Source organism: Cetorhinus maximus, unplaced genomic scaffold (genome assembly GCF_964194155.1).
Source record: "Cetorhinus maximus unplaced genomic scaffold, sCetMax3.hap1.1 HAP1_SCAFFOLD_162, whole genome shotgun sequence".
NCBI lineage: Eukaryota > Metazoa > Chordata > Chondrichthyes > Lamniformes > Cetorhinidae > Cetorhinus > Cetorhinus maximus.
The window spans coordinates 260913-333001 of NW_027596150.1; the positions used below are offsets into that span (position 1 = coordinate 260913).

Genomic DNA, 72089 nt, shown 5'->3' on the forward strand with positions numbered 1-72089 from the left:
GTCTAATCATTCAGCCATTGGTTAATGAAGCAAAGCTAACTAAAGTTCCTTTACTCTCAAGATATTTTCCCCATGATGTTTAAGGATGAGTAAAATGCTGAGTTTGGTTCCACCTGTTTATGTTTGGCATGGAGGCCTCTGTTCTGCCATGTTTTGTTAATATGTTTACTGGTGTGACAATTAGTACCATACATTGTTATAAAACATAAACAGAAATACCTGGAAAAACTCAGCAGGTCTGGCAGCATCGGCGGAGAAGAGCACAATTGTCGTTTCGAGTCCTCATGACCCTTCAACAGAACTAAGTAAAAATAGAAAAGGGATGAAATATAAGCTGGTTAAGGGGTGTTCATTTGATGTGAGTCACAACATAATATACATTTTGCTTTTGTCTTAATGGCCTGATATGCTTCACTTGTTTTGTAGGTGCAGGGCATGTCAGTGTCTACTGCTGGATGTGAGTGGCTCTAAACTTTATTGCACAAGCACTGAGTGGACTTTGGTTTCAAATGAAAGGGTCATTTCAGACATCCGGGATGGAGGCGGCAGCCCTGGCATGAGGTGGAAGCAGATCTTTGGCAGCCTAGCTGAAGGTGCATTGAATCAAGGTGTCCCTGCCTCAATAAAGGATCCAGAGATCTGCCTCCAGATCCTCACCATTCTCCCCACTAGGTTTCTCTTCTGACTCACCACTGGATTCATCCTCTGTGGCCTGTGGAGCTGCCTCAAGATCCCCTTCCTTCTTGCTAGAGCCAGATCGTGAAGAGAGCAGCATGTAATCACTATCAGTGACACCCACTCTGGGTGGTATTGTAGAACTCTCCCTGAACGGTCCAGGCATCGGAAGCGCATCTTCAAGAGACCTATCGTTCTCTCTATCACCACCCTTGTGAAGGCATGACTCTTATAATAACCTGCTCTGCCTCTGTTCTTGGGTAGATGAGAGGTGTCAGAAGCAACCTTTTCAAGGGATAGCCTTGTCGCCCAGTAGCCATCCATCCAGTTGAGCTAGAGCAGTGAACAGCCTTGGCACTTGTGAGTGTCTGAGGATATAAGCATAATGGGAGCTGCCTGGGTACCTTGCACAGACTTGCAGAATCTGGGTCTTGTAGTCACAAACTATCTGCACGTTCATGGAGTAAAATCCCTTCCAAAGGCACCCGGCTGACCCGCTGGCACCTTGATAGGTACACGTGTGCAATCGATTGCACTCTGGATGCGGGGGAAGCCCAGTAATCGCTGCAAACCCTCTAGCTCATTCAGCCTCGCTGGCCTCGTCCGTATGGTAAAGAATAAAGGTCAGTACCTGCCTGAACAGAGCTTGATGCAACTGTGGACAGCTGATTGGGAGACTCCACAAAGATCCCCCACTGACCCCTGGAAATAGACGGAGGTATAGAAGTTGAGGGCCGCTGTGACCTTCAGAGCCACTGGCATGGGGTGTCCACCCACACAGCCGGAGCTGAACTCAGGCCCGATCATCTCACAAATGGAGATCACAGTCACCCTGGAGAGGTGAAGCCTCCTTCGGCATTGCACCTTGGACATGTTGAGGTAACTGCATCGCTGCTTGTAAACCCTGGCAACAGGACTGTGACATCTTCTGTGGCCCCTTCCGTCTAGGACTACCCATTGGGCCTGCACCCCTCCTCCCCTGGAAGCTGCATTGGGACACCTGGCCTCCTCTCCCTTCTGCCCCTCTCTTCCTCCTCAGAGGAGGTGCCTCCAGCAGAGAGCACAATCCCCATTACCAGGGTAACAGAAGGCTGTCTGATACCTGGAAGGGTCCACACGGTCTGAGTCCTGCGGGGGTCTTGGAGCAACCAATGAGTCCTGAAATGAAGCCTAGAAATGCTAAGACTGAAGCTCAGAACAGGGATGAAGCTGTCAAGTTCAAATAAGCAACCAGCAGCAAATTATCTCCTAAACTGCTCACTACTCAGAATGGCAATCCTGCTGACCCTTTTTATCCCGCCCTTGGATGAGATTTGATTAAAAGTGGGCTGCCCGTTTTGCCTGTGCGACGAGTATGAAATTATACAGGTAATGTAAAATCGAGTTCAATTAGCTTTTTAATGGCCTTAAGGCATTAATGGCACTTTAGTTGTTGGCAGGCATGGCTCCAACGCCCATGCGCGCCCACTGACCTGAAGATTGCTTATGTGCACGATGACATCAGGACACTCGCCCGACATCATCTAGTGCTATTTCACATTCATTCGGGTCAGGCGTGCGCTCACCAGCGAGACGTAAAATTCTGGCCGTAGCATGTTTCAATGATTCATCTCCATAGTCTCAACAATAAATGTAAGCATGAATTGGCCATTCAACATATCACATACTCCAATGATTGAATTGATTTACCAACATACTCAGTTATATACAATGAGATGAGAGATTTTCTCATCAACTGAAAATATTTCACTTTGTCACATAGTCACTTAAGTATGATGGATGTTTTCTGTCACAAATAGGATGTTGTCAACCATCAGGTGTGGTCTCATTGGACTCATGTTCTTCACCTGATGTGTCGTGTTCTTCATCTATGATGTCAATGTTGGAATCTGATTTGATGGCTATGAATAGTGTTTTCAGTGCTTTGGAGAATGGTGCATTCCATGTGATGATTTGTGAACTGCATTTAGCAGTGATCATTGGTCCTTTTGGGTCAGTCACAACAAATGGTTGGATGTTATCAGGGGTTCTTTGCTTTCCAACATGACCATCATGTTTCTAAAGCACTTTATCTCCTGGATTTAGTGGTTTAGCTCTAAATTTCATGTTTCGATTCAACTGTTCATGATCGCGTTAGCAAAGATGCTGATTATTGGATCCTTGGGATAGCTCAGGAAGATGTATGTGCATAGGATGTGCAAAAGTGAGTGTAGCTGGTAGTTTTCCAACAGTCAAGTGAGGAGTTGCTCTGTAATACAGCTCTTGCTTCCATGACTTGCTCTCAGCTGTAGCTATTGGTATCACTTTTTTCAAATTACACATAAATCTCTTGACTTCTCCATTAGCTCTTGGCCAACAGGTGTGATCTTCCGATGAGTGAAACCTCGATAGTTCACAAATTTACTAATCTAATTGTCGTTGAATGGGGGTACATTGATACTTCTCACCGTTTGAGGAATTCCAAACAATGCGAAGACCTTGTCAAGCTTTGGGATGGCTGCTTTCATTGAGGTAGACACAACTATTTCTACAACTAGGAATCTGCTGTAGTTGTCAGTGACGACAAGTAGGTCTACAGGTCACCAGTCTACAGGTCTACAAAGTCAACACTAACCTCAATCCATGGTCCTGGAGGTAGCGCAGACATCATGAGGGTTTGACATTGTGGTTGCTTGACATGGCAAATGCTGATTGAACACAAAATCAATCATATGGTCTATTCCTAGGCAATACCTTTTCCCTAAGTTGTTTGGTTTTGACAATTCCCTGATGACCTTCATGCGCTAAGTTGACAACACACTCCCTCAATGATTGTGAAATGATAATGCAGTTGTTGCATGACATGAGGTCAGATGCAGTTGCAACAATAAGCTCATTTTGAACAATGTGAAGACTTTGTGAGAGATATCATTTTGTAGACTCTCTTTCGATCACGCCTTCCCAGTTTCCTGATTCCATGGCTATCATACATAGTTGTAATGCCTCATCTTGTTAGTTGCCGCTTTGATGTTGGCTAGTTTTAGTGACTTAAGCACTTCATTTAGGCCTATGCGGCTGAGATGTTGTTTGTTGCTGGTATACGTAGGGATCGCGTGTGTGAAAGCAATCATGTGCAGATACGTTGCTGTGTGAAAACTGATTAGTGTGTCAGATGCTCCAGGGACAATATAAAATACAACCTTCATTTTTACGTCTTTGAATGAGATTACCATTTCAAAAGTCCTGAGAATTTTAGTGCTTCAGTAGTGTTGTAAGGAAAAACGTTCTCATTCCCTGGTTTTCACAGAATGAGGCGATCCTGAAGCGTCTTGGACGTTTGCAGATGTTCCTGTATCTATGAGAGCATCTACATCTGAGTAGCTAGTGGTTACTGTCACATGTGGCTTGTTGTTGCATTTGAAAGAGAGCAGCAAAGTATGTTCAGGGTCATCTGCCTCTAGTTTGGCTGCATTCTCTCACCCTTTTACTGTGGTAAGCATACATGGAACCCTTCTGTTGATAGCTGGCAGTTGAGTCTTCCGATGAATGACAAACATGAGCGAAGCAGTTAAGTTTTCCACAGGTTTTGCACTGCTTACCAGCAGCAGGAACTTTGTTCGGTGTGGGTAAGCACTGCCACAGTGGAAGAATTTTTTGGACACGTCGTGACTCTCTTTGTGTGACTGCTATTGCTTTGGTTTCCTGCATGTGACCTATGAACAACGCTTACAGGCGTTGATCTTGGGATGCAGTTTTTGGCAGCCTAAACGTCAATGGCTCTGGAATCGGATCGCAATAATGACCTTACAAGCTCCAGTAGCTCTGATAGCTTTCTACCTTTCTCCATTACTTTCCTGTGTAGTTGGCTGGAGAGGCACTTTGATGATTTGTGTTTTTATTTCCCTTTCTACCTGTCCAACTTCACCAAAGTTACATTTGCTGTTAGTATCCTCAAGTGTGTGCAGTATTGGTTGATTGTCTCATTGGCTTGTTGTCCTGTGCATCTGAAAATGATTGCCTCATATGTTATATTTTACTTTAGCTTAAAATAAGACATTCAGTGCCTTTGTAGTGACTCATAGTTACTTTGCTCAGATGCATTTCGAAAATATCTTCTAATAAAATATCTTCTCCACACCGTCAGAGTGGAAAAGTAATACCTTTTTCCTTTTGTCCTCTGTAACGACAAAACCTGTAATGGCTCCTTCAAAACGCCTCAGCTACCTTTTCCAGCATGGGAATACAGAGGATGGCTGCAGATGTACTTCAAGGATGGGGTAAATTAGGCATAGAAATGACTGCCATTGTCATCAGCAATTGTGATTAAACTTCTTTGTAAAACTGTCCTGATTGTTAAATCTGAGTAGCTTGCACACCTTTGAATACAGCCTGACTGTGTCTATCTGCAGCTTGCAACTTGAAATATTGTTTGCAACTTAAAATGTTTTTTAACTCTGCAAAGATTAGGCAAAACCCTCCAAAAAGATTCATACCTTCTTATTTTGCTTCATCCATGTGAGGCCCCTGGCCAAGTGTGAGCCTTTTGGGGCTTAGAAACAGTTGGAATTCAACTTCTTTCGAGTACAATCACAGTTCTTGGTTTTCCAGGAGTGGGACATGAACCCACAACCCTCTGATTCAAAGGCGAGGATGCTATGGACTGAGCCACAGCTGACAAAGTGCACAAGCAAACAATACGGATCCTCCAATAAACAATCACTCCAATCACTTTCTCCTGCTTCTACTTAAAGTTCCATCACCTGGTGTTATTCTGCATGACAGCTTTAAGTGAACGCTATGTGCAAATTGCTATTTCAAGATATTACAACACTATAGTTTTCATTCAGTTTAAGAGAATTACTATCGCAACCTTTAATGAATCTCTCTGCCAAATTCCTAAAGCTAACTTTGTTATTCCTGATGAGACCAACAAGTACCGTGTCATCAGCATACCTCAGGTGAAAAAACACAGCCCTGGGAGATCCTGTATTCATTAGCGTTGGTTCTGAGTAAATCCCAGAGACTAACACCCGCTGGGTCCTGTTGTGAAGGAAATCACTGATCCAAGGTAGGAGAGTAGGGTTCACATCAAGGTTTTTCAATTTCTTAATAAGCTTGAATTGTTGCATGAAGTTGCAACTTCAATTAAAGTTGAAGAGAAACCAATAAAGGTGGTGTGAGCATTGATACGAGCACACTGAGTACTCTGCCTTTATTAGAACTGAGTGTAACATGGCTACTTCGAGTCAGTACCTCATAACAGAGGTCATCTGACTACAGCAAGACAGATAGACCTTTAGTACATAATTGCATTTTAACCGAAACAAGCAAAGTGTCTAATCTATCTGTGTGCTGTTAGATCAAATGAACCAAGACCAGAACAGTATCATCCACTGAATTATGAGGTTGATAAGCAAACTGTAACTGATCAATATATGGAACAAGAGGATCTAAAAGACACTTTGACACAATATGCTCGAAACACTTTATAACTACCAACGTAAGAGAATCTGGTCAGCAATCATTCAGCTCAAAAGGCCGTCAGTGACTTCTTAGCAACAGGAACAATAATGGCTGATTTCCAACAACAATGACCAGTAAACGTGTCAAACAATTTCTGAAAGACCAGGGGGAAAGGAACTGCCAGCTGATGAGCACATTCTTCAAGAATATTGCCGCTGATCTGATCTTGGCCACATGCTTTCCGCCGGATTCACTCACTTGAATTGCTGCTCTCCACCCATTTGTTTATAGTAACATGAGATCCTTCTAATTCACAAAGTGAAGCCTGCTGCATAATCACAGGTCCCTCAAATTCATCATTTTCCAAACAGCTAAAAAATCCATTCAGTTTATTCACAACATCATGGGAATAGCCTGCAAACTAAGAGGGGTCATTTCTCTTTCTCGATGTGTAGCCTGTCACTTTATGCGTACGCTTCCATGCATCTCTGAGATTATTTGTCCTAAAACTATTATGTAGATTGTCTCTGGACACATCTTTCACATTCTGAATTTCCTTTCTCACTTTCATTTTTAGTTCATTAAGTTTGTCTTGGTGCCCAATACTAAATGCAATTTGTCTTTCCTTCATTATTACTTTCAAATCCTTTGTAATCCAGGGTTTCTCATTTGGGTCTATCTTAATCGTTTTAGTTTGGACATGAAGCTGTTCACAAACGATAATATAATCATTTCTAATGTCTCTGCTCTTACTTATGTCAACATCGTCCAGAAAAAATATCTCAATTCATGTTATCAAAGCAGTTTGCAGGTCTTGAATGGGCCACATTATTCCAAACTTTCCTGACAGGTTTTTTTCCGTTTTTGTCTATTTTTAGGAAGGGGTTGCACAACATTATGATCTAAATCTCTAATCACTGGTCAACTCAGAGACTTGTAAGAATCAGGAAAGGAGAAGAAACATTGTTTCAGTTTCTTGTCCGTACAAGTTGGTTTGCCAACACACCTGGAGTAGTTACGGAGAACATCCCTCAGAGTCAAGTCACAATGATTAATCTCACCTAAGATAATCTTCAGTGAATCTGGAGAAGCATCCATTTCTTTGACTATTTCATAACTCCTAGTGCCTCCTCCATATTATCATCCAGTGGAAATATGCCAGAATAATTTGTACTTGATTGAATTCAGAGGGCAGATAGAAGAGTCGAAGAGCCACGCACAGTAGTTTAATGTTAACAAGGCAAATATGTTTCTTAACCTGAAAGTTTCAGCAGCAATGTTTATTCACATACATCCCCTCCTCCAGATTGATTTGTAGCAGTAGCAGATCCATCTTGGAGATTAAATAGATCATAGATCAAATCCATCAATGTTAATTGCACTGCCTGGGATGTCCAGATTTCAGTGAAACAGAAAACATTCAACTCCCTGAATTCTGACAAAATTCTTTGGAAGTATTGCTGAAAAAAGAGGCACATTAAAGCTTTTCGTTTTGCACTCATGAGGACACTTTGTAAGAATACCAATATAAGGGGATAACAACAATTTATGCTGTTTGTGAAGAAAGTTCTGATTGGTTGGCAAGTGGGTTTTGATTGGTAGAGGCATTGCCATGGAGAATGCACCAGTGTTGGTGACTGACACTTAACTACCAAGCATTATTTGAAATTTAAACCAGGCAGCTTGATCCTGATTGGTCAAGGCATTATCCTGAGGAATGAGTTAGCGAATAGATGTCACTCATTTTGTTTAGCTGAAACAGGTGCAATGTGTGTACATGTTCTTTCTGCCTGCAAAGAACAGGGCCCTATTAATATATGTAGCTTCCAATACACGCAAATGCACCACACTGCAAGCCCAACTGACAATCTTAAATTGGTTGTCAGCATAATTCTTACACACTGAGGATTATTTAGCAAATGTTGTCCAGTCACGGAATCACATCTAATGTTGGACACTGTTTTGAATTTTACCAGCACAGGCTGATTGGATGCAGTCTGTACCTTGCCCATTACGAACAGCAGCTGGAACATGCTGTTTGATACAATCCGCCACTCTTATGGACGTACAGCTACATACCTAGCATCACACTGGCACTGAAATTCATATACCATATTACTCACTTGTTTTTGGCTTGACAGCAGCATCCTGTTAGTGTGAATATCATTTGTGTTGCTACTGCATAGTAGCAGCCTGAAACAGGAAGCTTCACCTGTTGCTCAAATTTTTCAGACACCTTACCCTTCCAGGGTAAGCGGAGGTAGACTGGGTGCTTTTCAGGGCTGAAAGTGACGGCCTTAGACCTGTTCATGAGTTTGTGTGATATACAGCGTGAAATGATCTGTTCAGGGTAGTGATTATCCTGCAGGATGCCTTTGATGCCCCTATTTCAACATCAAGCTTGCAAGGTGAGCAAATCGCTCAGACCCTATTTACAAGGTTGCCAATAAGTCCAATCAGTAGCGAATGGAACCGTAAGAATCGCAATGCTTATATTGACCAGTGAAAGTAGGCTTGCGGACAATCCCGTAAAATGTGTGACAGTTGGTCACCCTGGCTGTCAGTCAAATTAGCAGACACCCAATTGGGTGCAGGCCTACACAGTAGGCGGAACTGTGTCACAGACATAGTGGGGGCATTATGGATGTAGGGTCTCTAACCCTGGGCATTGTAGGATGGGGGTCACAGACGCCAGGCATTGTGGGTACAGATTCACTGACCCTGGGTATTGTGGGTGCAGGTCACTGTTCTGATATGTTGCATGTAAACGGTCACATATCCTCGGTATTGTAGGTACAGAGTCTCTAACTCTGGGCATTGTGGGTATACCATCACTTATTCTCGTCATTGGGGGTGTAGGATCACTGAGCCTGGGCATTCTGAGTGTAGGGTCACTAATTATGGGCATTGTGGGTGAAGGGTCACTGACCCTGTGCATTGTGGGTACAAGGTCACTAACCCTGGGCAGTGTGGGGGTAGAGTCAGTTATCATGGGCATTGTGGGTGAAGTGTCATGGACTCTGTGCATTGTGGGTGCAAGGTCATGAACCCTTGGCATCGTGGGTGCAGGGTCACTAACCCTGGGCAATGTGGGTGCAGGGTATTGACCCAGGGTATTATAGGTACTGACTCACTGACCCTGGGCATTACGGGTGAAGGGTCACTTGCCCCAGCATTACTGGTATCGACTCACTAACCCTGGGCATTGCGGGTGAAGGGTCACTTACCCCAGCATTACGGGACCAACTCACTGACCTCGGCCATTGCAGGGGAATTGTCACTGACCCGCGGCATTACTGGTACCAACACACTGACCCCGGACACTGCGGGTGAAAGGTCACTAACCCGCAGCATTACGGGTACTGACTCACTGACCCCAGCCATCGCGGCTGAAGAGTCACTGACTCATGGCATTGTGGGTACCAACTCACTGACCCCAGACACTGCGGGTGAAGGTTTACTGACACATGGCATTCTGGGTACAAATCACTGACCCTGGTCATTGTGGGTGAAGGGTCACTTACCCTGGCATTCTGGGTATCGACTCACTGATCCCATCCATTGCGGGTGAAGGGTTGCTGACTCGCAGCATTCTGGGTACCGACTCACCAACCCTGGCCATTGCGGGTGAAGAGTTACTGACTCGCGGCATTCTGGGTACTGACTCACTGACCTCGGCCATTGTGGGGGAAGGCTCACTGACCCTAAGTAGACATCGACTCCTTCAGGATCTCAGGAGTTTCAAATGGAACTGAAGACTATGAATTCGAGTTTTATGGAAGCAGCTGGCCATTTAAGTCATGAGCTGCCCCCGCTGAAGTAGGATTTTTGTAGGCCAAGAGGTAAGTTACCCTTTTGGATCTGTTCCAGGGACACCTTCAGGGGTTGGTCCTTTGGAGGTGGTCAGGTGCCTTTTGGAATTGTTAAAAGTTGCCATAGATGTGTGTAAAAAGTGCATAAACTCATCGTCCGGCTCTTTGGAACTGTCAACAGACCTTTGTTGATCTTGACGATCAACTGTCAATACTGTCAGAAGCACCTATCAAAAGGACCTGTCAAAAGTTACCTGTCAAAGGGGGCTGTCACTCTATCAAGGCATTTAAAAGTCCAGCCCTTTAAATTTTTGGTAAACAATATCTGAAATGTTAAAAACATTGTTTCCTTATGGGTGCAGGGGCATAGGTTGGCATGAAGAGTATATGGGGCCATGGGAGATGGGTACATGGAAATAGGTTGGAATGGAGGGTATGGGGTGGGTGGGGGGGCATGAGTTGGCATGGATCGGGCATGGGGTGTGCGTAGAGGGTGTGTGAGGGGTGAGGGCCGGAGGGATGATTTTTGTTTCATTGTTTTTTCCAAACTTTGACACAGTTCAGGAACAAGAGACAGGGCTTCAGGCCAGCCTGCCTCTCCACCCACTCTGCGGGTGATGGGCCCAAATCCAATTTCAGGAGGTCCCAGAGGGGAAAATGAGAATTTTTGACACAACAATTTGTTATGATGTGGAAAGCACTGCCAAATCCAAGCCACTTGCTCAGCAAAAAAAGTTTTTCCTCACCTTAGATTTCCTCTGCCCTTTCATCATCTCCCTGCATGTTTTTTTCCTTTTCAAGTATTTATCCAATTCTATTCTGAATCTGCTTCTACCACTGTTTCAGGCAATAGATACAGATGCAATAGGATCTTGCAAAAGGGAATTGGATAAATATTTAAAGGAGAAAAAGTCGCTGAATATCAGGGATGGAGCAGGGAATTCAGACTATCTGATTGCTCTTCAAAAGAACCAAAGCATATTCGATGGGCTGAATAGCCTCCTTCTGTGCCATACTTTTCTGTGATTCTATCAGAGTATCATGGGACATGGAGAAAAGGCAGGTAAATGGAGTGAAGATGCAGATCAGCTATGATGTTGTCACTTGGAGCAACAGGCTCAATGGTGGAATGGCCTCCTGTTCCTGTGTCCAATGTTCTGATGTAAGAGCTGTAAGTGAATTGTAGGAAGCTGTGTGATTTCCAATATGTCTCAGTCGAAGGTTAGTGTCTATATGGATGTTCAAATTAGTTGTAACTGTGGAAATAATGAATGTGCAAAAGAAAGGCAGAATATTTGAACTAAAATCTTCATTTAATCTTGCAGTCTGGGTTAAAATTGTTAGTCAGTAATCTAGATCAGGACAATGACAGCCCTAGAAAGATGAAATACCTCAGCAGGATTCCTCCTGTGCTGTGCACTAAGAAGGGTATTAGGAAATGACTGGTTATATTACCCAGTATTTACAGCAGTCATATGACATCGCCTGCCCATTATTTTAACAAAGGTTTTAACTAATTTCAAATAAATGATGATATCTAGGTGACAACATAGAACTATTAATGACCAGATGTCATGTGCTAAATACTCCAGACTTTTCCAAAGAAAGAAACATAGAACTCAGCAGGTCTCTGGGATAGGTGCCATTTAATTAGCTGCTTTGGACACTCACAGCCTGAGAAAAAGCTACAGCCATTTTGCATAGAATCAAAAGAATGAAATCCCATTTCCATTGTGTCATTCACCACCTCAAGATGCCCCAAAATACTTCACAGCCAGGGAAGAACATTCTGAAGTGTGATCACTGTTTTAATGGAAGAAATGCAGCAGCAAACTATTGCACAGCAGGATCCCACAAGCAGCAATGTGATAATGGCCAGGTAAGCTTGTTTTGGTGAAGGCTGAGCAATCAATATTGGCCAGAGAACCAGGAAAAACTTTTCAGCTCTTCATGAAATGGGGGCTTTGGCATCTTTTATGTTCAACTGAGAGGCCAGACTTGTTCAACATGTCATCAGAGAAACGTCTCCTCTTTCAATGAAGCACTTATTCAGTACCAGCATCAGGAGTGTCATATCATAAGATCATAAGAATTAGGAGCAGGAGTAGGCCACTCAACCCATTGAGCCTGCCCCACCATTCAATAAGATCATGATTGATCTGATTGTGGCTTTGATTCCTGTCTGGTCTGTCCCCCATAACGCTTGACTCCATTGTCAATCAACAATCTGTCTAACGCAGTACAAATATATTCAATGACCCAGCCTCCACTGCTGTCTGTGGAAGAGAATGCCAAAGATTAATGACTGGTGGCTTCAGTCTCTAGATTAGGACTTGAATCCACAATCTTCCGACTCAGAGGGGTACTGTCAAACACAAGTAGAGAAATCTTGCTTCTAATGGAGTTTGAAAGAGAGACCAATCAATAATCCAGCCATCCAGGGATTCCTGCTGCATTTAATGGTCAGGTGGAGGCATACAGTCAATATTTTGCAGTCACAGGACTCCTGCTGCCCTTCACTTCGGTTTGCTGAACATCGGCCAGAATTTCTGTTTCATTTGGCCTGTCACCCGGGGAAGGTGGTGACATAGTAGTATTGTCGCTGGTGGTCCAATGGACTGATAATCCAGAGGCCCAGGATAATGCTCTGGGGACAGGAGTTCAAATCCCACCACGGCAGATGGTGGAATATGAATTCATAAAAATCTGGAATTAAAAGTCTAATGATGACCCTGAAACTATTGTCGTAAAAACCCACCTGGCTCACTAATGTCCTTTAGGGAAGGAAATCTGCTGTCCTTATCTGGTCTAGCCTTACTTAAGATCCACAATAATATGGGTGACTCTTAAATGCCCTCTGAACTAGGGCAATTAGGGATGGGCAACAAATGCTGGCCTAGCCAGTGACGCCCACATCCCATGAAGGAATAAAAAACACCAGAGATACTCCTGAAGAAATCAGCTGGAGGGAATATTGACCCTGATAGGCTCAGTGGGGAGGTTACTGGTCAGGAGAGAGGCCCCAGTACAAACTCTCCAAGTCCCTCACAGCTAAATACCAATAATAAGGTTTTGAGGAACAATACAAGAGCATTAACTTACTCTAACCTGAGATTCTCCAGATAATGTAAAGAGTTGGGCCTTTCAATTGATAGACCATCACCTACACCTATTCCAGTGCATACTGTGAGGCCAACATGGAATCATTGGAGAGGCACAAGCAAGGGGGCTGGAATTCAAAGGGTGGGAGTTATGTTACAGTTGTATAAATCTCTGGTTAACCCACATCTGGGGTACTGCATTCAGTTCTCCACACCTCAGGAAGGATAAACTGGCTTTGAAGAGGATGCAACATATTGAACAGAATGATAATGTGGCTGAAAGGATTAAATGTTGAGAACTGATTGAATAGATGAGGCTTGTATTCCCTTGAATATAGAAGATTACAGTGAAATCTTGTCGTACCATTATTAAAAGAGTTGATAATGTAGATGGAGAGAAACTATTGCCTCTAGTGAGGGAATTCAGAACAAGAGGGCATAACCTATTAATTAAAACTCGGTTGTTCAGGGGTGATTGCCAGGAAGCACCTCACACAGAGGACAGTGGGAATTTAGAGCTCTCACTCCCAAAAAGCTGTTGAACAAATGGAGTTAAGATGCAGATGAGCCATGACTAATTGAATGGTGAAACAGACTGGAGGGCCTGAATAGCCTCCTCTTGTTCTTCTGCCATGCATCTTCCATTGTCATCAGCTGTGCCTTTGTATTTTCAAAGTTTTACTTACCCCACTTTTTTTTATTTAGGTTACCGAGAGGGTCCCTTTGTGTCTGCCAGACTCTACCTCTTGTTCATTCAGCCTTCATTAACACTGCCGCATACTCTCCCCCTGACACCGTCTGTGTATCTCTCACTCTGCCTATATATATAAATTGCTGATGGATTGCTCATTCCTCAGCCTAGCTCAAGTTACGTCAGTAAAAGCACAGCAATCGCATTTTTAAAAAACCAGCAGAAATGTCCAGGAAACGGGCATAATTCCCAGAACTGAGACAGCTGATGGGCACCTTTACTGAAGCAGTAGAAACCCCCTGGAAGCTCAATGAGCCTCCTTCACTCCAGGGGTTTCCAGAGGCCAGCTTTACCCACACCTGATCCCCCGTGTGGAGATCGAGGATGACATTTCGCGTGGAGAGCTGGGAACTGTCCCTGGGCAGGACACTGTGGATCAAACTAACTTCTTGCCCATTCTTCATCAGGCTCACGTTGGTCTGCAGGCCTCGACCTGGGAGTGAGGAGAAGCTGAAGAAGTAAGGCCACACTTGGGACAGGTGAACTTGCCGGTCTCTGGGCTGTAGGCCTTGCCCCTGTTCACGTGGACCAAATCATACACAATGGGATCCACTGGGGTCAACACATGGTTCATGGTGGAGCGTTGGACTTCGAATACAACATCAGTGTCTGAAAGACAGAAAATGCCCCTTTAAATACATCATGACTGAGGTTACCTTCCAACATTGAGGTTCTGAGAACCAGTACCAACACTACTGTTAGAAAGTGAGGGGAAAAGAGCAGGTGGACAGAGCATAGAGAGAGAAATAGTTCCTCTGGTGGAAGAATTCAGGATAAGGGGAACAAAACCTTCAAATTAGAGCAAAAATTACAGCCAGCTACTGTTCCTATGATAGTTTCTGCTTATTTAGTCTATTTCCATTGGCCGGAGGGTCAATAACCAAAGAACATGGGTTTTAGCTGTTTTACAAAAAAGAGGGAGGTGAGATTTTTTTTGTACGACAAGTTGTTATCATCTGGAATGTGTTGCCTGAAAGGGTGGTGAAAACGCCACATGGATCACTCATGGCACAGGCATGCTGGGCCAAATGAACTGTGCTGTATCATTCCATGATTCATTTGTGAAGTAGGAGAAGTGTAGATGAAGTGTAGGTACTCTAATTGACAGGATTTGCTAAGTTGTTTTTCCTAGAGATCTGTTTTGGGAAACAATATTTATTAATAACATGTCAAAACTTTTTGTCTTGCACTCATCAGGACATTTGCAAGAATGTCAAATGTAAAGGGAGCAACAATTTATACTTCATGAGAAGAGAATGCAAGTGTGGACTCTGGTTGTTAGAGGTGTTGCCATGGAGAATGCACCAGTTAAGTTATGACTGACAGTTAACTGCCAAGCTTTGTTTAAATTCAAATCAGGCAGGTTGACTCTGATTGGTCAAGGCATTACCCTGGGGAATATCCAACATTAGATGTGATTCTGCAATTGGACAACATATGCTAAACAATCATGAGTGTTCTAAGAAATACACTTACAACCAATTTAAGGTTATCAGTCGGGTTCGCAATGTGGTGCACTTATGCATGCTAGAGGCTACACATATTAATACACAGGGCCTTGTTCTTTGCAGACAGAAAGAACATATTGTGCCTGTTTCAACAGAACTAAATAGGTGACAGCCATGCCCTGGTTCATTCCCCAGGATTCATTGCTTCTATACAGTGTATAGTGAGCATGGGAGTTCCAAAGCTTGGGATGGGGGACATGAGGGGCCAAAAGAGGCAGGTGAGGACCCTTACCTTGGTACAAGGGGCATAAGGGGTCATAGAGGATGGTTGGGGGGCATAAGGTGGCATGATGGGGCATGGGGAATGTGTGAGGGCTGAGAGGATGTGAGGGGTGGGGGGTCTTTCTGTAATGTTTTAACTTGGGATAACTCCTGTAGCACCATGGCCTTTTAAACAGCCTGCCTCAGAATCTGGCAGCCTCTGTGTCTGCTTCCAAACATTTTCTTGGGTCAGCCTGCCAACTCTAGTCCACACCCACCATCCCACAATGAAGATCTTTATGGGCACTTTCTTCTGAGGCGGCCTGGCCAAGCCGGAAACTTTCCTGACTCTTGTTACCCATCTTGAGGATGAAAACCCAGGCCAATATGAGGGCATTAGAGAGGGTGCAGAAAAGATCTACAAGAATGGTTCCAGGTGCTACAATTATGAGGCTTATAAGATTGTTATGTTTTGGGTCTGCGCCTTTAAATTTAAGATAAAATGAAGAGGGTCATGAGACCTGTGATGAAGTCTGCCTGCTAACAGGTCAGTGTGATGGGCTGCTGAAGATAAAGGAAGATCTAGTTTTCTTTACTGGGAGAAAGGTTCACAGTTGCAGACAATGGCGAAGGCAGCTATGATGCCAGTGGATAGACTGTGAGTCTCCAAGTCATGACCACCATCTCAAGCACAACTAGGGATGGGCAATAAATGCTGGCCCAGCCAGCGAAGTCCACACCCTGTGAATGAATAAAAGAAAAGTGTTGAGAATGTTAGGTTGTAAATGGCTGTGCTTTAAACTGCCCATTTAGTATCAAGATAAAAGAAAGTCGGGGTCTCAAGGATAGCTAATCAACATCTCTACCTAGATACAAGGCCCATGTGATTCACATCGCTATGGTGATGGGCTTTGAAATGGGAAAGAAACAGAGGAAGCCATTGTGATAGAGTCACAGGTTCTCCCAAAATATCAATGTATATCATGGATAGTTTAATCTTCCAAGTTCCATGACAGAGAGAACAGCTGGAGCCAACATTTTTATGATTCACTGGGCCAGAATCCAGGTGGAAGCTTGCACAAAGTTTGAAATAACCAAATTCATGAGGAGTTAAAATGAAGCTGAAAGATTCGCCTAGCTTGTGCTAGAGAGAGGATCTCCAATAATACTTTCACCATGAAGGACAGTTCTAAGGGTTAAAATTACCAGGCTGAGAAATGAAAAGAACAAAGGTAAATCCTTGGGAGCTGGAAATCACATTGGACTGATTTCAGCAGAACTGAATGTCTGCTTAAAGGGCAGTGTAACATAAACCTGTGAAGCCTGTTTCTTTGGTTGCACTAAAAATAAAAAAGGGGTATTTCATTCTGTTGTTTAAAGTATAAGTTGTCTACAAAGGTAGAGTTTAGTCAATAGTTTCTTTCGTTTTTTGTTATAGTAAACATCTTAAAAACGTGAGATCTTCTTGTGGTCACTCAGTGTCAGTGAAGGGAGAGTGATATAGTTCCAGATCAGGATGGTGTGTGACTTGGAAGGGAACTTGCAGGTGGTGGTGTTCCCATGTACCTGTTGTCCTTGTCCTGGGTGGTAGAGGTTGTGGATTTGAAAGGTATTGTTGAAGAAGTCTTGGCGAGTTCTTGCAGTGCATATTGTAGATGATACACATTACTGCCACTGTGCATCAGTGGTGGAGGGAGTGAATGTTGAAGGTGACAGAGGGGGTGCTGAGCAAGGGGGCTGCTCTGTCCTGGATAGTATCGAGCTTCTTGAGTGTTGTTGGAGCTGCACTCATCCAGGCAAGCGGCGAGTATTCCATCACACTCCTGACTTGTGCTTTGGAGAGTCAGGATGTGAATTACTCTCTGCCAGCCTCTGACCTGCTCTTGTAGCCACAGTATTTATATGACTAGTCCAGTTCAGTTTCTAGTCAATAGTAACCCCCAGAATGTTGATAGTGGGAGATTCAGTGACGGTAAAGCCATTGAACGTCAAGGGGCGATGGTTGGATTCTCTCTTGTTGGAGATGGTCATTGCCTGACACTTGTGTGGCACGAATGTTATTTGCCACGTCAGTCCAAGCCTGGATATTGTCCAGGTCTTGTTGCATTTGGACATGGACTGCTTCAGTATCTGAGGATCGTGAATGGTGTTGAACATTGTGCAAGCATCAGTGAACATCCCCACTTCTGACCTTATGATGGAGGGAAGGTCATTGATGAAGTAGCTGAAGATGGTTGGGCTGAGGATACTACCCTGAGGAACTCCTGCAGTGATGTCCTGGAGCTGAGATGACTGACCTCCAACAACCACAACCATCTTCCTTTGTACTAGGTATGACTCCAACCAGCAGAGAGTTTTCCCCCTGATTCCCGCACTGACTCCAGTTTTGCTAGGGCCCCTTGATGCCACACTCGGTCAAATGTGGCCTTGATGTAAAGGACAGTCACTCTCACCTTACTTTGGGAGTTCAGCTCTTTTGTCCATGTTTGTAATGGACACAAGGCTGTAATGAGGTCAGGAGCTGAGTGGCCCTGGAAGAACCCAAACTGGGCGTCAGTGAGCAGGTTATTGCTGATTATGTGCCACTTGATAGTACTGTCAACGGTTCCTTCCATCGCCCTTTATTTTGTATTGTCATTCCATTTTCTTTCTGCCAAAATGAATCACTTCATACTTTTCTGCATTAAATTTCATCTGCCACATGTTCACCCATTTCACCAACTTGATTATGTCCTACTGAAGTTCTACACTATCCTCCTCACAGTTCACAATGCTTGCTATCTTCGTAGCATCACACAAATTTTGAAATTGTGCCCTGTACACCAAGGTCTAGAGAAGTCTTGTGTTGCAGTAATAGTGTTACTACCTCTGGGCCAAAAGCTCTGGGTTCAAGTCCCGCTTCAGGACTTGATGGTCATAGAGAGTGCGTGAATAACATGGCCAAATAGCTTGACCATCAGCCTGTAAATCCTTCCAATATGCTCGATGGCAGGTGGTAAGAGTGGGAGATTTTTCTGGTCAGCCATACTGCAGATGCAATGGCAAATAACTGCAGTACTTTGCCAAGCATCACCATGAACCAATCCAATGGAAATCTGTAGTTGTCAACAGCCTCTTAGACCATGGTTCTTGGAGGAGGTGGAGGAGGACACCAAAGTCTAGATCATTAATATTTTTCAGGAACACCGGTTCAAGATAACGACTGTTAACCATTATTCTCTGTTTCCCGTCACTCAGCCAATTTTGTATCCATGTTGCTACTGTCTCTTTCACTCCGTGAGCTCTAGCATTTCTCACAAGTCTCTTGCGTGGCACTGTATCAAATGTCTTTTGGAAGTCCATGTACCCCACATCAACACAATTATCCTCATCAACCTTCCCTGTAATCTCATCAAAAAACTCAAGCAAGTTAGTTGATCAAGATTTGCCCTAATAAATCCATGCTGGCTTTCCTTAATTAACCCACATTTGTCCAAGTGCCTATCAATTTTGACCCAAATTATCATTTCTAAAAGCTTCCCCTCCACCAAGGTTACACTGATTGGCCTGTAGTTGTTGGGCTCATCTTTACAACATGTTCTGAACAAGAGTATAATGTTTGCAATTCTCCAGGCCTCTGGCACCATCCCTGGGTCTAAGGAAAATTTGAAAATTGTGGCCAGTTCCTCTGCAATTTCCATTCTCACTTCTCTCAGCATCCTTGAATGCATCTTGGATGCTTTACCAACTTTTAGTACATTGCACAGTGTATTTTATAGACCACTAACTAGTGGGAAAGATGTGGAGGAACAAATTTGCAAGGAAATTACAGAGAAGTGCAAGAATTATAGAATACAAACTGGCCTATCCAATACCTCCCCTCCTTATACATTATAAATCCTTCAAGTGTTTAAACTATCTCCTCTTTCATCATGACCAGCATGGATTGGTAAAGACAGGTACGAAGTACTAATTTAATACCTCAGCCATCCCCCGCTTCCATTGTAAATCCCCTTTTTAGTCTCTAATTGGCCCCACTCCTCCTCTCACCACCCTTTTATTATTGATAGGCCTATAGATGACTTTTGGATTCCCTTTCATGTTCAAGTCTCTCCCTTTGCTTCTCATATTTCCTTTTTGAATTCTGCACTGAACCCTTTACATTCAGTCTTGTCCTCAAGTGTATTATCCACCTGGCATCAGTTATAAGCAAACTTTTTCAGCTTCATCTTAATCTCTAATCTTTCGTCATTCTGGATTTGTTTGCCCTACTTTTCCCCTCAGTGGAAATATGCCTTCGCTGTGGCTGAACTATCTCTTCTTTAAAGGCAGACAATTGTTCAGTTACTGTTTTGCCTACCAGTCTTTGATTTCAGTTTATCTGGGTCAGATCCATTCTTACCCCATTGTCTTTCCCCCATTTAATTATTCTTCCTCTGGATTGTTCTATGTCCTTATCCATAGCCAACATAAACCCTATATACAATGATCACTGTCTCCTAAATCGTCTACTGACACTTGATCCACTTGGCCCACCTCATTCTCAAGAAGCAGGCGTAGCAATGCTTCCCTTCTCATTGGACTGGAAACCTACAGGTTCCATAAACACATCTTCCAAACCCATGACCACTACCATCTACAAGAACAAGGGCAGCAAGTAGATGGGAACACCACCACCTGGAAGTTCCCCTCCAAGCCACCCACCATCCTGACTTGGAAATATATCGCCATTCCTTCACTGTCACTGGGTCAAAATCCTGGAACTCCCTCCCTAACAGCACTGTGGGTGTACCTACACCACAGGGACTGCAGCAGTTCAAGAAGGCAGCTCACCACCACCTTCTCAAGGGCAATTAGGGATGAGCAATAAATGCTGGCCTAGCCAGCAATGCCCACATCCTGTGAATGAATAAAAAAAAATACTGCTTCAGAAAATTTTCCAAAACATACTCTAGGAACTCTTGTCCCTCTCTGCCCTTTACACTACTACTCTCCCAGTCTATATTCAGATAAAGTCCCCAGTATAACTACTCTATAAGTCTTGCACTTCTCTGTAATTTCCTTGCAAATTTGTTCCTCTACATCTTGCCCACTAATTGGCAGTCTATAGACTACACCGAGCAATGTAATTGCACCTTTTTTGTTCCTCAGCTCGAGCCAAACAGATTCTGTCCTTAACCCCTCTGGGACATCCTCTCTCTCTAGCACGGCAAAATTCTCCTTAATCAATACTGCTACCCCTCCTCCTTTCCTTCCTTTCCTGTCTTTCCTGAACAACTCGTATCCAGGAATATTTAATACCCAGTCCTGCCCTTCTTTGAGTCAGGTCAGCATTATTTCCACAACATCATATTTCCACGTGACAATCTGCACCTTTAGCTCAGCAATCTTATTTATCACACTCCGTGCATTCACACACATGCACAGTAACCTTAATTTAGACTTTATTATTTTTCCTCTTTCGCTGGACTGACCCAACACCTCGCTATTTCCTACTCTGGTGCGATCTGTCTTTCCTAGCATTTTGTGCACCTTGGTCTTCCTAGATCTCCTCGTTCCCACATTCCTGCCAAGTTAGTTTAAACCCTCCCCATTGGCACTAGCAAATCAGCCCGCAGGGAAACTGCTCCCAGCTCTGTTTACGTGCAACCTGTCCAGCCTGATGGGTCCATCTCCCCCAGCCCTGTCCCAATGTCCCAGGAAACTAAAACACTCCCTCCTGCATCTTCTCTCCAGCCACACATTCATCTGCTTTATCCTCCTATTTCTATACTCTCTAATCGTGGTACCGGGAGTAATCCATACATTACTACTTTTGAGGTTCTGCTTGCTAGCAACTGACCAAGGCTCCTTAGACAGCATCTTCCAAACCTGCGGCTTCTACCACCTCAAAGGACAAGGGCAGCAGATAGATGGGAACACCACCACCTGCAAGCTCCCCTCCAAGCCACTCACTTTCCTGACTTGGAAATATATCGCCATTCATTCACTGTCACTGGGTCAGATTCCTGGAATGTCCTATCTAACAGCACTGTAGGTGTACCTACACCACATGGACTGCAGCGGTTCAAGAAGGCAGCTCACCACCACCTTCTGAAGGGCAATTAGGGATGGGCAATAAAAATACTGGACTAGCCAGTGACGCCCACATTCAGTGAAATAATTTTTTAAAAAATCCTACCCAGCTCCCTAAACTCTGACCACAGGACCACATGTTCTTTCTATCTATGTCGTTGATACTGATGTGGACTCTGGCCACTTGCTGTTCAACCTCCCCACTCAGGGTGCTCTGCAGCCATTCAGTGACATCCTTGACCCTGGCACCAGGGAGGTAACACACCATCCTGAATTCATGTCTGTGGCTGCTTTCTGTTCCTCTAACTATTGTGTCCTCGGGCTGGCATGGACAAGATGGGCTGAATGGCCTCCTTCTGTGCTGTAACTTTTCTATGGTTCTATTGGATCTCCTATCACTTCTGCTCTTCCAATCTTTCTGCCCCCCTGAGCCAGCAGTGGTGCCCCGGACTTGGCTCTGGCTGCACTCCCCAGATGAATCATCTCTCTCATCAGTATTCAGAATTGAACACTGGTTGGAGAGTGAGATGCATTCAGGGGTGAAATTGAGTGATTTTAGAGTGGTGGAATTAGGCAGTTTTATTGATGGGACGAATCTGAGGTTGGAACTCATCTCAGGGTTAAATCTGACACCAAGCTTGTGAATGATCTGGCTTAACCTCAGACAGTTGTTAGGGAAAGGGATAGAGTTTGTAGTGGGGACTGAGGATAATGGCTTTGGGTTTCCCAATATTTAGTTGGAGGAAATTTCTGCTCATCCAGAATTGATAATTTAGTTTACTAATTTAGAGACAGTGGAAGGCTTGAGAGAGGTGGTAGAGAGCTTAAGCTGGGTGCCATCAATGTACATGTGGAAGCTGAAGAGTTTTGGGATGATGCCACCAAGGGGGCAGCATGTAGGTGAGAAATAAGAGGGGGCCAAGGCTAGAGTCTTATAAACATAGTGGCATCAGGGATATATCACAGTATCCTATAAAAACACACCACCTGGTAGCATCCAACAGCTTAGACATTGGAGTGAGCAAAGCAAGGCTGCTGGGAACATCAAACTCACCCATTTTTGAACCTATATTTGAACTAGTATAATGATGTTGTCTCTACTACCTTTACTGATAGATTATTCCAAACACATATCTCTGATCTTCTCTCCAGGGCATGTTCTTCAAAGCAAGGCTGTGTCTGTGCTTGTCTCAGCTTCTCTGGGACACAGCTTCAAACCCTGTCTGGAGAGGAATGGGTCTCACAGGTATTTGTAACCACAACAGCAATTTGCATTTGTATAGCACCTTGAAATAATTCCCAGTAAAATCAGACACTACTGAGTGGAGTGATCAAGAATTCTAATCAAAAGTAATAATGTCGACTCCGGGTATCTCAATTGAAACAATTTAATTCAATAACTGTTTTACTCCCACTATTGGTTTAGTTTGCCCTGTTGAAATCATCGGTTTTCTTTAGAGTTTTTAAAGAAAATCTATTTGGAACCTTAGAAAAATATTAGTTGTTATGCATGACAAAAGGAAAAAGTAACTTGAGGAAGGAGGAATAATTAAAATTGTAACAATGACTATGCTCATTTACTCAATTGATGCTGTTCAACAAACTTACTGCTGTTAACTATCTGAAACAAGGTGTAATAGTGTGTTGTAGTGTAAGGGTGTTCAGCAGAGCAAGGCTCAGTGTGAGACAGGAGAACAATACTGCCGACAGTATGATGCAGAGAAACACATGACAGTAGACAGGAGACAGAGGCTAGAATTTTACGGTCGGCTTGCGGGGGCAGTTAGGAAGCTGACCACCACCCACGATCGGATTTTACCCAGGCGGGCCAATTCAGGCCAGCCCAGTGTAAGACGTGACCATGGCAACAGCGAGAAGGGGTGGGTGGGGGCAGGAGCGGGAGCTCAATGTCCGCCAGGTCCAATGGTGACCTGGCAGCTGATTCAAAAGCAGCTGCAGCAGCCATGCGAAGACTGCCAGTGAAGCAGACACACCTCATGATGGAGCTCGTAACTGGTGAACACGGCAGGCGGGAGGGCAAGTGTCTCGCTGCCCTCCTGGAAGAGGTGGCAGCATGGAGAGAGATCCTTGTCCCCATGGACGGGAGGAGGAGGCCCCCCCCTAAACCTCATCAAAAATGCCTGAGAGGGGTGGCATCCAGGGTGAGCTCCCAGGATGTGGTGAGGTGCACATGGGTGCAGTGCTCTAAGCGGCTCAATGATCTCCTGCGATTGGGAAGGGTGAGAACCGTGTTAGCATGCGTCACTTAGCACAGCAATTAGGAGCTGCCCACCCACCTTGGACCTCAGAGGTCTTAGAGTGTGAGTGACAAATGTCAATGAGGCAGCATCTGGGCAAGGGAGTGACCCTTGGCTGCTTGGAATGAGTGTCTTGTGGCTCCAGGGTCACGAATCGGCTGAGCCCTGCGAGGTATTCCTCATGTGGGGTTGGCCAGGCTGTGATGGCAATGCAGGAACAGGGTTGTCTAATCGATGCTCCTCTGTCCTTTCAGGAGAAGACATCCCATTACAATGCCAAGAAGCTGCGTCTGGCGGAGGACTGCCCCACCTACTCATCCTAACTCGATTATGAGCAGGAGGCCATGGAGCTGGAGAGGCGCCATGCGCCTAGGTCAGCCGGCCGCGGTGAGTTTGGGGCGTCACGGGGAGATAAGAATGCAGTGCACTGAGGTCAGAATGTTTATAATAGCAACCATTCCACTGTAGTCTTTATATTGATGTGAGCCTTGAACATGGAACCCCCATTGATAATGGAAAGACGAGGGCACCCTGATTTGGGTGCCAGGCATGCACAGTAACTGTGTAATGACTTCAACTAATGACATATCCTTGTTCTTCCTTTCAAGCTCACCAGCAGCCCATCAGGGTGAGGAGCCTGAAGGCCCACCACTGACCCCAGAGGACAGCAACCATCAAAATGCACCTGCGTCACACCCTCTTAGCCTAGCAAGTGCCTGTGCAGATACCAGCACCTCAGTGGGCATTACAGTGGTGGCTAGTATCTCGGTGCACATCGGTGAGGGCACTTCACACCCGCTTGAGATGCAGACAGAGACAGGGCGCCTGCAGTCGGAGGACTGCTGGGGACCAGGAACATGCTCAGTCGGTGGCTGATGATGAGCCTCTGGAGTCGTCCCTGAGGCAGCAGATGCTGTAAGTCCAGCAGGGTGTGTGGGAGGATCCGGCAGTGATACATGAGGGAATGCGTGCCATGGTCTCCATTAAGGAGGAGTCCATGTGGAGCATGAGCAATGCAATGAGCCTCATGGCTGAGTGCACTGCCTCCTCCATGGAGAGAATGGCAACTCTCATGGAGAGGCAGCTCCAGGAGCTGAATCGGGGCTCCTGGGGATGTGCTCGGACCTGCAAGCCCTCACAGTGGCAATGACCTCAGTTGGTCACTGTCAGTGTGGGAGATGGATTGGGCACCCAGTATCCCAGCTAGGTGCCCATCCATCAATGGTGAGCAGGGAGGTCCAAAGTGACCTCACATTGGTGCACAAGCTGCTTGTCATCTCTGTGGGCTCCTCTCAGGGCGCTCCGGATGAGGGCAGCAGCTTCTCCGCCCCTCTGCCAGTGACCGTGGCATCTGGTGAGGCTGCGGCCACTGGGGAGATGCCAGCCATGGCACTGGCCGCTCCCTTCCAGGCGGGGCCAGCACAGGCTCCACAGGCCAGAGGACGCCCGCCAAGGTCATCAAGGCCAACAGGACAGCCGAGTGAGCAGGCTGTCTCCAATGCCGGTGCCAGCGAGGGGGGGAGCACCTAGAGCCACTGCACCCACAAGTGAAAACTTAAAGCACCTTAATCACAACATGGGCTTATTATTGGTGATATTTTTTCCCAACTTTTATGTTAAATATTATTTGGTGTGATGGATAACACCTATCAGATTAATTTGTATTATGTATGCCAGGCACCAAGCATTAAGTGTGTTTCTGTTCAACAAGCCTCTGGGTGCTTCATCAGGGTAACCCATGATGTTATGAATGGCTTGTTTGTCATTGAACTTTATTGAAATGGCACATAGTGCATGTTGGTCACCAAGCAAATGTTCCTGTCATGTATCGAGTATGGAGCCTGCAGCCCTGGCATGTGGTGCTTGTTCATCTTTGGTAGGCTAGCTGAAGGAGCATTGGATCAAAGCATCCCGGGTGTTCCTGCCTCCCTGGAGGTTGCCCAGGTCAGCATCTATCCCCTCAGCGTTCTCCTGAGCGTGCTCATCCTCGGACTCACGACTGGACTCATCGTCTGTTGCCAGAGCAGCTGTGTCAACATCTTCTTCTTCCACTGCGTCCCCGCTTTCCAGTGCCAGATTGTGGAGAGCGCAGCATGCAACCACTATCAGTGACGCACGATCTAGGGGGTACTGGAGTGCGTCCCCGAATGGTCCAGGCATCGGAAGCGCATCTTGAGAAGGCCGACGGTTCTCTCTACCACCGCCCTTGTGGAGGTGTGGCTCCTACTGTACCGCTGCTCAGCCTCTGTTCTTGGATGGTGGAGAAGTGTCATGAGCCACCTTCTGAGGGAATAGCCCTTGTCACCCAGCAGCCATCCAGCCAGCTGGGCTGGAACACTGAATACCCTCAACGCCTGGGAGTGTCTCAGGGTGTAAGCGTCATGGGAACTGCCAGGGTACCTTGCACGGACTTGCAGAATCTGCATCCTACGGTCACACACTATCTGCCTGTTCATGGAATGGAAGCCCTTCCTGTTGACGAAGGCACCCGGCTCACCCGCTGGCGCCTTGATGGCCACAGGTGTGCAACCGATTGCACCCTGGATGAGGGGGAACCCAGCAATGGCTACAAAGCGTCTGGCTCACTCTGCCTGACTGGCTTCGTCCGTGCGGTAGTGAATGAAAGTCAATGCACACCTAAACAGAGCGTCTGTCACCAGCTTGGCACAAGTGTGGACAGCTGATTGGGGGAATCCACAAAGATCACCCACTGACGCCTGGAAAGAGCCGGAGGCATAGAAGTTGAGGGCCACTATGACCTTCAGTGCCACTGGCATGGGGTGTCCACCCACACAGTCAGAGCTGATCTCAGGGCTGATCATCTGAAAGGTGCAGGTCACTGTCTCCCTGGAGATGTGGAGCCTCCTTCGGCACTGCACCTCAGACATATTGAGGTAGCTGCATTGCCGCCTGTAAACTCTGGCAGCAGGATAGTGGCATCTTCTGCAGGCCCTTCCACCTTGGACTTCCTGTTGGCCTTGCGCCCCTTGTGCCTGCGCCTGACCTCCCACATGTCCCTCCCCTGGAGGCTGAATAGGGACACCTGGCCTCCTCCCCCTTCTGGCCTTCTCTTCCACCTCAGAGGAGGTGTCACAATCCCCATTCCCAGGGTAAGGGAAGGCTGTCTGATACCTGGAAGGACCCAAGTAGTATGACTCCTCCGGAGTCCTGAACTGAAGCCTCTTATTTCTGTCAAAGCAGCTCTGAAGCGAAATGAAGATGTCCTGTTCACACAAGCAAGCAGCAGCAACTTATAAGCTAAAATACAAACAGCTCTCATTAGCAAGCCCACTCACTCCTCTTATCCCACCTGTGGATGAGGTTTTTGAAAATGTGGCCTACCCGCCTGCCCATTGCGCCCGTGCAACACCGTGAAAATCGCACGGGCTATGGAAACTCCGAGACAATTGGTGTCTCAAGTGCCTTAACTGGCCTGGCCTCCATTTTCATCGCATGCCCGCCTGGCGAAATATCGCGAGGGTGCGCGGTGACGTCGGGACACGCCCGACATCATCGCACGTCATATTACACTTGGTGTGATGGGCACGTGCCCACATGCTCCACGTAAAATTCTGGCCAGAGTTGTATGGAGCGACTCGAGTAGAAGTCAACATGAAGTTAGCTCCTAGTTTGGGTTTAGTCTTGTATGTATCAAAAAAATTATGTGTTACCAATAAATACTACCGTTCAACCTTATAAACTTCTGAACCCCTTCATAGGACCAAATGAACAAACCCTTACAATATGTGTCATGTTCAGAAACACGAGGAGATGTTGTGGAGGCATGTGACTGGTCCGGGAGCAGAAGCACCTGAAGAAGCGTTTGCAGTTCATCATCCAAGAGCTGGACCTGGTTCTGATCATGGTGGACATCACCTCTTACTAAAGTAAGGTGCAGTAGGGAATTCAGGGCCAGAGTGATCTCCTAGACTAGTTTCAATCCCCAAGGCGGGGTTGGTAAGGAATTTCTCAGACTTCTTCCTTGGCCTGGATTTTTATCTGTTTATTTGTCTCTCTCTCTCAGGGGATCAAATGGTTAAAGGAGGAATTGGGAGAACAATACTGGAAATTGTTGGGACAGGCTGGATGCACCAAAGGGTCCAGTGTTAGTCTGTTCAGATTGGTTCCACTCAATTGGATGTTGGAGTCAGTGTGAACCCTGTTGAGGGCAACGCATCAGTGTGGATAAGTTCAAACCTTATCTCTTTATCCTTTAAGTTACAGTTGATCTTAATATCGTTTAATTACATTTAATAATGTTTAACATGGATATGACATTCCTCAGATTGCTACTTTATTGGAAACAGAATATTTCTGTGGATTGTTCAATAGCAAACAAATGATCCTGATGAGGAAATTGCCTGCTATTATCTACCAACATTACCTTCTCTGCTATTTTCTTTCCAGAATAAGTGACTTGACTTACACCTGACTAGTAAAACTATATTCTCAGTTGTAATGCTACTCACTGCATGGCTCAGCACTCAGAGATCCCATCTTGTCCTGTGTTTCCATCATAAACTCCAGCATGTTTCTTTGACCGGCCATTTCATGTACGACAGACTAAAACCAGTAGAGAAGATTTTAGTACAACATTACACCTTCAATGATGTGTACATATGTACCCCAGGATCCTTTGTCCTTGCACATCCTTTAGAATTGTACCCTTTATTTTATGTTGCCTCTACTTGTTCTCCTGATCAAAATGTATCAATTCATACTTCTCTGCATTAAATTCTACCTGCCATGTGTCCCCCACCCATTCCATCTCTCTGTTTATGAGCACTTGAAGCCTATCACTATCCTCATTGCAGTTCACAGTGTTTCCATGATTTGTGTCATCTGCAAATTATGAAATTGTGCCCTGTACACCAAGGTCTATAGATCAGGAAAAGTAGTGGACCTTGTACCAACCCCTGGGGAACCTAATCTTCCCTCAGTCCAAGAAACAACTATTCACCTCTACTCTCTGTTTCCTGTCACTCAGCCAATTTCATATTCGTGCTGCTACTCAACCTTTTATTCCATGGGCTTCAACATTGCTGACAAACTTGTTACTTGGCACTTTATCAAACACCACATCAACTATATTACCCTCATCAATAGTTACCTCATCAATAAACTCATTCAAGTTGGTTAAACATGAATTGCCCTTAACAAATCCATGCTGACTTTCATTGATTAACCTGCATTTATCAAAGTGATAGTTAATTTTGCCCTAGATTATTGTTTCTAAAATCTTTCCAACTATTAAGCATACTGGTCTATAGTTGCTGGGCTTATCCTTACACTCTTTTTTAAACAAGCGGGTAGCATTTGTAATTCTCCAGTCCCCTGACAGCACGCTGAGTTTAAGGAGAATTGGAAGATTATGGACAGTACCTCCACAATTTTCATCCTTAGTTCCTTCATTTTGATGGAGCCCAGTCCAGACCATGGCATCAATGGGCAAGGGACTGCACAGCATGGAACAGCAAGTGTAGAAATGCAGTTGTTGTAGGAGGTTCCACAGTTAGGGGAACAGACAAGCATTTCTGTAATCTCCTCCTGAGTCCCACATGGTGTGTTGCTTCCCTAATGCCAGGGTAAAGGACGTAATGGAGACGATGCAGAATATTCTGTAGGGTGAAGGGACTGAGCCAGAAATTGTGATACATGTTGCTAGCAATAGCACAGAGAGGACAGGGATTGAGGTCTTATGGGCAGATATGCAGGAGTTAGGGAGCAAGTTAAAAAGTAGGACTTCTAAGATAGTAACCTTTAAATTACTCCAGTGCCAATATGGAGAATAGAAATAAGGAGAATAGAGAAAAGGAGAATCAACATATTACTTGCAGCATGGTGCAGGCGAGAGGCTTTCAGCTTCTTGGGACATTGGGATCAGTTCTGAACAGGAGGCACCTATTTAAAAGGGACAGTAGCATGTCAACAAGACTGGGACCAACGTGCTCATGGGTAGGTTCACTAGTGTAGCTGGGAAGAGTTTAAACTAAATTGGCGGTGTGGGGGGCATCAGGATATAGAAGAAGAAAAGAGGAACAAGGTGCAGTAAAGAGTGAGAGAGTGTTGGATAGTATGAGAGAAGGAAGTAGTACCATATTAGGTAGGCACAGACTAAAAAGGACTATGAGGAATACAAAGACAGGTTTAAAATGCATGTATGTAAATGCACAAAGTGTTGTGAATAAAGTTGGTGAGCTACAAGCACAATCAGGGTTGTTTAGCAAGTCTTGTCCAATCGTGTATGTCCCAACAACTGGCAGATCATATCAAACAGCACGTACCTTCGGCTGTTCGCAACAGACAAAGTACTGACCATACTCAAACAGCCTGTGCTTGCAAAACTCAAAACATAATGTTCAACATTAGATGTGATTCCATGATTGGACAACACTTGCTAAACAATCTTGGTTGTGCTGAGAACTACCCTGTAAATCAACTTAAGATTATCAGTTGGGCTCGTACTTATGCATGCAAGAAACCACATATATTCACACACAGGCTGTGTGCAGACAGAAGGAGCATTAAGCCTTTTTCAACTAAACGAAAGTTTGAAGGACAGCCATTCCATGGTTCATTCCCCACGGCAATGCCTTGACCAATCAGCGTAGATCTGCCCGGTTTGAATTTGAATAATATCATGGCAGTTAACTGTTCCCTGGTGCATTCTCTATGGCAATGCCTCTACCAATCAGAGTCCATTTGCCAATTGGCAATTGTCCAATTGGCACTTTCTTCTCATGCAGTATAAATTATTGTTCTCTTTACTGTTGGTAACCTTGTGATCTGTCCTGATGAGTATAAGATAAAAAGCTTGGACAGCATGTCTTTTTTTTCAGCAATACTTGAGTTCTGTATGACCAAACAACTATTTGATGACATGACCTGCACATGTGGTGCTCTAGGACACGAGAAATGTGCTGGAGTTCCGACACGGAACAGGATGTGCACTCCACAGTCTCAAAGGCCCTGTCATGCTTCTATATATTAGACTAAATACTGTCATAACAGAAATAAATTTGAGATTTAAATAAAAAAATACTCACCAGCTACTCACCAATCTGTTGCTTCCTTTAATGCTGATGTCACTTTATTTTATGGGGAGTTAACTGAAATGTTTTAGTTATCTTTTATTGCCTACATTGCTCAGATTTTATTTACTGAAAAATTCAGAACCCTTTAGTGTTAGTGCGCCTTGTTATTAGAGAGGCAGACTAACAAACAGAGAGAGAGAGGTAAACCAAGAGACCGAGGAAGACCGAGAGACAGGCAGACTGAGAGAGGAAAAAGCAAGAGACAGGACAAAAGACCTGGAGATAGAAAGACCAGGAGAGGCAGAATAAAAAAGAGAAAGACCATGAGAGAGCTTAGAGTGTGCTTGCACATGAACAGGGGAGAGACCTCATCCTGAGTGAGACACAGCCAGAGTGAGTGTGGGTAGTGGCAATTTGGTGCACAGTGGGAATTCGGTGCATAGGGGAAGAGGTGCTCTTTGCATTTTTTCTTTGCTATCCAACTTCTTAAATCTTCAGAGAGTGGTCTTGCCCTGCTGCAGCAGTAGAGGCTGCAAGGGAAAGGAATGACTGGTAAGTTGTGGGTAAGGTCGGGTAAGTATTTACTACTTTTATTGCTTATGTTTTAAGGTCTTTTTGTGGTTTATAGTTTGTATATTCTGTAGTAACGAGAATCAGGAAAGAAGGGCCCTAGAATAATTGATTTAAAAGATTTAATTTAGAGGGATAAGTCATGGCAGGAGAGCTCAAAACCGTGGTGTGCTCCTCGTGCTCCATGTGGGAAGCCGGGAACATTTCCAGTGCCCGGGACCAGCATGTGTGCAGGAAGTGTGTCCAGCTGCAGCTCCTGGAAGCTCGGGTTTCAAAGCTGGAACGGCAGCTGGGGACACTGTGGAGCATCCGCGAGTCTGAGAGCATCATGGATAGCACGTTTAGAGAGGTGGTCACACCGCAGCTGAAGGGACTTGAGGAAGGAAGGGAATGGGTGACCACCAGGCAGTCCAAGAGACACATGCAGGTAGTTCAGGAGTCCTCTGGGGTCCCGCTCGCAAATCAGTATTCCATTTTGGAGGCTGATGAGGGCACTGGTTCCTCCAGGGAGTGCCGACAGAGCCAAACTTCTGGCACCACAAGCAGCCTGTCTGTACAGGAGGGGAGGAAGAGAGGAAGAGCAAAAGTAATAGGGGACTCTATAGTCAGGGGAACAGATAGGCGCAACTGTGGCTGTCAACATGACTCCAGGAGGGTGTGTTGCCTCCCTGGTGCCAGGGTCTGGGATGTCACTGAACGGCTGCAGGGCATCCTGAAGGAGGAGGGCGATAAGGCAGAGGTCATGATACATGTTGGTACCAATGACATAGGTAGAAAGAGGGATGAGGTCTTGCATCAAGAATTCAGGGAGTTAGGCAGTAGACTAAAAAGCAGGACCTCTTGGGTTGTAATCTATGGATTACTCCCAGTGCCACATACTAGTGAGCTCAAATAGGAGAATAGCGCAGATGAATACATGGCTTAAGAGTTGGTGCAGGAGGGAGGGTTTTAGATTGCTGGATCATTGGGACCATTTCTGGGGAAGGTGGGACCTGTACAAGTGGGACGGTCTACATCTGCACCAGAGCGGGATGAACATGCATGTGGGCAGGTTTGTTAGTGCTGTTGGGAGGAGTTTAAACTAATTCAGCGGGGGAGGGGACACAGAATGTTAGCAGAATAGGGACACATCATAATACAGTAAAATAATCAAGTCAGAGGGAGTACAGCTGCATTAAGTTTCAAGGGAGTAAGGCAAGGCTGGATGGCCTCTACTTTAATGCCAGGAGTATTAAAGGTAAAACGGATGAGTTAAGGGTGAGGATTGGCACATAGAATTGTGATAAGGTAGCCTTCACTGAGACGTGGTTGAGGAAGGGGCAAGATTAGCAGCTCAACATTCCAGAATCTTCAGGCGAGACAGGGGAGGTGGTAAAAGAGGAGGAGGCATTGCATTATTAGTTAAGCAGTCAGTTACTGCAGTAAGGAGAGATGATATCTTGGAGGGGGCATCAAATGGAGCTTTGTGTGTAGAGCTTAGGAATAAAAAAGGGGAAGCCACATTGTTAGGTGTTTATTATAGACCCCCAGATAGTTAGCGGGAAATTGAGGAGCAAATATGTGCACAGTTTGCGGAGGTGTGTAAAAACAATAACAATAGGGTAATTATATTAGTTGATTTCAACTTTCCCAACATTAATTGGGATAGACATAGTGTTAAGGGCTTGGATGGAGTGGATTTCTTGAAATGTGTACAGGAGATCTTTTTAGGTCAATATGTAGAGGGTCCAACAAGGGACGGCGCAGTGCTGGACCTAATTCTGGGGAATGAAGCTGGATAGGTGGCTGAGGTGGTGGTGGGGGAGCATTTTAGTGATAGCGACCACAACACAGTACAATTTAAGCTTGTTATGGTCAAGGAAATAGACAAGTTGCAAATAAATGTTATGGATTGGGGAAGAGCGGATTTTAGTAAAATAAGGCAGGATCTGGCCAAGGTAGACTGTGTCCCTAGATCTCTGAAGGCGGAGGGGCATGTTAGTGCGGTGGTGATAAAAGCATATGGGACACTTGCCTTTATCAATCTACGCATAGATTACAAAAGTAGGGAGGTCATGTTGGAGTTGTTTAGAACCTTGGTGAGGCCACAGCTGGAGTACTGTGTTCAGATCTGGTCGCCACATTATAGCAAGGATGTGATTGTGTTGGAGGGGGTGCAGAGGAGATTCACCAGGATGTTGCCTGGGATGAAACGCTTAAGTTATGAAGAGAGGTTGGATAGACTTGGGTTGTTTTTGTTGGAGCAGAGAAGACTAAGGGGTGACCTGATCGAGGTGTACAAGATTATGAGGGGCATGGACAGGGTGGATAGGGAGCAGCTGTTCCCCTAAGTCGAAGGGTCAGTCACGAGGGGGCACAAGTTCAAGGTGAGGGGCAGGAGGTTTAGGGGGGATGTGAGGAAAAACCTTTTTACCCAGAGGGTGGTGACGGACTGGAATGCACTGCCTGGGAGGGTGGTGGAGGCGGGTTGCCTCACATCCTTTAAAAAGTACCTGAATGAGCACTTGGCATGTCATAACATTCAAGGCTATGGGCCAAGTGCTGGTAACTGGGATTAGGTAGGTAGGTCAGGTGTTTCTCACATGTCAGTGCAGACTCGATGGGCCAAAGGGCCTCTTCTGCTCTGTGTGATTCTGTGAGAAGGAAAGGGGTGAAAGGAGAGAAGGTGGAATTTCAAGAGGCGGAGAGAAAGAACAAGATACAGAGCAAATAACCACAAGGCAGGGGGAAGACTGAGAGAGACAGAGAAAGACTGGGAGACAGAGAAAAAGTGAGAGAGAAAGACTGATAGAGGTACTGAGAGAGAGATAAAGATAGAGGAACAAGAGAAAGACCAAGAGAAAGTTGGAAAGATGAAGAGAGAGACAGAGGGAGAGAGAGAGAAAAAGAATGAAAGACAGAGAGAGCGATGAAGATAGAGAGCGAGAAAGGACCGAGAGGGAGAAAGACAAGAGAGTGAGAGAAATAACTGAAAGAGAGAGAGCAGGACCAAGGGAGAAGGAGAGAGAGAGAGAGAGAAAGGACTGTGAGAGATTGAAAAAGAGAATGAGACCTGGGTTTAAAGAAAGACCGAGAGGGAGACAGGGAGAGAAAGGTCGAGAGGCATAGAGAAAGATTGATTGAGAGTGAGAGAGAGAAAGAGAAACACAGAAGGAGAGAGAGAAAGACTGAAAGGGAAAGACTGCCAGAGAGAGTTAGAAAGACTGACAGAGAGACCGAGAGAGAAAAAGACAGTGATATAAAGATCGAGAGGGAGATGGGGATGGACAGAGACAAACACTGGGAGATATAGAGAAAGATGGAAAGAGAAAAAAGAGTGAGTGACAATGAGAGATGGAGAGAGAAAGACTGAGAGATGGATAGAAAGACTAGGGAGAGAGGGAAAAAGACTGAGAGTGAGAAAGACTGGGAGAGAAAGACATGGAGAAAGACATAGAAAGAAAGAGAGAGAGAAAGACTGAGGGAGAGAGAGAGAGAGACATCCATGCACATACTTAAATTCAGGCTTTATCCTCACCTGGAAATCTTCTGCAAATACCCATGTCTAATTGATCATCTGAAAGAGGATCAAACACAGTAGATTTCTCTGTGGAATAAATAAAAGCAAATTAGACAGATTGAATGGAACAATAGAATAAAATATGATTTTTGTAATTCTAGATTAGTTCTACCAATCTGAGGAATCCCATGCTGCTGTCTTCACAGTTTTGCTTGAACTCTGCTTTAACTTGGTGCTGTTGCTGTTTGAGCGGTTGTTGTTCTTTGGATCTCTTTATACTGGTATTTCTTACAAGACCCTGCCCCTTCCTTCAAAATGAAATGAAGCAGCTCTCTAGCAGTGAAACCACAGCACAGTGGGCGTTCTGGCAACATAATGTGCAAAAATAAAGAACACTAGGCACATCCTGCAAAACCAGCATAGCCCCGAGGTGTCAACTTGCATAGCAACCAGTCATCAGAGAGACAATAGGGAAATGTTGTCGCTCTCAGACCGCACACATAATTCAGGGTAACATGTTCCCCAAGGTCAGTTTTGGCCCCATCACACTTTTAAATTTTTATCAAAAACCTAGACTTGGGTGTAGGGAGCAGCATTGTAAAACTTTCGGACAATATGAAAGATAGTGATGAGGATAGTTGCAGACTTCAGGATGATAGGATGGTGAAACCAGAAGCAAGGCAGATAGAGTTCACTGCAGAGAAATGTGAAGGCATGCACTTTGGCAGGAATAATATGGAAAGACTGGATACTATAAATTGCATGATTTTGAAAAATGCAGATGAACAGAGAGATCTTGATATCCTAATTCCTTAAAGGAGATAGGACAGGTTGATTCGGTGGTCCAAAGCGTATCAGTTACTTGGGTTTATAAATGAAGGAAGAGAATATAGAGATCATGCTAGAACTTTCTAAATCACTGGTCAGGTCTCAGTTGGAGTATTGGGGACTGTTTTGGGAACCACATTTCATGAAAAATGTGAAGGCCATAGAAAGGGTACAAAGAGGTTTATCCGGATGTTACAAGGAATGAGAGACTTCAATTATGAGAAGTTGGAAGAGTTATTTCTGTTCTCCTTGGGATGGAGAAGATTAAAAGGTGACTTAATGGTGGAATCCTCTATCAAGATTATGTGAGGCTCTGAGAGTTTGTTAATTTTCACCATAGCCTTAATGGGGCCATTGGCTTCTTCTCTGGCTTTTTTCGAGCCTCCCTCAGTCCATGTCTCAATGTTATTCATCCATCCAATTTTACCTTATCTTCAATTTCTCCTTCAATTGTTGCCAGGACAAGACTGTCAGGTCTTCGGCCGAGATTTTCCACTCCCGCCCATGGCAGGTGTCATGGCAGGTGGGAGTGGAAAATATCACGACAAGGCCAGAAATCAGTTTCACGTTGTCGTGAAACCAGTTTGCAATTGTGCATTACAGCCTCCAATGGCAGGCCGCATTTCCCGCCAAGGCACATCAGGAACATCATTTCAATACATTTGCATCTCATTATAAGGACTGCTCATCGGAATCATCCCCCATGTGAATCATCAGGGCACATCAGTGTGCAATTAGAATGATATGTTTCACAACAGGATATAAGTGATGTGCTTGTGGCGACCTATAATTCGCTCATGACTTTCAGGTTTGTTCACCTGCCTTGCATGGCGCAGCACCAGGCTTCGCAGGCAGCACCACATCGTTTTCAGGCGGCTGTCACAGGCATGTCTCCACCTACCGGACTAGCGGTAAGCCGGGCATAGCTTCTCATTGGGGAAGGGGAGAAACTGGTCTGAGGCAAGGGAAGGGGCTGTAAGGTGAGGGCTCCTCTGAGGGGTAAGAGTGGGGAAGGTTGCACTCAGACACATGACTGGAAGGAGGGTGCAGAGGGTACTAACTAGTCTTCAGTGCCAGAATGGGGCGAGAGTATGTTACAGAATGAAATAAGCCACTTGGGGCCAAAATGGGAGGAGTGCTGAGTGAAGAAGCGCTTCAGTTTACATTGTTGAGCTTGCAGAGACTGTCCTTGTCCCAGTCCAGGGAGGAGGAGGGTATGTCAGACCAGTCTCAATCATGCACAGCATGTTTTTTTTTATTCCGACATGAGATGTGGGCATCACTGGCTCGGCCAGCATTTAATGCCCATGCCTAATTGCCCTTGAGATGGCGGTAGTGAGCTGCTTTCTTGAACCACTGCAGTCCATGTGGTGTAGGTACACCCACAGTGCTGTTAAGGCTGCTTTGTCTTGAACGGTGCCGAGCTTCTTGAGTGTTGTTGTAGCTGTGCTCATCCAGGCAAGTGAGGAGTATTCCATCACACTCCTGACTGCCACAGGATTCCTAGCCTTTGACCTGCTCTTGTAGCCACAGTATTTATATGGCTAGTTCAGTTTAATTTCTGGTCAATGGTTACCCCAAGGAGGTTCATAGTGGGGGATTCAGCGATGGTAATGCTACTGAATGTCAACGGGTGACGGTTAGATTCTCTTTTGTTGGAGATGTCATTGCCTGGCACTTGAGTAGCGTAAATGTTACTTGCCACTTGTCAGCCCAAGCCTGGATATTGTCCAGGTCTTGCAGCATTTGGACATGGACTGCTTCAGTATCTGAGGAGTCGTGAATGGTGCTGAACATTGTGCAATCATCAGCGAACATCCCCACTCCTGACCTTATGATGGATTGATGAAGCAGCTGAAGATGGTTGGGCCAAGGACACTATCTTGAGAAACTCCTGCAGTGATGTCATGGAACTGAGATGATTTACTTCCAACAACCACAACCATTTTCCTTTGTGCTAGGTATGACTCCAACCAGTGGAGAGTTTTCCCCCGATTCCCATTGACTCCAGTTTTGCTAAGGCTCCTTGATGCCACACTCGGTCAAAAGCCGCCTTGATGTCAAGGGCAGTCACTCTCACCTCACCTCTGGAGTTCAGCTGTTTTGTCCTTGTTTGGTCCAAGGCTGTAATGAAGTCAGGAGCTGAGTGACACTGGCAGAACCCAAATTGGGTGCAGTCTTCTGGAGCACAAGTCTTCAGTACTATTGCCAGAATATTGTCAGGGCCCATAGCCTTTGCAGTATCCAATGCCTTCAGCCATTTCTTGATATCACGTGGAGTGAATCGAATTGGCTGAAGACTGGCATCTCTGATGCTGGGGACCTCCGGAGGAGCTGAGATGGATCATCCACTCGGCACTTCTGGCTGGAAATTGTAGCAAATGCTTCAGCCTTATCTTTTGCACTGATGTGCTGGGCTCCCCCATCATTGAGGATGGGGATATTTGCGGAACCTCCTCCTCCAGTGAGTTGTTTATTCGTCCACCACCATTCATGACTGGATGTGGCAGGACTGCAGAGCTTAGATATGATCTGCTGGTTGTGGAATCGCTTAGCTCTGTCTATCGCTTGTTGCTTATGCTGTTTGGCAGGCAAGTAGTCCTATGTTGTATCTTCACCGGATTGACACCTCATTTTTAGGTACGCCTGGTGCTGCTCCTGCACTCTTCACTGAACCATGGTTGGTCCCCTGGCTTAATGGTAATGGTAGAGTGGGGGATATGCCAGGCCGTGAGGTTGCAGATTGTGTTCGAGTACAATTTTGCTGCTGCTGATGGCCCACAGCGCCTCATAGATGCCCAGTCTTGAGTTGCTAGATCTGTTCAAAATCTATCCCAATTAGCATGGTGGTAGTGCCACACAACACGATGGAGGGTATCCTCAATGTGAAGATGGGGCTTCCTCTCCACAAGGACTGTGCGGTGGTCATTCCTACCGATACTATCATGGACAGATGCACCTGCGCAGGCAGGATGATGAAGATGAGGTCAAGTATGTTTTTCCCTCGTGTTGGTTACCTAACCACCTGCCGCAGACCCAGTTTAGCAGCAATGTCCTTTAGCACTTGGCCAGCTCAGTCAGCATTGGTGCTACCAAGCCACTCTTGGTGATGGACATTGAAATCCCCCACTCAGAGTACATTCTGTGCCTTTGCCACCCTCCGTGCTTCCTCCAAGTGGTGTTCAACATGGAGGAGCACTGATTCATCAGCTGAGGGAGGGCGGTACTTGGTAATCAGCAGGAGGTTTCCTTGCCCATGTTTGACCTGGTACCATGAGACTTCATGGGGTCCAGAGTCAATGTTGAGGACACCCAGGGCAATTCCCTTCTGACACCCCATAAAATCCAGCCCCATGTCCCAGTTTAATTATACAAATATCTAATTTTATGATTCATATGTTTCAGGAGTATAAGTTTTCAAAAAACTCCAACAGGTTTGTTAAACATGATTTCCCTTTCATAAATCCATGTTGACTCCGCCCAATCAGATCGTTATTTTCTATGTGTCCAATTATCACATCCTTTACTACTGATGTCAGGCTATACAGGTCTGTAGTTCCCCATTTTCTCTCTGCCTTCATTCTCAAATAGTGAAGTTATATTTGCAACTTTCCAGGCACTATTCCAGAATTTTGCAAGGTGACCACCAATGCATCTACTGTCTATACAGCCATCTCTTTCAACACTCTGGGATGGAAAACATCAGGTCCTGGGGATTTAATAACCTTCAGCCCCATTAATTTCTCCAGTACTACTTTTTTTACTAATACTAATTTCTTTCAGTTCCTCATTCCCGCTAGTCCCTTCGGTCTCCAGTGTTTCTGGAAGGTTTTTTTTTAACCTTCCCCAGTGAAGACTAGCACAAAGTAATTATTTAGCTTCTCTGCCATTTCCCTATTCTCCATTATAAATCCCCCTGTCTCTGCCTGTGATAGGCCCACATTTGTTTTTGCTAATCTTTGCTTTTTCAAAGTACTATAGAAGCTTTTGGAGCCCACTTATGTTTCTTGCTACTTTACATTCATATTCTATTTTCTAATTCTTTATCAGTTTCTTGGTCCTCCTTTGCTGAATTCTAGAATTCTCCAAATCCTCAGGTTTAATACTTTTTGGCAACTTTATAAGCCTCTTCCTTTGATCTAATACAATCTTTAACTTCCTTCATTGACTCACTTTTCCTAATGCATTTTTGTGCCTTAAAGTATATTTTTTGTAAACCATGTATTAATGCTAGGATTTAAGCCATTGCCTTTCTACCATCTTACTTTTTAACGTATCTTCCCAATCCACCACAGCTAACTTGTCCCATGCTATCACTGCTGTTTGGTGGCCTATAAACAAATCCTATCAATGTTTGCTGTTTCTTAGCTTCACCCAAACAGATTCTACATCTTGTTCTTCTGATCTAAGATCCTGCCTCCTTAATGTACTGATCACATCCTTTATTAGCAGCGCTACCCCACCTCCTTTTCCTTTTTGTCTGTTCTTCCTAAAGGTCAAATACCCTTAACATTCAGTTCCCAGCTTGGTCACCCTACAGACACGTCTCCGCAATGTCAATTAGATCATACCTGTTTCCTTCTTGTTACGAAAAGCTGTATGCATTTAGATAGAGTTCCTTTATTTATGCCTTTTTCACACTATTCTGTATTTTGATTCTATTTGATGCTGGCATTTGTTTTTGCTGCCTTCCACTTTCACTTACTATGTTACTACTTCCCATTCCCAGCTTTGTTTCTCTCCTATCTGAATTCGCTCTCAGGTTCTTTTCCCCCTGCCAACCTAGTTTAACACCTCCCACAACACTAGCAAATCTCCCTGCAAGGATATTAATCCCAGTCCTGCTAAGGTGTAACCCATCCTCTGCCCCAGAAACCTATTGCCCTCCCTCATACGCCATTTCTGAGATTACTGACTGAGAAGTCCTGCTTTTCAATCTCTTTTCTAACTCCCTCAAATCTGCTTTTAGGACCTCATCCTTCTTTCTACCTAAATCATTAGTACCAATGTGGACCATGACCTCTGGCTGTTCACCCTCCCGCAAAGGATGTCCTGCCACAAGGCAACATACCATCCTGAAGTCACGTCCATGGTGTAGAAATGCCTATCTGTTCCACTAACGATCGAATCCCCTACCAATGTTGCTTCGCCATTCTTCTTCCCACCTGTGCAGTTGAGCCACATGTGCTGCTGCGGACTTGGCTATGGCTGCATTCCCCTGAGGAACTATCACCCTCACAAGAATCCAAAATGGAAAACCGGTTAGTGAGTGAGATAGACCCAGATGTCTCTTGTGCTACCTGCCTGCTACTCCTAGACTGTCTGGCAGTCACCCATTCCCTCTCAGCCTGCATGCTCCTAACCTGCAGTGTGATCACATTGTTAAATGTGTCATCCTTGTAGTTCTCAGCATCGTGGAAGCATCGCAGTGACTCCAGCCATTGCTGAAGCTCCAAAACCCAGAGCGCAAGCTGCAGCAGCCGGTGCCACTTCTTCTACATGCGCTTGTCTAGGCCATGTGAAGTGTCCATGACTCTACACATACCACTAGATGCACAAACCTTGCAACCGAGCTGCCCTGCCTTACCTTAAGCTTACTTTTGATCTATTTTACTTTAAACTGGAGACTAGAAAGTGGTAAGGAGAATCGCTAGATTCTGGAAAGGTTCCATCAGATTGAAAAGTAGCAAATATAAGCCCTCTATTCAAGAAGGGATGGAGGCAGAAAACAGGAAACTATAGACCAGTTAGCTTCACATCTATCATGGGGAAGGTTTTAGAATTGATCATTAAGGAGGTTATAGCTGGGCACTCAGAAGAGCTCAAGGTGATGGAGAAGAGTGAGCATTGTTTTGTGAAAGGAAAATCATGTTCAACCAATTTATTGGAGTTTTTTGAAGGAGTAACATGCACTGTGGATAAGAGGAGCCTGTAGACGTATTGTACTTGGATTTCCAGAAGGCATTTGATAAGGTGCCACATTAAAGATTATTATGGAAAATAAAAGTGCATGGTGTAGAGGGTAAAATATTAGCATGGATAGAAGATTGGCTGGCTGGCAGAAAGCAGAGAGTATGCATAAATGGGTCTTTTTCAGATTGGCAGGGTATGACAAATTGAGTCCCACAGGGGTCTGTACTGGGGCCTCAACTTTTTACAATTTACATCAATGATTTAGATGAGGGGAGTGAAGACATGGTAGCTAAATTTGTAGATGATACAAAGATAGGTAGGAAAGTATGTTGTGAAGAGGACATGAGGAGGCTGCAAATGGATATAGATAGGTTGAGCGCGTGGGCAAAGATCTGGCAAATGGAGTTTAATGTGGGTAAATGTAAAGTTGTTCATTTTGGCAGGAAGAACAAAAAAGCAGAGTATTACTTAAATGGAGAACTGCAGAATAAATGCAGAATTCTGAGGTGCAGAGGGATCTAGGTGTTCTAGTATGTGAGTCACAAAAAGTTAGTATGTAGGTACAGCAAGTAATTAAGAAGGCTAATGGAATGCTATCCTTTATTATGAGAGGGATTGAACATAAAAGTAAGGATGTTATGCTTCAGTTATACAGGGCATTGGTGAGACCGCACCTTGAACAGTGTGTGCGGTTTTGGTCTCCTTATTTAAGGAAGGATGTAAATGCATTGGAGGTGGTTCAAAGGAGATGATACCTGGGTTGTCTTTTGAGGAAAAGTTGGACAGACTGGGTTTGTTTCCACAGGAGTTTAGAAGAGTGAGAGGTGATTTGATTGAAGTATACAAGATCCTGAACAGCCTTGACAAGGTGGATGTGGAAAGGATCACTCTTGTGGGTGAGTCCAGAACTAGGGGCCACTGTTTTAAAATTAGGGGTCACCATTTTAGGACAGAGATGAGGAGAAATCATTTCTCTCAGAGGGTTATGCGACTTTGGAACTCGCTGCCTCAGAAGGTGGTGGAGGCGGGGTCACTGAATATTTTGAAGGTAGAGTTGATAGATTCTTATTAGGCAAGGGAATCAAAGATTATCGGGGGTAGATGAAAATGTGGAAATCGAAACATGAGAAGATCAGCCATGATCTTATTGAATGGCGGAGCAGGCTCGAGAGGCCAAATGGTTTACTCCTGTTCCTGTTTCTTATGTTCTTAATTACATCTCCAATTCTCAGGTAAGTGTAGCCCTCAAGCCTCTGCCTTGATTTATATCTCCCGCTCAGGAATGCTTCCACACAGGTCTGCTTACTCTCCAACTCCCAGCTAAGTCTGAGCTTTTGTGCATACAAACTGCAAGAACCTCGAATCAACTAGCTGTTTTATCTGTGTTATCACACTAGATTTTTCTCAGAATATGGTTGATCCACTCTGGAGCCACAGACTGGACTGCACTGCCTGCCTGTCTCAGAGTCCTCCTTCCGCACTGTCCTCTAGGTGCTGCTGACTGTCTGTCTTGGGGTCCTCCTCTCTTACTCTCCTCTAGGTCCTGCTGACTGTCTGTCTTGAGGTTCTCCTCTCACCTGTTCTACTTTGTGCTGCTGACTGCCTGTCTCATGGTCCTCCTCTTGCACTCTCCTCTAAGTGCTGCTGACTGCCTGTCCCAGGGTCCTCTTCTCTCATGCGCTCTCCTCTAGGTGCTGCTGACTGCCTGTCTCAGCCTCCTCCTCTCGTCCACTCCTCTAGGTGCTGCTGACTGCCTGTCCCAGGGTCCTCTTCTCTCATGCGCTCTCCTCTAGGTGCTGCTGACTGCCTGTCTCAGCCTCCTCCTCTCGTCCACTCCTCTAAGTGCTGTTAACTACGTGCCTCGAGGCCCCCCTCTCTCCCACTTCTCCAGGTGCTGCTGGCTGCCTGCCTCAGCGTCCTCCTTTTACACTCTCCTCTGGGTGCTGCTGACTGCCTGTCTCGGGGTCCTCCTCTCACACTCTCCTCTAGGAGCTGCTGACTGCCTGTCCCAGCCTCCTTTCGCCCACTATTTTTATTCATCCACAAGATGTGGGCTTCACTGGCTGGGCCAGCATTTATTACCCATTCCTAGTTGCCCTTGAGAAGGTGGTGGTGAGCTGCCTTTTTGAACTGCTGCAGTCCATGTGGTGTAGGTACACCCACAGTGCTATTAGGAAGGGATTTCCAAGATTTGGACCCAGCAACAGTGAAGGAACGGCGATATATTTCCAAGTCAGAATGGTGACTTGGAGGGTAAATTCTAGTTGGTGATTTTTCCATCTATCTGCTGCCCTTGTCCTTCTAGATGGTAGTGGTCATGGGTTTGGAAGATGCTGTCAAAGGAGCCTTGGTGAATTCCTACAGTGCACCTTGTAGATGGTACACACTGCTGCTACTGTGTATTGGTGGTAGATGGAGTGAATGTTTGTGGATGTTGTGCCAATCAAGCGGACTGCTTTGTCTTGGATGTCTTGAGTGTTGTGGGAGCGGCAATAATCCAGGCAAGTGGAGAGTATTCCATCACACTCCTGACGTGTGCCTTGTAGATGGTGGACAGGCTTTGGGGAGTCAGTAGGTGAGTTACTCATCACAGGATTCCTAGCCTCTGACCTGCTCTTGTAGCCACAATATTTATATGGCTAGTCCAGTTCAGTTTCTGGTCAACAGTAACCCCCAGGATGTTGATAATGTGGGATTCAGTGATGGTAGTGCCATTGAACATCAAGGGGCAATGGTTGAATTCTCTCTTGTTGGAGATGGTCATTGGCTGGCACTTGTGTGAATGTTATGTGTCACTTGTCAGCCCAAGCCTAGATGTTGTCCAGGTCTTGCTACATTTGGACATGGACTTCTTCAGTATCTGAGGAGCCGTGAATGGTGCTGAACATTGTGCAATCGTCAGCGAACATCCACACTTCTGACCTTATGATGGAAGGTCATTGATGAAGCAGCTGAAGGTGGTTGGGCTGAGAACACTACCCTGAGGAACTCTTGCAGTGATGTCCTGGAGTTGAGATGACTGACCTCCAACAACCACAACCATCTTCCTTTGTACTAGGTAAGACTCCAACCAGCCAAGAGTTTTCCCTCTGATTCCCATTGACTCCAGTTTTGCTAGGGCTACTTGATGCCACACTCAGTCAAATGCTGCCTTGATGTCAAGTGCAGTCACTCTCACCCTTTGTCCTGGATGTCTTGAGTGTTGTGGGAGTTCAGCTCTTTTGTCCATGTTTGGGCCAAGGCTGTAATGAAGTCAGGAGCTGAGTGGCCCTGGTGGAACCCAAACTGGATGTCAGTGAGCGGGTTATTGCTGAGCAAGTGCCGCTTCATAGCACTGTTGCTGACCCCTTCCATTACTTTACTGATTATCGAGAGTAGACTGATGGGGCGGTAATTGGCCGGGCTGGATTTTTCCTGCTTTTTGTGTACAGGACATACCTGGGCAATTTTCCACGTAGCCGGGTAGATGCCAGTGTTGTAGCTGTACTGGAACAGCTTGGCTAGGGGCTTGGCAAGCTCTGGAGCACAAGTCTTCAGTACTATTGCCGGTTTGTGAGTGATGGAGAGAGCAAATGTGTGTGAGAGGGAGAAAGTGAGTGTATATATGAGAGAGAGGGAGAGTGTGAGTGAGTGTGTGAGAGAGGCAGAGTGCGAGTGAGTGTGTGTGAGAGAAAGGGAGAGAGTATGTGTGTGTGAGAGTATATGTGTGTGTGTGTAAGAGAGGAAGGGAGTATGTGTGAGAGGGAGGGGGAAAAAGTGTGTGTGTGTGGGAGATTCAATGTGCGTGTGAGAGAGAGGGGGGAATGAGTGTTCGTGTGTACCTGTGTGTGCAAGAAAGGGAGAGAGCGCAAGTGTGTGTGTGAGAGAGGGAGAGAGTGTGAGTGTGTGCATGTGTGAGAGAGAGGGGGAGAGAGTGAGTGTGTGAGAGAGGGAAAGAGAGTGCGAGTGAGTGTGTGTGAGAGAGAGGTTGAGTGTGAGTGTATGTGTGAGAGTGTGTGTATGTGTAAGACAGGGAGAGAGTGAGTGAACGTATGTGAGAGGGATAGTGAGTGTGTCTGTGTGTGAGAGAGGGAGAGTGAGTGTGTGTGGGAGAGGGAAAGGAAGTGTGAGTGAGTGTGTCTGAGAGGGGGAGTGTGTTTGTGCATGAGAGAGGAAGAGAATAAGTGAGCGTGTGTGAGAGGGAGGTTGTGAGTGAGAGTGTGAGGGAAAAGTGTGAGTAAGTGAGTGTGTGAGAAAGAGTGTGTGTGTTTCTGTATGTGAGCGAGAGAATGAATGTGTGTGAGAGGGTGAGTGTCAGTGAATGAGTGTGTGTGAGAAAGGGAGGGAGAGTGTGCAAGTGAGTGTGAGAGAGGGAGTGTGTGTTTGTGTATAAGCAAGGGAAAGAGTGAGTGTCTGTGTGAGAGTGAGAGTCTGTCTGAGAGGAGAGATTGAGTGTGTGAGAGAGGGAGAGAGTGAGTTGTGTGTGTGAGGGAGTGAGAGAGGGAGACAGAGTGAATGAGTGAGAGAGAGAGGGAGAGATTGTGTGTGTATGAGGAGAGGTGTGTGTGTGAAAGAGTGAGTGTGAGAGAGAGGGGGAGAGAGTGAAAGTGAGTGTGCGTGAGAGAGAGACCCAGGGAGAGAGTGAGTGTGTGTGTGTGTGAGAGAGAGAGAGAGGGAAAGAGTGAGTGTGAGTTTGTGTGTATGAGACAGGGAGAGAGAGGGGGGAGCAAGTGTGTATCTGTCTCATTCGCAGTCTCAGGGTACTCAGTTCCGCTCATCCCCACACATCAACACATACTCTCACCCACTTTCACAGTGGGTGAGGGTGAGTGAGTGATCACCTTGAGACTGGAAGTGAGCCGGACACACGCACTCTCACCCTCTTAAACTCTAATGGTCATTTTTGTCAGTTACTCTTCCTTTTTGCTTTATTGTTGCTCAGCAAGATGTTTCTTTTCTTCATACACAAGTTTTTTTGAGAATCATGTATACTACCAAAATTTGCCCCTCGAGTGAGAAAAAAATGGAAATGTGGCCCCCCACGGAAAAAGGTTGGACAAGTCTGGTCTAAAGGGAGCTTTACTTTGTATTTAACCCCATGCTGTAACTGTCATGGGAGTGTTTGACAGGGATAGTGGAATTCATTACCTCAGAGTGCAGTGGATGCTAGGACGCTGAATAAATTTAAGGAGGAGATAGACAGGTTTTTAATTAGTAATGGGTTGAAAGATTGCGGAGAGAGAGCATTCGCAGAGTTATCCCCAGTGTCCTGGCTGCTACTTATCCCTCAGCTAACATCAGAAGATCTGGTCATTTTTCATACTGTTGTTTGTGGAAGTTTGCTATGCACAATTTTGCTGCCATGTTTCCTACATTCCAACAGTGACTACACTTCAAAAGTATTTGATTGGGCTGTAAAGTGTTTTGGGACATCCCGACTCTTAACTGACCCCTTAAGTGGCCCAGCAAACATGGACTGCAGCAGTTCAAGGATGCGGTCCACTAGTAGCTTCTTGGAACAATTAGGAATGGGCAATAAACGCCAACTTTACCAGCAATGCACATACCCAATGTATTAAGAACCCTTGAGATGCTGAATTCAAATCCTCTCCCACAGATATGGAACTCAGGCACCTCTTCGACAGATGCTGAATTCAAACTCTCTCCTAGTTTTCCTGGGTAATATTCTTCCTGAGAACAGTATCCTCAGAAACATTAAACTTAATGGTCTTTCCATGATATTTTCACCAACAAAATGTTTGGTCCATACTTGCCAGTAGTTCCTTATATCCAAACCAGAGTTCCCAACTCTAGTGGTCCCTCAACAGCACTTTCCAAACCCATGATCACTACCATCTAGAAAGATAAGGGCAGCAGACAGATGGGAACACCACCACCTGGCAGTTCCCCTCCAAGTCACACACCATCCTGACTTGGGAATATATCGCCGTTCCTTCAGTCGCTGGATCAAAATCTTGGAACTCCCTCCCTAACAGCACTGTGGGTGTACCTACACCACATGGACTGCAGCAGTTCAAGAAGGCAGCTCACCACCACCTTCTCAAAGGCAATTAGGGATGGGCAATAAATACTGGTCTGGCCAGCAAAGCCCACATCCCATGAATGAATAAATATAAAATTCCTGGATGATTCACTGCATATCCTTGTTTTTCTAACCACCTGAACCTACACTCTCACTGGACATGTCCACCCTCGAGGGCAATCCTGGAGCATTGCCAACCCTAGTCTGTGGTGCTCATAATGAGAAACAACTTGCATTGATATAGCGCTTTTAACATAGATGCTTTACAGGAGCACAATAAAACAATGACATTGAGCTACATAAGGAGATATTAGAACAGGTGACCAAAAGCTTGGTCAGAGGTGTTTTGATACATGGATTCCGTTTGATTAAGGGTCTCTGGTGGGGTTTATTTACAGCTGGGTCAGTGCAAGCAGTAGAGCAACCTCCAGACACATCCTGGTGTCTCGGGTACCACAGCGCAGAGAGAGACCATGGCGCCTGGTCACACGATGACATGGCTCACCTGCATGTTGAGCTTCTTAAAGGGACATCACTCTTGAAGCAATATTACAAAGGGAGGTTTTAATGAGTGTCTTAAAGGAAGAAAGAGAGGTGGAGGGGTGTAGGGAGGGAATTGAAGCACTGGCAGCAGACGGCTCAAAGGAAGTGGCAGGTGCACAAGAGAGAAGAATTAGAGGATCACAGAGTAGGAGGTTTGAGGGAGTGGGAGGGATGAGGATATGGAGAGGTATTTGTGCACAAGACACGTAAAGGGGCTGTTAGAAATGTATGTCCTTTTGGAAAGGGAGTAAAAACTGGGAAAACTGCCAAGCTCTCATATGCCATTGCCTTTTTTGAAGTGGAGAGTGAAGGAGTGGAAGCAGCAGCAGTTGGCTGGACCACAAGAAAACAAGTGATCTCTGAGTTAACATTAATCAGTTCACACATAAATTACCAGCCTGATGGATTTAGATTTGAAGTGTTCACTGAGCAGAAACCTCTGGCTCATTTGCTAATTATTTTACATCTGTGATCTTTAGTTATTGACCCTCCTGCCAGTGGCATCAGTTCTCCTTATGTATTCTATAAAAAGAATTAAAAAATAACACCTATACTTAATCTCCCATAACCTTCCTTGCTCGGATAACAACCCCAGCTTTTCCAGTAACTGATGTTTGTTCACCCCGGTATCATTCTAGTAAATCTCTTCCACATCCGCTCCAAGAATTATGCTGATAATCTAGACTAAGGTTGTCAGCAGTGGGTCATCTTTTGAAGGACATGTTAAATCAGGCTTTGTCAGGTTATTTGGATGAAGATAAAAGGTCTCATGCATTTTTGAAGGAGCAGGCATTTTCTCTGAACATATCTTCAAATCCAAGACTTAGAGAATCATAGAATAATGCAGCATCCATTTGGCCTAAAATATCTGCGCCAGCTTTTGCTATGAGCTATTCAGTTAGTGCACACCCCATCTCTTTCTTCGGATTTCTGCATTTTGTTTTTTTATTCAAATATTTATCCAATTCCCTTTTGGCAGCTGCTGTTTGAATCTGTATCCACCACCTCATCAGGCAGCACATTCCAAATCCTATCGACTCACTACATAAAAAGCTTTTTCCTCATGTTGCTTGTTTTGCCAATCACCTCAAATCCATGTCCCCTGGTTCTCGGCCCTATTGGAAACAGTTTCTCTTGATTTAATCTAACTAACCCCTGAATGATTTTTAACATCTCTATCAATTCTCCACATAGCCTTCTCTGCTCTGAGCAAAACAACTCCAGCTTCTCCAGTCTATGCTTGGAATTATAATCCCTCATCACTGGAACCATTTTAGTAAATCTCTTTGATACCCCATTCACATCCTTTCCTAAAGATCCTTCAGAATTACTTCAACCACCTGTTGCAAACCATCTCATTGCTAATTGTGGATCTTGCTGTGGTTGTGGTGTTGTCCTTTTAGTTGTTTATGACATGAATCGGAACATATTGAGCACATGGAGGTCACATTTTTGCTGCAGTCATTTCCAGTTATTTCCACTGGTCCTGTCTAAAGATTGTCATGAGGGAAGTTTTCTAGTGCTCCAAACTGTGAGGAAAAAAATAGACAAGCAAATTTGTTGGAAACCTTGTAACAAACATAACAATAATTATAAGGAATCTTTAATCACCCTATTTTAGCCTGGGAAAACAATAGCGCAAAGGATTGGGAGGGAATTTCTAATGTATGACCATGAGAACTTTCTAGATCAATATTCTCCAGCCCTGCAAGGAAGGAAGCAGTGTTGGATCTAGGAAATGAGGTCGGGCTAGAGGAATGTGTTACATGAGGAGATCATCGAGATAACAGTGACCATGCATGATTATGAGAAGAGACCAGCAAATATCAAAGGTAGAAATGCTGAACTGGAGAAGAGCTAATTTCAGTGATTTAGGAAGGGACTGAGTTAAATTGGGAAAAGGTATTTCAGGGTAAGGCAGAAATGGAGAAATGGAAGGAGTTCAGGAACGAGATAATTCAGGGTCAAACTCAGCTGATTCCTTTGAAGGGAAAAGTTATTATTATTGATATTATTTTTATTATTATTGCTACTTATTATTGTTATTCTTCTTATTGTTACTATTACTATTATTATTACTGCCATCCAAAGCTAATATGTCCCACTTGACCTTCCACAGCTGCACCAGAGACGTGACAAAGGCTCTGTATGCCAGGAGATGTGATTCACCCATGGTGCAGGCTGCCATTGACTGCACACACACGAATTTGCAGGCACTGCATCTTAGGACTGAAATTTAACACTTTCGTACAGGTTACAAATGTGCAGCCACAGTCAGAACATCACGCTGGTGAATGCCTGCTATCCTGCAGAAATTATGATGCTTTCATCCTGTGCCAACCTGCTGTGCCAGTAATCATTCAACCACAATATCAATGCTACTAGGCATTGAGAATTCATACCTGGCTGATGACTCTCCAGTTTTACCTAACCACATGTAGTGAGTACTTACACAATGACAGTCATGTGAAACATCATCAAACAGACCATCAGGGTGCTGAAGCACCAGTTCCCATGCCTGCACTGATCAGGAGGAGCCATCCAGCACTCACTAGGGTCTGTGGCCCATATCATGGTGGTCTACTGTATGCTTCATGACCATGCCAACATGAGGGCACAACTCTTGCCAACCACCTCAGGAGGAGGAGGAGGCAACTGACACATACATGGACTGTTAAACAAAAAATCTCAGTTGGTCAGTGGAGAGAAACAGTTATCATTTCTGGTTGATGACTTTTCATCTTGGACAGCAATCTATTGGAGGACAGATTGTTGGACTCTTGTGAGAACCTGCATGTCCCTTTGAACACTGACATCCACAGCCATGCTGGCAGCAGTCTAATCTCATGGTTGCAGTCTGAGTTTCCATTACAACTCTCATACTGGGTGGCTTCTGCCTGTGTTGCAGTGGAAGTGGAGGCAGTGGCTGCAGGCAGCAAGTTGGGCCTATACTCATTGGCGATCATAAGAATGAGTATCTTACTAAAATATGTAAGATTCTGAGGGGACTTGACAGGATGGATGCTGAGAGGATGTTTCCCCTCATGGAGGAGTCTAGAACTAGAGGGGCACCGGAATTTCTTCTCTTAGAGGGTCAAAGATTAATCTTTGGCATTTTCTTCCCCACAGGCTAGGTCATTGAATATATTCAAGGCTGTTAGATTTTTGATCAACAAGCGGGTCAAAGGTTATGGGAGCCAGACAGGAAAGTGGAATTGAGGACAGAACCAGATCACCATGATCTTATTGAATAGTGGAGCAGGCTTGATGGGCCAAATGGCCTACTCCTGCTCCTAATTCTTATGATCTACCAAACACTGTGACATGATTGGGTTCACAACTATGACCACCATTTCCATGCTGGAAAGGATGGGCTCTAAGCTCTGCACAAAGTCCTGTGCCAGACACCATGATCATTGACAGTGAAAGCATGCATGCCCATCAGTCTTTTTCTGTACGCTGCTTCATCAAAGTCCTCATCTGAGTACTCTAAACTCGTATGCAACCATGCTACTCTTCACTCTGTCCTGGCTGCAGGCCACTCATGCCCGCTGACTCACCACGTGCAGGTCCCATCTCTATGCTACCCGCCAAAGTACGAACTGAGCCAGCATTGAGCTGATGGCTGCAAGAGTCAAGTCAAGTGATGGTGTTTGTTCTTCATCAGTCTCTTGCTTGTCGAGGAATTCAGCCTCCCACCGACGCTAGTTCAAGATATCTAAAAGTAAAAAGGTAGGGTTACAGTGAGGGAGGGGTGGGGGTAAGAAAGAGCCACGTGGAAACACCACCTGAAGTTTGTAAATCAGAAGAGATTTTGGGCTGAGGGGATGACAGAAAGTGGATTAGATAGGGACATACCAAAACCTTCAATGGTTTCAGCCTTTTGCTGGCATTGGCCTCAGTTACAGCCACACTGATGACTTCCAGCACTGTACTTGCCATGAGTATGAGGATATGCAAGCCTGCTGGTTAGGTGCTGCTGCCTGGTTGTGGGTCACCTTGTCATGTAGCACACAGGGAAACATGCCAGTGAAGATGGTGCATTTTTATTTGGATGATGGGCCTGTCACAGTTAACTAGCTGACAGCATGTCCAAACTGTGAGATGTGTGAGACTTGCAGCTGTGCACGATCAGAGTGTGAGATGAAGATACAAATGTGATTGTTGATAAATTGATGGTAGGCAAGTGAAGGGGAGTGGAGGCATGGTGAATGCAGCAGTGTGTGAGGTTAATGGTGCAGTTGTTGGCATATAACTTAAAAGACTTGCATTTATATAATGCTTTTCTGGCTTTTGAAGTGTAGTCATTGTGTAATGTAGGAAGCCAATTTGTGTATAGCAAGATTCCACAAACAATAATGTAATAATAGCCACATAATTTGCTTGTGATGTTGACTGAGGAATAAATATTGACCAGGAGATCAGGGATAACTCCCCACTCATCTTCAAAATAGTGTTATGGGATCTTTTACATCCAGGTGAGAGGTAAAGACAGTGCTTCAGTTCAACATCTCATCCAAAAGACAGCACCTCTGGCAGTGCAGCACTCCCACTGTACTGCACTGGATTTTTGTACCCAGTTCCTGCAGTGAGATTTGAACCTGCAACTTCATGACTCAGAATGTTGCCAACTGAGCCACAGCTGCACCCTGATGTCTCATGTGAGGTCACTTATGGCACTATATCTGGGCGCTTAGGGCTAGACTATGGCATTAATTGCAAAGCTGACCTACTTCTACTGAGTTGGTATGGTGCTAGAGGACCTACTGGCTCTCACTAGAAGAGGACCCCCCTTCACCTGTTTGCCTCCTGGGCTGCATCAGAGAACCTTGCTGCTCCCTCTCTGGCCTGTTGCACCATTTCTCTAACTCCTCTTCCGTGACTTGAGTGCAGTTGGTGCACCCAGAATGCACCTCACCTTTAAAAACTCCCATCTGGCTTTCAGAATGACAGGCTAACTTTAAGTGGTATAATCGTTGCACAAACCTGGGGCTCCAACTGAGGTCCATAGCTACAGTCTAGTCATTTTAATTAGCAGGCTAATTATAAAAGTTTGTATGCTGCCTGCTTTCCTTTGAACAACCGCAGGTTAATGGCTAAACTATTAAATGAATACTTGTTTTTATTCATTCATGGGATGAGTGTCACCAGCAAGGTCAGCATTTATTGCCCATCCTGCATCTGCGAGCTGCCAGGATTTGGAATACCCACCTGAAAAGGTGGTAGAAGCCAATTCCATGAATAATTTTAAAAGCTTGAATTTGGGATAAGTGCCATTGCCCTTTCAAAGAGCATGACAGGCTGAATGGCCTCCTGTGCTGTAAGTTTCCACAATTCATAGGTTTCCAGCAAACCTATAGTTGTTAATTGAATTGTTTCAATCAGAAAATTGATGTCTCTCTATCGGACACTGTAGAGGGAGCTTTACTCTGTATCTAACCCTGTGCTGTCCCTGCCCTGGGAGTGTTTGATGGGGACAGTGTAGAGGGATTTTGTATCCAACCCAGTGCTGTACCTGTCCTGGGAATGTCTGATGTTGTCGTTCTCCTTGTGAATATTAAATGCATCCAAGAAGGGAGAGGAGACAGATGGTAGAAACTGAGATCAGTCTTTATTTTCAGAGATATTTTTAATGAAACCAATGACATGAATGACTCAGGACACATCTAAAACTCAACTGAGAGAGATTCTTTGGTCTCAGCCCCTTCTGAGTATAGAATGGGGGCTGAGGGATGATGGAGCCCAGTCTGAGAAATGCAGGTGGAGGAGAGTCTGCTAGGTGTGTTAGTGTCAGACATGGTGAGGTGGGAGGAAGGACAGACTCAGTGCTGGCCAGACAGATGATTAGAGACTCTGCAAACACCACTTGTGAGCGTTCTGGAACATACGTAACCATGGTGACACAGCGAGAGATTGGCGCCAGTCCTGAGGCATCCAGGGCCACTGCCAGAGCAAGGTGCAACGCTCTGGGTGAGGCATCATAGCTAGGTGCCGGCCATCGGCAGAGCAGAGAGCAGCAATGCCCAGTGGTGATCCATTGGGATTCTGGGGATATTGTTCAGTCGGGACACCAGAATCATCACAGTAACGGAGTGGAGCCAGGTTGCTTTCAGTCACCAGCCTCAGCACAGTGTCTGACTCAAATTGCATGTAACCTGCAAAAGAAATGGGAGAGAGAATGAGCACTGCACTCTGCTGGTCTGAGCACTACCCCTCTTGGCTCACATGTCTCCAGCACCAGCCCTAGACCATGACTGGAGCACTCAACCTAAGCTAGGAATTAGAGGGATACACAGTCCCAGGACCATTACTGAACACACAGGACAGGCAGCGGGGTTAGAGAGATACACAGACCCAGGGACTAATGCTGAACACACAGGACAGGGGGGCGTTAGAGAGATACACAGACCCAGGGACTACTACTGAACACACAGGACATGGAGGGTTAGAGATATACATAGACCCAGGGACTAATACTGAACACACAGGACAGGGGGCGCTTAGAGAGATACACAGACCCAGGGACTAATACTGAACACACAGGACATGGAGGGTTAGAGATATACACAGACCCAGGGACTAATACTGAACACACAGGACAGTGGGGGCTTAGAGAGATACAAGGACCCAGGGACTAATACTGAACACACAGGATGGGGGTGGGGGGGGGGGAGGGTTAGAGAGATACACAGACCCAGGGGCTAATACTGAACACAGAACCAAGTGACTGCAGTTTAGAGGGGTTCACTGAGTTAAGGACTTGAGAATACACAAGAGATTTGTCACCTGGCCATCTGGAGGCTATCAATGCTGACTCATGCATGATCCATTTTTCATCAACACCTACCACGGGCTTGTATGGAATGGAATGGTCAGTGCCTCACCTTCTCCATGGGCCACCCAGATTCCAAGTGTCGAGCCTTCCATCCCTCGCAGCAGGATGGAACTGCTCTCCAAGACGGTCACAGTGACAAAGCGGGACTCAAAGCGTCCGGAGCGGTTGTGGGTCAGCAGGACACCCGGGTGCATTTCACCATCTGAAAAAGATATTGGTCCAAGTCACACACTCACCAACAAAGCCCTGGGGTCAAGACCTCAAGACCCTCTGACCTCCAGCCTGGTCCCTCTGCCCTGACGCAATCCAAGCATGAATCAGTGAAAATAGTGATGTAGGTCAACAGGGTCATAAAAACATAACTAAGCATTAGGGTTTATCTCTGGAGGGATAGAATTGAAAAGTATGAAATTCATGCTATAGCTGTAACAAGCCCTCTGGTCTCCATATTATAAAGATGCAGAGGCACTGGAGAGGGATAGGATAACTAGAGGACGGCAAGCTCATACCAATCAAGACAGAATGAACAGACTGCGCTCCTATTCTCTTGAAAGGTCAAGGTTAAGCAGTGTTTGTATAGAAATCTTTAAAATTATGAAAGGTATTTATAGATTGGAGGCTGGTTAGCTCAGTTGACTACCATGTGCTTCATAATAATGCCAATAGCACGGGTTTGATTTTCATTTTTGGGACTGGGACCTGGCCTCCTTGCCCTGCCCTTAGTCAGGCAGAGCACAGCACAAAGGATTGAATAAAGAAATTAATAGTTGAGACACAAAGAGAATGTTTCCACTTGCAATGAACTGAAAAACTTGAGACCATCAACATTAGAGTTGATGAGTGGGTAAATGCATGGCAGATGCAGTATAATGTGGATAAATGTGAGGTTATCCATTTTGGTAACAAAAACAGGAAGGCAGATTATTATCTGAATGGATATAAATTGATAGAGGGGAAGGTGCAACGAGACCTGGGTGTCCTTGTGCACCAGTTGCTGAAGGTAAGCATGCAGGTGCAGCAGGCGGTAAAGAAGGCAAATGGTATGTTGGCCTTCATAGCCAGAGGATTAGAGTACAGGAACAGGGATGTCTTGCTGCAATTATACAGGGCCTTGGTGAGACCACACCTGGAATATTGTGCGCAGTTTTGGTCTCCTTATCTGAGGAAGGATGTTCTTGCTATAGAGGGAGTGCAGCGAATGTTTACCCGACTGATTCCTGGGATGGCGGGACTGACATACGAGGAGAGATTGAGTCGATTAGGATTATATTTGCTGGAGTTCAGAAGAATGAGGGGGGGATCTCATAGAAACCTATAAAATTCTAACAGGACTAGACAGGGTAGATGCAGGAAGGATGTTCCCGATTGTGAGGGAGTCCAGAACCTGGGGTCATAGTCTGAGGACATGGAGTCCTTACAGGAAGCAGGGTGTGAGGAGCTGTAGTCGAGGTAGCTGTGGGAGTCGGTGGGCTTGTAATGAATGCTGGTGGACAGTCTATCACCAGAAATGGCAACAAGAGGTCAAGGAAGGGAAGTGTTGGAGATTGACCATGTGAAGGTGATAGAGGGGTGGAAATTGGAAACAAAATAGATAAATTTCTAGGTTCAGCTGAGAGCATGAAGCGGCACCAATACAGTCATCGATGTACCGGAAAAAGAGTAGGAGGGGGCTTGAGTCGGACTGGAAGAAGGTATGTTCCACGTATCCCACAAAAAGTCAGGCATAAGTGGGGCCCATGCGGGTAACCATGGCCACATCTTTTATTTGGAGGAAGTGAGACAAGCTAAAGGATAAATTGTTCAGTGAGAGAACAAGTTCAGCCAGACGGAGGAGAGTGGTGGTGGATGGGGATTGTTCGGGCCTCTGTTCAAGGAAGAAGTGGAGAGCCCTCAGACCATCCTGGTGGGGGATGGAGGTTTATAGAGATTGGATCTCCATGGTGAAGGAAACTGGAAATTTTTGATATGACGTAGGGCATCAGAGGAATCGTGAATGTAGGTCCGAAGAGACTGGACTGGACAAGGCGAGAGAGAATGGAGTCAAGGTAGGGGGAAATAAGTTCCGTGGGGCAGAAACAGACTGACACGATGTCTACTGGGACAGTCCTGTTTTGGGAAGGAGGTAGAAGTGGACTGTGTGGGGTTGGGAGACTATGAAGTTGGAAGCTGTCAACAGAAGATCTCCAGAGGAGGTGAGGTCAGTGACAGTCCTGGAAACAATGGCTTGATATTCAGTGGTGGGGTCATGGTCCAGGGAGGTAGGAAGAAGTGTCTAAGAGTTGGCGCTCAGTCTCTGCGAGGTAGAGGTCAGTACGCCAAACAACAGTGCCACCCTTGTTGACAGGTTTGATAACAAAGTCAGGGTTGGACCTGAGAGAATGGAGTGCAGCAAGTTCAGAGGAGACAGGTTGGAGTGGGTGAGTGGAGAAGAGAAATTAAGACTACCGATGTCATGCTGACAGTTCTCAGTGAAAAGATCAAGAGCAGATAAGAAGCTGGAGGGAGGAATACAGGTAGGGGGAGTATTCTGGAGGCAGGTGAAAGTAGCCGTTGAATGGTGGGAGGACTCCTGCCCAAAAAAGTGAGCAAGGAGGCGAAGGCAGCGGAAGACGAGTTCAGCATCATGCCGAGCCCGAAATTCATTGAGGTGCGGATGTAAGGGGATGAGACTGACTCGTTTGCTGAGGACAGAACCTTTTGCATCAGAGAGAGAAACGTCAGATGGTATGGTGAATACATAGCAGGTACATAGGGGTGGATTTAGAAGAAGGGATGCAGCAAGAACAGCAGTCCGAGGAGTGTTGTATGTCCAGGTAATCTGGGTGGATTGTAATCGCGGGTGGATTCGAAATATGAAGGATGGAACTTCAGTTTTAATCCACATGGGGTAGTCGGAGATGGAGACAGTCACTGAGGAAGGGAATATGGCTGTGGAAGTGAGTTTTGATAAACACCTTGTCAAACACCCGGAGGGAAATGGAAAGCAATGAAGGTGAACATGGCAAAAGAGACAAACGGAAATCCTGTCGGAGAGAACAGCAGTACTTCTTCAAGGTAGGCATTCCTGGAAGAGAAGTGGCAGTCAATTAAACACTAAGATAAAAGCAAAATACTGCGGATGCTGGAAATCTGAAATTAAAACAAAAAGTGCTGGAAAAACTCAGCAGGTCTAGCAGCATTTTTAAAATTAATTCTTGGGATGTGGGCTTCGCTGGCTGAGCCAGCATTTATTGCCCACCCCTAGTTGCCCTTGAGAAGGTGGGTGAGCTGCTATCTTGAACTCCTGTAGTCCATGTGGTATAGGTACACCCACAGTGCTGTTAGGAGATAGTTCCAGGATTTTGACCCAGTGACAGTGAAGGAATATATTTCCAAATCAGAATGTTGTCGTGGGTTTGGAAGGTGCTGTTGAAGGAGCCTTGGTGAATTTCTGCAGTGCATCTTGTAAATGGTACACACTGCTCTGCTACTGCGTGTCAGTGGTGAAGGGAGTGAATTTTTGTGGATGTGGTGCTAATCAAGCGAACTGCTTTGTCCTGGATGGTGTCAAGCTTCTTGAGTGTTGTGGGAGCTGCACTCATCCAGGCAAGTGGGGAGCATTTCATTACACTCCTGACTTGTGCCTTGTAGATGGTGGACAGGCTTTGTCAGGAGGTGAGTTACTCGTCGCACAATTCCTAGCCTCTGACCGGCTCTTATAGCCACAGTATTTATTTGGTTAGTCCAGTTCAGTTTCTGGTCAATGGTAACCCCCAGGATGTTGATAGGGGGAATCAGTGATGGTAACGCCATTGAACATCAAGGGCCGATGGTTGGATTCTCTTTTGTTGGAGATGGTCATTGCCTGGCACTTGTGTAGTGCAAATGTTACTTGCTGCTTGCCAGCCCAAGGCTGGATATTGTCCAGGTCTTGCTGCATTTGGACATGGCTGCTTCAATATCTGAGTCGTCACGAATGATGCTGAACATTGTGCAATATCAGCGAACATCCTCACTTCTGACCTTATGATGGAAGGAAGGTCATTGATGAAGCAGCTGAAGATGGTTGGGCCGACGACACTACCCCGAAGAACTCCTGCAGTGATGAACTGGAGCTGAGATTACTGACCTCCAACAACCACAACCATCTTCCTTTATGCTAGGTATGACTCCAACCAGTGGAGGTTTATCCCCCTGATTCCCATTGACTCCAGTTTTGCTAGGGCTCCTTGATGCCACACTCGGTCAAATGCTGCTTTGATGTCAAGGGCAGTCACTTTCACCTCACCTTGGGAGTTCAGCTCTTTTGTCTATGTTTGAACCAAGGCTGTAATGATGTCAGGAGCTGAGTGGCCCTGGCGAAACCCAAACTGGGCATCAGTGAGCAGGTTATTGCTAAGCAAGTGCCGCTTAATAGCACTGTTGATGCCAGGTAGATGCCAGTGTTGTAGCTGTACTGGAACAGCTTGGCTAGGGGCACGGCAAGTTCTGGAGCACAAGTCTTCAGTACTATTGCCAGAGCCCATAGCCTTTGCAGTGTCCAGGGCCTTCAGCTGTTTTTTGATATCACATGGAGTGAATTGAATTGGCTGAAGACTGGCATCTGTGATGCTGGGGACCTCCGGAGGAGGCTGAGATGGATCATCCACTCGGCACTTCTGGCTGAAGATTGTTGCAAATACTTCAGCCTTATCTTTTGCACTAATGTGCTGGGCTCCCCCATCATTGAGGATGGGGATATTTGTGGAGCCTCCTCCTCCAATGAGTTGTTTAATTGTCCACCACCATTCACTACTGGAAGCGGCAGGACTGCAGAGCTTAGCTCTGATCTGTTAGTTGTGGGATCACTTAGCTCTATCTTTCACTTACTGCTTATGCTGTTTGGCATGCAAGTAGTCCTGTGTTATAGCTTGACCAGGTTGACACCTCATTTTTAGGTATGCCTGGTGCTGCTCCTGGCATGTCCTTCTGCGCTCTTCATTGAACCAGGGTTGATCCCCTGGCTTAATGGTAATGGTAGAGTGGGGGATATGCTGGGCCATGAGATTACAGATTGCGTTCGAGTACAATTCTGCTGCTGCTAATGCTGATGGTCCACAGAATCTCATGGATGCCCAGTCTTAAGTTACTAGACCTGTTCGAAATCTATCCCATTTAGCACGGTGGTAGTGCCACACATGATGGAGGGTATCCTCAATGTGAAAGTGGGACTTCATCTCCACAATGATTGTGCAGTGATCACTCCTACTGATACTGTCATGGACAGATGCATCTGCGGCAGGCAGATTGGTGAGGATGAGGTCAAGTATGTTTTTCCCTCTTGTTGGTTTCCTCACCACCTGCCACAGACCCAGTCTAGCAGCTATGTCATTTAGGACTCGGCCAACTTGGTCAGTAGTGGTGTTACTGAGCCACTCTTGGTGATGGACATTGAAGTCCCTCACCCAGAGTACATTCTGCACCCTTGCCACCCTCAGTGTTTCCTCCAAGTGATGGTCAACATGGAGGAGCACTGATTCATCAGCTGAGGGAGGGCAATCAGTCCCTCAGCAGGAGATTTCCTTGCCCACGTTTGACCTGATGCTATGAGACTTCATGGGGTTTGATGTCGATGTTGAGGACTCCCAGGGCAACTCCCTCCCCACTGTGTACCAGTGTGCCGCCACCTCTGCTGGGTCTGTCCTGCTGCTGGGACAGGACATACCCAGGGATGGTGATGGTGGAGTCTGGGACATTATCTGTAAGGTATGATTCCATGAGTATGACTATGTCAGGCTGTTGCTTGACTAGTCTGAGACAGCTCTCCCAATTTTGGCACTAGCCCCCAGATGTTAGTAAGGACGACTTTGCAGGGTCGACAGGGTTGAGATTGTCTTCGTCATTTCCGGTGCCTAGGTCGATGCCGGGTGGTCTGTCTGGTTTCACTACTTTTTTGTTTTGTGACTTTGTAGCAGTTTGTTACAACGGAGTGGCTTGCTAGGCCATTTCAGCGGGCATTTAAGAGTCAACCACATTGCTGTGGGTTTGGAGTCACACGTAGGCCTGACCAGGTAAGGATGTCAGATTAAAAGCAAAAAGCTGCGGATGCTGGAAATCCAAAACAAAAACAAAAATAAAAATACCTGGAAAAACTCAGCAGGTCTGACAGCATCTGCGGAGAGGAATACAGTTAACATTTCGAGTCCGAAGGACCCTTCAACAGAACTAAGGAAAAATAGAAGAGAGGCGAAATATAAGCTGGTAAACCTCTCCTCTTTTTCCTTAGTTTTGTTGAAGAGTTATACGGACTCGAAACGTTAACTGTATTCCTCTCCGCAGATGCTGTCAGACCTGCTGAGCTTTTCCAGGTATTTTTAAGGATGACAGATTTCCTTCCCTAAAAGGTATTAGTGAACCAGATGCTTTTTTACAACAATCAACAATGGTTTCATGGTCATTATTAGACTTTTAAATTCAAATTCCACCATCTGCCATGGTGGGATTCAAACCCAGGTCCCCAGAGCATTACCCTGGATCTCTGGATTACTAGTCCAGCGACAATACCATTACACCATCGCCTCCCTCAAGAGAGGGGAAGAGAGAAACAGAATTAACGTTTCGAGTCTATATTACTTCTTCAGAGAAGTAGAAATGTGATGGATTTTTAAGAGGGGGTGGAGCAAGATAGAAAGTCAACTAAGGAGAGATTGACAAAGATATCATGGACACAGGGCAAAGGGTGTTAACGGTAGTGGTAAAGTCTAAAGAAGGTGCTGATAGTGGCATAAAGATAACAGCTGAGCAGAACAAGGGTCACCGCTCTGTGAAAGCACAACCTAGAAACCAAAGTCCTGTGGGGGGGTCACGGTGGTGGTTGGGGAAAAAGGAGAATGATGCCACCACCAAACACATCTTCCCCTCACGCACCGGTCAGCATTCAGTAGGGACCGTTCCCTCCAGGACATCCTGGTCCACTCCTCCATCACCCCCAACACCTCATTCCCTGCCCATGGCATCTTCTCATGCAATCGCAGAAGGTGAAACACCTGCCCCTTTACCTCCTCCGTCCTCACCGTCCAAGGGCCCAAACACTCCTTTCAGGTGAAGCATTGCTTCACTTGCACCTCCTTCAATTTAGTCTACTAATTTCGCTACTCCCAATGCGGTCTCCTCCATATTGGGGAGACCAAACGCAGACTGGATTACCACTTTGCAGAACACCTTCAGTCTGTCCACAAGCATGACCCAGGCCTACTTGTTGCTTGCCATTTCAACACACCATCCTGCTCTCATGTCTGTCCTTGGCCTGCTGCAATGTTCCAGTGAAGCCCAACGCAAACTGGAGGAACAGCACCTCATCTTCCGATTAGGCACTTTATAGCCTACCGGACTTAACATTGAGTTCAACAACTTCAGACCATGAAATCTCTCCTCTATCTTCACCTTTTTTTTAATCCCTTTGCTCCTTTTTTCTTGTTTTTTTAGTTTTAAATAAAAATAAATTTTTAAAAAACTTAAAATTATGTATTCATTTTTTGCATCCTTTTTCCCCAAACAACCTCCGCTATCATTAACACTCCCTTTGCCCCGTGTCCATGACATCTTTGTCAATCTCCCTTTAGCTGCCACTCATCCCTGGCTTTCTATCTTGCACCATCTGCTGCACCTCCTCTTAAACAGTGTAAAATCCATCACATTTCTATTTCTCTTCAGCTCTGAAGGAGAGTCATACAGACTCGAAACGTTAACTCTGTTTCTCTCTCCACAGATGCTGCCAGACCAGCTGGGTTTTTCCAGTATTTTTTGTTTCCATTTCAGATTTCCAGCATCCGCAGTATTTTGTGTTCATTGCAGGTCCTTGGCTCATTATCTGCTGAGGCTTCACCCTGAGCTGCTTCTGTCATGTGGTGATTTGCCATTGCCTTCCACTCCCGGGGCAGGGTGAGGAAGCAGCTCCAAAGTCGACCTCAGCCAGATGGTTGGTGTTATTCTGATCCACACTCAAGCCATCTAACCAAGTGAGCCAATCGGGACCTAGTCACCAAGAATGTAACAGGAAGTTCAGGAGAAACTTCTTGACTGAGAAAGTGGAACTTCCTACCACAGTGAGTGGCAGAAATGAATAGAATTGACACATTTAGGAGGGGCTAGATAAGCAATTAAGGGAGAAGTGATAAGAGTTAAATGAGGAAAGTCAGGAAAGGCTCCGGTGGAGTATAAATGCTGACATGAACGAGTTGGGCTGAATGGATTGTCTGGGTCATATATTCCACGTATTCCGATGTTATACATGTGACACATGAAACAGGAGAGTGAACCAGGGTCTGAGATGTTCTCACCGTTCAACATTTCTAAGTCAGGTTCAGAAGCCACCCAGCCGAGTAACGCCATCAGTTGGCACCCGTTACACACGCCCAGGCTGAAGGTGTCCTGTCGGGAACGGAACTTGGAAAACTCGTCATGCGCAGCAGGATTGAATTGTACTGTTGCAGCCCAACCTGTAGGAGAAGAAACAGGGAGGAGGATAAAGGATGGGGCAAGCACACAGCAACACTGACAAGCAGGTTAGTGAAGGTTAAGAGAGTAAAATGTCCCAAAGACGCTTCCTAAATTTCCCCACTGATTAAATATTCCTGTTCCTGTATTCCCCACTCAATAAACATTCCTGTTCCTATATTCCCACTGGTTAAATATTCCTGTTCCTATATGCAATGTGATTGAATATTCCTGTTCCGATATTCCCCGTGATTGAATATTCCTGTTCCTATATTCCCCGTGATTGAATATTCCGGTTCCTATATTCCCCATGATTAAATACTCCTGTTCCGATATTCCCCGTGATTGAATATTCCTGTTCCTATATTCCCTGTGATTAAATATTCCGGTTCCTATGTTCCCCGTGATTGAATAACCTGTTCCGATATTCCCCGTGATTAAATATTCTTGTTCCCATATTCCCCGTGATTGAATATTCCTGTTCCCATATTCCCCACTGATTAAATATTCCTGATCGAATAGTCCCCATGATTAAATATTCCTGTTCCCATATTCCCCACTGATTAAATATTCCTGATCGAATAGTCCCCATGATTAAATATTCCTGTTCCCATATTCCCCATGATTGAATATTCCTGTTCCTATATTCCCCATGATTAAATATTCTTGTTCCCATATTCCCCGTGATTGAATATTCCTGTTCCCATATTCCCCACTGATTAAATATTCCTGATCGAATAGTCCCCGTGATTAAATATTCCTGTTCCCATATTCCCCGTGATTGAACATTCCTGTTCCTATATTCCCCATGATTGAATATTCCTATTCCTATATTCCCCATGATTAAATACTCCTGTTCCGATATTCCCTGTGATTGAATATTCCTGTTACCATATTCCCCGTGATTGAATATTGAATATTCCTGTTCCTATATTCCCCATGATTAAATACTCCTGTTCCAATATTCCCCATGATTGAATATTCCTGTTCCCATATTCCCCGTGATTGAATATGCGTGTTCCTATATTCCCCGTGATTAAATATTTGTTCCTATAATTCCAGTGATTAAATATTCCTGCTCCTTTCACAGAATCACACGGTGCAGAAGGGGCCCTTCGGCCCATCGAGTCTGCACCGACACGTGAGGAACACCTGACCTACCTACCTAATCGCATTTACCAGCACTTGGCCCATAGCCTTGAATGTTATGACGTGCCAAGTGTTCATTCAGGTACTTTTTAAAGGATGTGAGGCAACCCACCTCCACCACCCTCCAACGCAGCGCATTCCAGACCGTCACCACCCTCTGGGTAAAAAAGTTTTTCATCACATCCCCCCTAAACCTCCTGCCCCTCACCTTGAATTTGTGTCCTCTCGTGACTGACCCTTCAACTAAGGGGAACAGCTGCTCCCTATCCACCCTGTCCATGCCCCTCATAATCTTGTACACCTCGATCAGGTTGCCCCTCAAGTCTTCTCTGCTCCAACGAAAACAACCCAAGTCTATCCAACCTCTCTTCATAACTTAAATGTTTCAATCCAGGCAATATCCTGGTGAATCTCCTCTGCTCCCCCTCCAGTGCAATCACATCCTTCCCATAATGTAGTGACCAGAACTGCACACAGTACCCCAGCTGTGGCCTCACCAAGGTTCTATACAACCGCAACATGACCTCCCTACTTTTGTAATCTATGCCTTGATTGATAAAGGCAAGTGTCCCAAGTGCCTTTGTCACCACCCCACTAACATGCCTCTCCGCCTTCAGAGATCTATGGACACACACGCCAAGATCCCTTTGTTCCTCAGAACCTCCCAGTGTCATGCCGCTCATTGAATACTTCTTTGTCAAATTACTCCTTCCGAAGTGTATCACCTCACACATTTCAGGGTTAAATTCCATCTGCCACTTATCTGCCCATTTGACCATCCCATCTACATCTTCCTGCAGCCCAAGACACTCGACCTCACTGTTAACCACCTGGCCAATCTTTGTGTCATCCGCAAGTTTACTAATCCTACCCCTGACTTAGTCATCTGTGTTGTTTATATAAATGACGAATAATAGGGGACCCAGCACAGATCCCTGTGGGACACCACTGGACACTGGCTTCCAGTCACTAAAGCAGCCTTCTGTCATCACCCTCTGTCTCCGACAACTAAGCCAATTTTAAATCCACCTTATTAAAATAACCTGTATCCCATGTGCATTTGCCTTCTTTATAAGTCTCCCACGTGGGACATTGTCAAAGGCTTTGCTGAAATCCATATAAACTATATCAACTGCACCACCCTCATCTACACACCTGGTCACCTCTTCAAAATATTCAGTCAAATTTGTTAGGCATGACCTCTCTCTGACAAAGCCATGCTGACTATCCCTGATCAAACCTTGCCTCTCCAAGTGGAGATAGATTCTCTCCTTCAGAATTTTCTCCAATAGCTTCCCTACCACTGATGTGAGACTCACTGGCCTGTAGTTCCCTGGCTTATCTCTACAACCCTTCTTAATTAGCGGAACCAGGTCCCCGTGGCCAGAGAGGAATTAAAATTTTGGGTCAGAGCCCCTGCGATCTCCTCCCTTGCCTCCCTCAGCAGTCTGGGACACAAATCATCCGGACCTGGAGATTTGTCCACTTTTAATTGTCACCTTGTCACTCCCTATGTCAATTTGCTTAAGAACCTCACAGTCTCTCTCCCCGAGTTCCATACCTTCATCCTCATTCTCTTGGGTGAAGACGGATGTTGAAGTATTCGTTCAACACTCTACCAATGTCCTCTGGCTCCACCCATAGATTGCCCCCTTGGTCCCTAATGGGCCCTACTCTTTCCCTGGTTATCCTCTTCCCATTGATATACTTATAGAATATCTTGGGATTTTCCCTACTTTTACCAGCCAGAGCTTTCTCATTTCCCCTATTTGCTCTCCTAATTGCTTTCTTAAGCTCCACCCTGCACTTTCTATACTCCACTAATGCCTCTGCTAATTTGCTTTCCTTGTACCTGCTAAAAGCCTCTCTTTTCCTTATCATCGTACCCTGAATATCTCTGGTCATCCATGGTTCTCTGGGCTTGTTACTCCTTCCTATCACCCTAGCGGGAACATGTTGAGCCTGTACCCTCCCCATTTCCTTTTTGAACAGCCCTCACTGCTCTTCTGTAGATTTCCCCACAAGTAGCTGTTCCCAGTCTACCTTGGCCAAATCCTGCCTTATTTTACTAAAAGCTGCTCACCCCTCTTCCAAAATAATTATTTTACTTTATTAGCACTGATTAAATATTCGTGTTCCTATTTTCCCCACTGATTAATTATTCGTGTTCCTATATTCCCTGTGATTAAATATTCCTGTTTCTCTAATCCCTGGTGACTAAACGTTTCTGTCATCATAATGCCCATGAATCCATATTCCTGTTTGTAAAGTTGTATGTGCTGATTTAGTTCCTACCTTTTGCTGAGCCCAAGACGTCAGCGTAGCTGAAGCCTCCGACGAACACTACTCCTCGGAAAGAGTCCAAAGTCATTCCGGAACAGATGTCTGTCATCGTCACATCCCAAACCTAATTGGGAAAGGAGCAGGCTTTCACTTAGTCTTGATCCCAATAATTTCACTGTGACTCCCGTAACTAAAATATCCACTTGTCACAAAACCGCCATGGAAGACACCCACTCCTCCTCATGTGCACCATGTACAAGATGCACAGCAGCCATCTGCAAAGAGTACTTCAAAAGCATCATCCAAACCTGTAACCTTTCCCACCTTGTTGGACAAGGTTATCAGGCACCTGGCAACCCCAGCAAACGAAACATCCCTTCCAAGCCACACACCAACCTGACTTGGAACCACATTGCCGTTCCTTCACTGTTACTGGGTGGAATCATCCGAGATTCGCACTGTGCGGTAGCGGGTAGGCAAAACGACATTTTACCTGCTGGCGGCAATAACGGTTTGTACAGTCATAAGGTCATAGAGTTATACAGCACAGAAACAGGCCCTTCGGCCCATCGTGTCCATGCCGGGCATCAAGCAGCTATCTATTCTAATCCCATTTTCCAGCACTTGGCCCTTAGCCTTGTATGCTATGGCATTTCAAGTGTTCATCTAAATACTTCTTAAATGTTGCAAGGGTTCCTGCCTATACCATCCCTTTAGGCAGTGTGTTCCAGATTCCAACCACCCTCTGGGTGAAAAAATTTTTTCCTCAAATCCCCTCTAAACCTCCTGCCCCTTACCTTGTTATTGACACCTTGCTAAGGGGAAAGATTTCTTCCTATCTACCCTATCCAAGTCCCTCATAATTTTGTATACCTCTATCCGGTTCCCCCTCAGCCTTCTCTGCTCCAAGGAAAACAACCCTAGCCTATCCAGTCTCTCTTCATAGCTGAAACGCTCCAGCCCAGGCAACATCCTGGTGAATCTCCTCTGCACCCTCTCCAGTGCAATCACATCCTTCCTACAGTGTGGCGACCAGAACTGCACACAGTATTCCAGCTGTGGCCTAACTAGCATTTTATGTAGCTCCAACATAACCTCCTTGCTCTTATATTCTACGCCTTGGCTAATAAAGGCAAGTATCCCACATGCCTTCTTAACCACCTTACCAACCTGTGCTGCTGCCTTCAAGGATCTATGAACATGTACACCATGTTATCCTCTGTACTTCCTGGGGTCCTACCATTCATTGTGGATTCCCTTGCTGTGTTAGTCCTCCTAAAATGCATCACCTCACGCTTCTCAGGATTAAATTCCATTTGCCACTGTTCTGCCCATCTTACCAGCCCATCTATTTTTTCCTGTAATCTAAGGTTTTCCTCTTCACTATTTATGACATCACCTCCTTACTGATCATACCTCCTACATTCATGCCTAAATCATTAATGTACACTACAAACAGCAAGGGTCCCAGCACCGATCCCTGCAGTACACCCACCCCGTCACAGGCTTCCAATCGTAAAATGAACCTTCGACCATCACACTCTGCTTCCTGCCAGTAAGCCAATTTTGGATCCAATTTGTCAAATTGCCCTGGATCCCATGGGCTCTTATCTTCTTGACCATTCTCCTATGTGGGACCTTGTCAAAAGCCTTACTGAAGTCCATGACAACATCAACTGCACTACCCTCATCTACACAACTGGTCACCACCTCGAAAAATTCAATCAAATTTGTTAGACATGATCTCCCCCTGACAAAGCCATGCTGACTATCCCTAATTAACCTCTGTCTCTCCAAGTGGAGATTAATCCTGTCCCTCAGAATTTTTTTCAATAGTTTCCCTACCGCTGATGTTAGACTCACTGATCTGTAATTACCTGGTTGATCCCTACTACCCTTCTTGACTAATGGTAACACATTCACTGTCCTCCAGTCCTCTGGCACCTCTCCTGTGGCCAGAGAGGATTTGAAAATGAGTGTCAGAGCCCCTGCAATCTCTTCTCTTGCCTCATATAGCAGCCTGGGATTCATCTCATCTGGGCTTGGGAATTTATCCACTTTTATGCCTGCCGAACACAGGTGAAAAGTAACCACTTAAAACCTCACCTAAATCCTCCGGCTCTACTCACAGATTGCCACTAATGTGCCCTACTCTTCCCCTGGTTATCCTCTTGCCCTTAATATACTTATAAAAAGCCTTGGGATTTTCCTTCATCTTGCCCGCCAGTGTTTTTTCATGTTCCCTCTTCGCTCTCCTAATTACTTTTTAAGTACCCCCTACACTTTCTATTCTCCTTTAGGGCTTCCACTGTTTTCAGCCCTCCGTATCTGCCATAAGCATAGATTTTTTTCCTTATCCAATCCTCTACATCCTTTGACATCCAGGGTTCCCTGGACTTGTTGGTCCTACTCTTCACCTTTACGGGAACATGTTGGCCCTGAACTCTCACTATTTCCTTTTTGAATGACTCCCACTGGTCTGATGTAGACTTTCCTACAAGTAGCTCCTCCCAGTCCACTTTGGCCAGATCCTGTCTTATCATTTGAAATCGGCCTTCCTCCAATTCAGGACCTTTATTTCCGATCCATCTTTGTCCTTTTCCATAACTACCTTAAATCTTACAGAGCTGTGGTCACTATCTCCAAAATGCTCCCCCATTTGCTCTACCATTTGCCCGGCTTCATTCCCTAAGATCAGGTCCAGTACCACCCCTTCTCTTGTTGGACTATGTACTAGCTCAAAAGGCTCTCCTGGATGCAGGAGAATTCCGTCCCCTCCAAGCCTTTCACACTAAGACTATCCCAGTTAATATTGGGGAAGTTGAAATCCCCTATTACTTTTACACTTCTCTGAGATTTGCCTACATATCTGCTCCTCTATCTCCCCTTGACTGTTTGGAGGCCTTTAGCACACTCCCATCAAAGTGACTGCCCCCTTTTTGTTTTTAAGTTCTATTCATATGGGCTCATTTAAGGAACCTTCTAAAAAATCATTCCTCCTTATGCAGTAATTGACTTCTTGGTCAGTAGTGCAAAGCCACCTCCTCTTTTACAACCACCCTGTCACGCCTGAAGATTCTATACCCTGGAATATTGAGCTGCCAGTCCTGCCCTTCCCTCATCCATGTCTCTGTGATAGCAACTATATCATATTCCCATATTAATCAATGCCCTCAATTCATCTGCCTTATTTGTGAGACTCCTTGCGTTAAAATAGATGCAATCCAGCCTTGCGTCACTCCCTTGTGCCTTAACAGGTCTACATTTGCTTTGCCTTCCAATCTGACTTAGTTTCTCTTCTATATTTGGCTGTGCATCACCCCCTACTGTACCTCCACTCTGTATCCCATCCCCCTGCCAAATTAGTTTAAACCCCCCCCCAACCCAACTAGCAATCATCCCCGCAAGGATGTTGGTACCGTTCCGGTTCAGCTGCAACCCGCCCGACTTGTTCAGGCCCCACCTTCACCAGAAACAGACAGTGATCCAGGAAACTAAAGCCCTCACTCCTGCACCATCTCTTCAGACACGCATTCACCCTCTCTATCCTCCTATTCCTATACTCACTAGCACGTGGCACAGGGAGTAATCCAGAGGTTACAACCTTTGAGGTCCTGCTTTTTAATCTGCTACCTAGCTCCCTAAATTCCTAAAACAGGACCTCATCCCTCTTTCTACCTATGTCATTGGTACCAATGTGAATCACGGCCTCTAACTGTTCACCCTCCCTCTTCAGAATGCCTTGCAGCTGTTTTGTGACATTCTTGACCCTGGCACCAGGGAGGCAACACACCATCCTGGAGTCATGTCTACAGCTGCAGAAGCACCTGTCTGCACCCCTCACTATTGAGTCTCTGACCACTATTGTTCTTGCACCCTTACTCCTCCCCCCTTGTGCTGCTGAGCCACACACAGTGCCGTGTACTTGGCTCTGGCTACACTCTCCAGAGGAACCTTCACCCTCATCGTTTTCCAACACAGGAAAACGGTTCTTGAGTGAGACGCACTCTGGGGCTTTCCTGACTACCTGCCTGCCTCCCTTCTTCTGACTGGTGATCACCCATTCCTTCTCTGACTGCACTTCCTTAAGCTGCAGAGTGACTACATCTAAAAACATGCTATCCACGTAACCCTCAGCCTCGCGGATGTACCACTGTGTCTCCAGCTGATGCTCAAGCTCTGAAACCCGTTGCTTAGGCTGGTCAAGCTGGTGGCACTTCCTGCACATCCTGTGGTCATCCAGACTGCAAGGAGTGTCTAAGAATTCTCACATGCTGCAGGCCCTTCAATACACGGGACTGAGCTCCCTTGCCATACTTTTTGTTTGTTTTTGATTAAAAGACTATTTCCTTAAATTTAAGCCAAGTAGAAAACTATTAAGTTTTTCCTTTAAAAAAAAATGAAATGCTGAGACTCTTACCTTCTGTAATGCCACTTTAAAATGGAAAAAAAAACTGCTAACGCCCAATCGTCCCAAACCTGCTGCATTAATTCCCGCATTCCTGAGAAACATGCTGTTTCCATGACGGGCACTATCACCTTCCCACTATCACGCTGGGCACCATATTTAAAGTGGAGCTGTGCGCACCTCTGTGCTTCCAGCCCACGACTGCTGCACAGAAGCTAAGAAGACTGCAGACCTCCCACCTCAATTACGTGTCCCTCAAGTGTCTTTTGGATGCAGCGGAGGTCGCCATGATGTCCTCTACTCCTGCTCTGGCCACAGGGTGGGCAACAACATCGTTAATCCAGCAAGGGAGGTGGTGGCAGCGATGGTCAGTGCCAATGCCCTGCAAAAGAGGACAGCCACCCAGTGTTGCAAAAGGATGAATGATCTCCTCTGTTCCGCTAGGGTAAGTCACTCTTCTCATCACTCTCAACTCACACACTCACAAACCCATCACACATCTACAGGGCCCTCACACTGCCAGTGCAAGGGGCATCACCATTCACTCTTTCACACTCACTGTCATTGTCCTCATCCCGTCCATGGGACCACTCACCACCCACACAAGCCAGGTACATTTATCATCTGGCCTGGCAGGCGTCCTGCTTACACTCTCCCCATCTCTATTCATGCAGGACAAACCGGCACACAAGAGACAGAGAGGTCACAGACCAGTGGAGGAATGCCTGAAATCAAGGTCCTCATGGACT

General features: G+C 45.6%; 1 protein-coding gene and 1 long non-coding RNA gene across 4 annotated transcripts in view; one reads left to right on the forward strand and one right to left on the reverse strand.

The window, feature by feature from the left end:
* Positions 1 to 222: 222 nt before the first annotated feature.
* On the forward strand, positions 223 to 27604 carry LOC144672945 (uncharacterized). The gene is made up of 3 exons (XR_013574217.1): positions 223 to 358; positions 22697 to 22790; positions 27522 to 27604. It is a non-coding gene; the product is annotated as an uncharacterized LOC144672945 (long non-coding RNA).
* A 26196-nt stretch (positions 27605 to 53800) lies between these two features.
* The window catches only part of pfas (phosphoribosylformylglycinamidine synthase), a 112296-nt gene continuing 94007 nt past the window's right edge, over positions 53801 to 72089 (reverse strand). For all 3 annotated transcript variants that reach the window (XM_078534953.1, XM_078534954.1, XM_078534955.1), the window contains exons 26-29: positions 66945 to 67056; positions 63344 to 63502; positions 55096 to 55248; positions 53801 to 54366 (exon numbers count right to left, since the gene is read on the reverse strand). In XM_078534953.1, coding sequence (XP_078391079.1) covers positions 54056 to 54366; positions 55096 to 55248; positions 63344 to 63502; positions 66945 to 67056 — 735 coding nt within the window. In that variant the 3' untranslated portion in view covers positions 53801 to 54055. The remainder of the gene's footprint in view (positions 54367 to 55095; positions 55249 to 63343; positions 63503 to 66944; positions 67057 to 72089) is intronic.